Below are 55,077 nucleotides of genomic sequence, written 5' to 3'. Positions count from 1 at the left end.
GCAACTTCATACCATTGGTAAAAGCTCAGATGATCTGATTCTGCCAAACTATTTGTTCAAGCCATTGTGTCCGTGCATACGTTCTTATGGGAGTTGGCTGGGCAAGTTGAGTCTTGATTACAGATTTGAAGGACAAGAGGATTGTTCCTTTACTTTAGGTGGATTATCAGTGATTGATTCATCCATACCTTGTTTGTTAATAGCCAAAAGTCATGATGTGAATCACACAAGACGTAATAGGTTTACGAGAACATGTTGTGCTTCTTGGGTATGATGCTTTCATATAATAGATGATGAAAATTTACAACACAGTCAGTGCTAGTAAAATTGGTTTTTGTGATTAAGGAAGAGTTCAGCCAAAATACAGACATATACAGTAAAACTCCCTCTCTTAAAGGGATAGTTCACCCCCAAAATTTAAATTTTGTCATCATTTACTCACCCTTGTTTTGTTTTAACCCTGTATGAGTTTCTTTATTATGTTGAACACAAAATAAGATATTTTATTTTATTAATTATGGTAAGCACAAAGTTAATGGCACCCATTGACTTCGATATACAGAAAAGCTAATATTACGGAAGTAAATGGGTACCATTAACTGTGTGCTTACCATCATTTATCAAAATATCTTATTTTGTGTTTAACAGAACAAAGAAACTCATACAGTTTTAGTGAGGGTGAGTAAATTATGTCAGCATTTTCATTTTCATATTGGGTGATATCCCTTTAATATTAACGCCCATGTCTTTCCATACCCTCTCAAAACCCAAACTTTCAGCAGAAAAGAAACTTCTGCAAAGATAATGCAGCTTTGTGCTTTAAATTAGGTCTGCAAGTTACTGCTTAATGAAAGTCCCTGCAGACCAAGCGCAGGTCACTTGTACAAAGTTATCTTGAATTGGGTAACAAATAGCCTTGCTAGATCAGTAAAAATGCAATTACGTGGACATAGAAAGAGGCACAAGTATAACATTATGTACAGGACAGATGCTTCTGCACACAGTGTGAATGCAATGCCCCACAATAAGGTTTTAAAATAACGTTTAGGATCATTTTGAAAGGTGAATACATTCGGTGAGGTACTTCCTGTACACTGTAACATGGAATTGTATTCCTCAGAATTTCTTGGATGTCAGATATTTTTTTTAGAATTCCTAGGAAGAAACAGAACTAGATATACAAATGAGATAAATGTTGACATGCAGTAAGAGTACAGGGCTATGAAACTGGATAGCAGCGCTTCAATCATATTGTTTGGAAAGATACATGTTTGAGATATTGGATGTTTGTTCGCAGAAACAAGATCTGTTCTGATTAAAACTAATAGGCTACTTAAAGGCACCGTATGTAAGATTTTTTAATAAAAAAAAAAATCACTAAATAGCGCAGTGCTATATATTTTGTTCACATGTGTACTTACTAGGGCTGTCAAAAGATTAATCACGATTATTCACATACAAAATAAAAGTTTGTGTTTACATAAACGCCATTTAAAAAAAATTGTTACAGCCAAAATCAGTATTATATCAAGTCAGTATTAAAAAGTAAATTCTTCATTTTACGCAAAATCCTATATCCGCTGTGTTATTCTGTCATCTTTTCTCACTTTTTTCCAATAAATCCTTATCTGCAGAATCCAATAAATCCGCTCAACCAATCACTGGGCACCATTACACGCATTGTAAACAATAATGGCGTCCCAAGGAAGACAGCAGCAACGACAGTTTTCTTAATATGACAAAATAAGTGTTTGATTAATGCCATTAATGTTTATTTTTTTATCAGTGTATAGTCATAAATGAATATAACATGGCAAAGATGAATGCACATTCATATAGATTTATAGCATTTTGAAAAAAAAAACATTTACGGAAAAAATAATCAGTAAATGTAAATGTTTTTAAATACATACATGCATGTGTGTGTATTCATATATACAAAATTATTTCACACAGTGCACACACATATATTATTCAAAAACAAACATTTCTTTTGTATGCGATTAATCATGATTAATCTTTTGACAGCCCTACTTACATTAATAATAATAATAATAATTCCTTACATTTATATAGCGCTTTTCTAAGTACTCAAAGCGCTTTACATATGAACGGGGGAATCTCCTCAACCACCACCAATGTGCAGCATCCACCTGGATGATGCGACGGCAGCCATATTGCGCCAGAACGCCCACCACACACCTCAATGCTGTATTCACACACATTATCTCAAATGTTTTCAGCAATGTTGAATTCAGACAATTTGCAGTTTTATTCAGCGCTCAACCCATGTACACATGGTTGCGTGTTAGTGGCGTTATGTCCGACTTATCCTCGGTTTTATCTTTTGCTGCCATATAAACTCTGTGTTTGATTTCCTGTGGCACAGACCAATCGACATGTGACATGAAAGCGATTTAAAATCTTGTGGTATTTGATGTCTTATACTAGCCGATCTGTGTAGAGCTGTATGCAGAAGTGGTACGCCAGAAACTAGCACGCCATTCTGTTTTTGCTTTTATCGAGCCACACTGTGGGCTAACTTTCTAATGTAAATTTTATTTCATTATTTCACCAATTTTAACATGATTTGTGAGTCCTGTCTGATTGATTCCTATCGACAGTAAAGGTAAAGACTACAACTCCCATGCATCATTCCACGCTCTTTTACAACAGCGTTTTTGTAGCAACCTGTAGCTGGAAAAATTACATATTGTGCCTTTAAGCGAGTATCTCTATTGAACTGCACTGCAGTCAATTTAATTTTCTTTTCTAAAGAAGACACTTATCAGAAATGTACAGGCTAATTTTAAAGTCGTGAGAACCCCGTGTGAGGATGTGAAAGAAAATCAAAAACCACACTGAGCTTGGTTCCTCTGAAATTATGTGCAGAGGATGAAATATATACAGATATGATAAGTACTTCATCATAAGTTTCAAGATGATACTCAGCACCTGAGGGGCCGGTCAGGTCCTTATCTCTGTCAAACATCTAATTCATACAAAAGTACAAGATTCCCCAAACATTATTTCAGATTCATGGATTCTTTCCTGACTGCATTTACAACTTTACTACAAATAAATCATTCAGGTGAAAATGCTAAATGGGCTGTATGTGATACAGAAAAGGCCCCGCATATATTTCAGTAACACACTCTGTACACATCCACACCTTACAGTCAGCACATTGTAGGTAAAACTTGTGCAGGTGTCGAGTTTCATACGAACGTCAGCCAATAAGACAGCCACATCACTGCCCTGTCAAAAGTGCACATGGGTTAAGACAGTCAGGAAGTTCCCATTCTGCTAGGAAGGCTGACAAAGGAGCTCATGTACAGACAGAGAGAGTCATAAGCGTATGTCAACCACACCACTAGCAGGGGGCCAAACTTTATCGAGAGTTTTTTTCCTTCATTGCTTTACTAAAGCACCAGAAGTATGGGCGTTTTGAAAGTAAGTCATTTTTTTTCCATTTCTTTGAAATAATACATTTCGGTCACTTTAGGGATATGATAAACAGCTATTTCATATCTTTTGAGTGAAAGCAATTTGTACATCTACAGTAGGCTTCTGCTGATACAGAGTAAATAAAGTAGAAATGTTTGTTGACATCACAAGCAAGCAAATGTGTTTTTCTCAACAACATGTTTGCACTGCGAATTCATTTGCGTGCTTTGCAACACTTAAATGGCTTACGTGATGTTTCATATACTAGGTCATAGATAAAAGAGTAATAAGGTCATATGCATCAAAAAGAAACTGTTTACAGCTCAAAGCTGAAATTACACAGACGTCACTTTGCAGACAGTCAGCAAATTGCCTCTGTAACTGTAAACAGATCTTGTCCCTGCACGTTTAAAGTCCAGCAAAAATGTTTTTAACCTGCAGATCGGCATCAGATAGTTTTTATCAGCTAGTCTCTCACGTGCCAGTTTATGTAGTTGTTTATGCTGCCTTCTTTTACTCTGAGTTGAACTTTTATTGTAAAGCAGGAACTGTAATTACTGTAACCTTACTACAGTTTAATTTCCCAACTGCGTATTTTTACATTTACATTAACTATTTTTATCCCCGAAATATACTGAGTCTGATGTAACTGCAGGCTGTATGGTTGACTAGGTTGTAAGTAGCCAACTTGTAGCACACTTGAGACATTTAACACTTCTATAAACGCACTGTCAGCTAATGCGCGAGCAGACGCGGTTAACACGTTGCAATGGGATCCGCAAACAAAGGGCTAAAATGTATAATAATTAATCAATTATTATTTAATTAATTATTAAATCATTACTAAATCTTTAATAAATATTAAATGATCATATTAAAATAAAAATATAAATAAATTATATATATATATATATATATATATATATATAAAAAAGTCGCTTTACAGGTGGATAATTTTAGAAAGGGTAAAGAGAATAGCGCATGCTGATGTCGGATTAATCTAACAGCAAACTCTTATGCTCAGGTTTGAATCCGTGATAAAATGTAAACCTACTCTGTTTTAATTTTAAAGACACACCAAACAATTTCTCTTCGACTTTCCTTCCCCACACGAGATTCACATTGCAGCTGCGTGCGGCAGGTGATGCGCGTAAAAGTGAAACCGAGGTTAGATAACAACCATGCGCGTTTTGTGTAATGTTACAAAAGCGAGGTAGACACGACATAGAAACCCTCAGAAAGGCTGTAACGGGTGGTGGTTATAAAATGATAATATTAACTGCACAAACCTCCTGATAACAACACCCAGTCCTAAGCTGCTGGGCTGGTCTTAGCTTGTTTAAGATACAGATAGCTGGTCAAGCTGTCAGAACCACACTAAAACCAGTCTGGTAGACCAGCTTAAACTAGCCAACCACCTTAGGCAGGATACTTGCAACAAGTTGTCTCGCGCTGAGCAACGCACGGTGCAGTGACGCAACGCAACGAGGCATCGCGCGCAGAGTACCTTGCGTTTATAATAATGGCGTTGCCGTTTTTCTCGTGAAGAGTAGAGATGACACGTGAGGGTATTTTTTATTTCCCCGAATGAATGTGCAGAACTGTCAGCTCTGCTTCCTGTCCCGTTTACTGCAGCGAGGTCTGCAAGGAAGTGGTGGTAAGTGAAGTTGGGTCACGATGTTAGTTTTATCATAGTTTTAATATGCTTTACTGTATTTTTACTGCATGTGTGTAAGAGTAATATTGCAGTTTTCAGACTAACAAGGAATTTCTGAATAAGTCATCCTCAAACGGTGCTTGGTTATTTTTGTAGAGGCATATGTGTGGACATGTGGTCTACAGTAGTTGGGCACTGCCCTTAAATACATGTTCCTAAAATGGTCTTTATTTGTTGGGCTTTATGGTCCCATAAAGATTTTTTTAGCATATCTACAGAACCTTTCATGTTTTTTGAGGTGATTTAAAGGTTTAGCATATATAAAGTTAGTAATGAACCTTTCTTTGGGGAACCTTTAGCACCTTCATTGTCTCTGGTTTGGAGAATTGGTTTCAAAGACTTCTTTAAAATAGACCCACTGTTTGAAATCAAAGTTACTTTTAAATATCGAAAGAACATTCACTTCCGTCTGTTTGCAAACATGGTAAACTTTTTCAGTTCTGTTTAACTGGTTTCGACTACCAGACCCAAATAACGTCACACTCGCAGAAAATGTCAAACCACTACTGATGTCACTGTCTGCCGAGTTTCCCCTTTTTAAACAGGTTTCTGTCTCATGCTCTGATCCTTTTGAGTTTTTTTTTTTTACAGTACATAAGTGTGTATTGTCAATCAGTTTTTATTCAGATCTCCATCTGCAAATACCGTATGACACAAACCTTGTGTGATCATAACCGTATCCTTATTATATAAGCTTCATGTGGCTGTTTGCTGTGGTTAAGCGTGCGTCCGAGGTTATGTGCTTTTCTATGGATGCTTCTTTATCCCGTAGCCCTTTGATGAATGTTTGATGTCTACACTATTGAAGGTCTACCATCATTCCTGTCATGCCATTGCTGGACTGTTGCTACACAATGTGTACTGGAATTTTACCTATCTGATCAAAAAAACTTAAAAGGGTATCGAATTTGTAGCTGAATTGATAGAGCATTGCATTAGCCGAAGGTTGTGGGAGAAGTGATAAAATGTACATTAAATGCACTCTTTGGATAAATGTAATGAATGCATTTACCCATACAATATAAAACCTTAATGCACTGCAGTGCATTGTGGGTGAAAGCATCTGCAAAAGACATAAACATAAACATAGTATCTTGCTCATGTGATACTACTTAAAGGAAGTACAACCAAAACAGGATTTCGGCTTCCTGCTTCCTTGTTTCTTAACCTTTCCCTTATAAGCAATCACATCTGCGTAAACTGTTTGTTTGTTTCATAGCCTACTGATTGCCCTTTCACTCTTTAGTCTTCCTTGCATGGCAAATTTACCACCATCACCGTAATCGACTCCAATCGCAAAGGCATGTGAAGTTGAGGTTGGTGGTTCACCCAAGGTGAAACTGCAGTGTACCTGTAGGTCATGATACCGTGCTCTTAAGTTATTTTTAGTATAGCTGTATTACAATATTGTCATACACATTTGACACTAAGCAGCTGTGAAAGTGTGTAATAAAGAAAAAGCAATGCAGCAAAATCTTTCACACTTCGCAAAGTGACACCACGAGGAGCAACAATATGTGCTGTTAAAAAAAATAACACTGACTGCTGTACAGTATGTCATCTTACACTAAAGTTTAAAGGGATAGTTCACCCAAAAATGAAAATTTTCTCATCATTTACTCATTCTCATGTTGTTACAAACCTATATACACATTTTTTTTGTTCGGATAAAAGGAAGATATTGTGAGGAATGTTTATAACCTTCACTTCCATAATAAGAAGGAAGAATACTATGGAAGTGAATGAAGCTCACGAATGGTTTCATTACGAACATTCCCTTAAAAATTTCATCAGGACAAAAAATTATACAGGTTTGTTACAACATGAGAGTGAGTAAATAATGATAGATTTTTCATTTTTGGGTGAACTATCCCTTTAAGAGGAAAAAAAATACACTTTGGTGCCAAATGTTAAATGTGTGCTGACTTTATGGCCAGACCTACTGATTCAACTGGGAGTTGTTGGTGAACTTGGCCTAGAGACATGGACGACAGTTTGTGACTAAGTAAACAATCAGACAGGATTAATTTCCTTGTAAATGGAGCAAGGCGGTTCCTTAGTCACCAGTTTATCTGCTCTCTACCATGCAGCCAATTGTTTCAAAGTGTAATGCACGCGTAATACTACATTTACAAGAGCATAGATCCACTTTAGATGAAAATATATTTACTGTACATTCATTAGTGCATATTAGCTATCTAAGTATTGCTGTTATTGTTTACATGATGAATAGGATGATGATGCAGAAAACAGATGTTTTACAACAGCTTTTGTCTTGTACTGTGCTGTTGAGTTATGATTTATGAGTTATAAAACTGGTCTTTCATCGGCGGCCCGCTGCAGGGCACCGTCGGGTCTCTTTTGCAGGCTTGCGTGTATTAATGATCGTGCACAAATAAGATGGCAGCAAAACAAGCGCAGAATCCGAAGAATAGACCAAATTCAATTTGAATTCAAATACACGAGAATATATTAGGCAATTGTACGGCAACACGAGCTTTAGGAGAACTGTCAACTCGCGGGCTTTGGACTGGGCTGATAAATATTTTCAAATTGGTTCAGCTTATTATTTCTTCCAGGCAGCCACCAAATTGGAATTTAGGGAGGCGGCTGTAGGTGACTGTTCATGAGAGATTTGCTGTCACGTTTTTTACAAGCTTCGACTGTGCTCTCTCTTAAAACCGAGGCCGTATCTTGTGATTAACGGCTTAATTGAGGGAATCTCTCTTGGCGTGACGACTCGGATTGAGCATGGAAATTCCAAATCAGGAGGCGAGTTAAGCTACGCCAATCTCTGTCATTTTAGAAACCACCTTTCTGTCCCACCACTGCGATTGATTTATTTGAGCTACTGCAGACAGGCCATCATTTAGGAGAGACTTACTGATCTCAACCCGGCCGTGATGCTCTTTTCATTTCATTTATTCAATTTTCCGCTGCATTTCTTTAATACAATTGCGGTTGTTCTGTGTTGCCTAATATAATAATATGATAATTAGCTCAACAAATAAGGTAGAGGAACCTTTGCATTCAGTGGCGGCCGGTGACTTATTTTTCGAGGGCGCATGATGCGAAGTTCGTCACAACATGTATGTAGCTCGTCATGTGTGTGGTTTGTAATTTCAAAATATGTGTTCTTCACATCAAGGGATTATATGTGCATCACATGTCTTGTCAAAATAAGTGCCTGCTGCAGACACGTCTAAAGGATTTATGGTAAAAGAGACGCTCGCGGTTGCCAGATACTCACATAATCTCATGCGTAATCAGAGTTTACTGTTAAGGGAGTGTCTTGTGTGTATTTTGTGAACGTGAGCGTCTCTTTTATCATAAACAGTGTGCAGCAGGCACTTATTTTGACAAAACACGTGATGCACATGACGCAACAAATACATATTTTGAAAACACAAGCAACACACGACAATCCGAACACATATTTTGAATTTGCACCTCCCAAATGAGCAGTCACGAGCCACAACTGTTTACATTACTCATTCAGTCAACCGTATGCTCTCTTTCTCACACCTTATACCCGTTTCTCACACCAATAACAATACACACCCTGAGACGCCACCTACAAACAAAGCTGAGTTCACGTCAGGCCTACAAATTGAAAATTTGTTTAAATGCTCATTCATTTAGGTAATGTGGATGGAAAAAGCAGGTGTGTAACCGTCCTGCAAAGGGCAATGTTCCCACTGTTTGTGACATCATAACACAAATTAGGAGGAAGTGGAGGTCCAACACAATGGGCAATAATAACAATATCTGGATGGGGAGTGTGGGGCTCGGGCGGCGCAGCTACTGTTCATTTGAATAGCAACGTGTGCTATATTTGACCATTTAGCTGGAACTCAGGAAAAGGTAATTCCCGGGAATACTTCCTTTCTCCTTGTCCGAAGTGGAAACGAAAACAAATAGGCATTATTCTGAAGTGAACGATTATTGTTAAGTGGAGGTCCAGGTGTGTGACAGATCTGACTGTATTATGACCACCAGACTTTTCTGGGAACGATAACAATAGGAAGTCAAATCTGACCTCTTGCGAGGAGAAACGGTATGGGTTAAGGAGGTTTCTTCACTTTTGCATGCGTGTTCGTCTTTACTGATTCATGGAAGAGGCAGGAGTTGAGTGATGTGTCATGTGTTTTGTCTAGAAAAGGTGTTGAATCATTAAGGTGTGGGGTGCATACATAACAGTTAAAATCGTTTGAAATGAATCACTTGATTCTCTGACAGCTTGTTTCCAAGCAAAACGAGCTGAATAATTTTAATGGTGCTTTACTATGGCATACAGTGACGGCGTTTCACGAAAACCCAGGGTTATGGGTAAATTTCATCGTACAAGAAGCCATTCTGAAATAAGGAATCTATGAAACCACATTATGTGTGTACATACTCCACCAACCTGCACAAAATCATACTAAGATTGCACGGATGTACACTTGCACACAATAATACGGAAGCAATACAAATGAAAAACAAAAATAGAAACTGAAAATCATGGTTGTTTAATAACGTAATTCTAAACTAAATGCAACTCCAGGAACAGATAAACTAAAGCAAGATAATATCAAAACAAAACATACTGTGACCTCCCTTCACACATCTTGTCATGACAACCACCAATAAACACTTATAAACACAAAATAAAGACTTTTAAATGATGTGATAGACCACACGAGTTAACCAGCGAAGACTAAAACACTAAATAAAACTCTTAGTAAAATGGGGCTTAATGCAAAAACAAGTCTTACCTTTGTCGTCGTGCAGTTTTTATTTCACAAGTTTTTTTAATTAGAAAATGCACGCAAATAATTAATACAATTCACTTCGACTGCGCTACAAGTTCCCAGTGAAACAGAACATGTTTATTTATTCACAGAGAACAAATCATATTACTTCTGGAATAATGTATGCAATATGCACACTGCCATATGCAAACGTCGCCCATGATGGCATAGAAGATTCATGTATGGATCTACAGACCATTTCAGCAGTAACAACATAAACAAGCGGCTTTCGTGGTCAACACGTAACTTCCGGTCAACTTGGCTACGAATAAATAACGACAAAGAAATTCAAACGTAGTTTATTTATATAACAAGCAAAATAAACAACACATAGATTACATAGGAAACCAAAACATTTGTTATTTTCAGCGAGGTATTTGCTCAAGAGTTCAGTTTAGCAACTAGTCAAACCATTAAAAAAACTGAAACTGGAAGTAACGTTCGGACCAGACGCGTACCACGGCACCGCACGTGCCGCCGATCAAATCTTCTACAAAGAACCTTTAAAGGTGCAGTGTGTACATTTTAGCGGCATCTAATGGTGAGGTTGTGAATAGCAACCAATGGCTCAGTCTACCGTTCACCGAAACGCATAGAGAAGCTACGGTAGTCGCCACAGGACGAACATGTCATCGTCGGAGACAACTTAGTAAAGAAAGTTTGTGGGGTGCATGATTTAAAAAAAAAACATTTTGGAAAAGGGAGTCGGGCCGAGTACCAAAACACACTTGTACCCAATCAGCAGTAAGGGGGTTGTCTACTAACCGACATCATTGTCTTGGTTGCGTATGTGTTTATCAAAAGAAGGTCTAGATTTTATTGGGGCAGGGGCGTGTTTGTTTAGAATATTCAAATGTCAACATTGGCTTTTAGAAATCATACACCCCGCCTTTAACGGCTGTTGTAGAAACATGGCGTTTAGAAACATGCTATGTAAGGGAACCCACGGTGTATGCATATAAAAACAACTCATCTTAAGCTAATAAAAACGTAACCGTTCGTTATGAAATTATATTGCATTTCTGTCAAGAGATCCTTTTAAAAGCGCCTTTATCATGCGAAGAAAAGATTACTTCAAATATAAAGATGAAGAAGCCATTTGCGCCTCTATTTATAAGAGCGTTCTTATAAAACGTTAGTCATAAGTTAAAGACGTCATAAAATGGTTTGACAAACATGTTTTTTTCCTGTGTTGGAAAAGTCAACACTGTTGACACAGGCATGGTCTAAGCGGCACAAAATTTTGAGGGGGGCAAATTGAACAAATACCTGCTGTGTGCAGAAATCAAGGCGAGACTTTGGGTGTTTGCACACTGTAAGAAAATGCAGAGGCAGGACTGGACCACACGAGCCACAGGAAACCTTATGGCGTGCAGCGTTAGTTTCCTATTGAGTGTGCTTTTGGCAAATAAAAAGCTGCATTTATAAGCGTAGACAGGTTGACAAAATTTGAACCATGATAGCTTGAATCAGCCCTTAGTGAATTCATGATAAGATGAAACTGAAAGCCTAACCGGATTCATTTGCATTATGTAGTTTGGTCAACCAGTACGCTTTCATACCGGACAGATACTATTTGTAGCCGTTTCTGAACGTTGGTGTGTATTTCCATATATGGCATGCTTTAATGAATAATTATAAAGCTGTTTTTATTATCTAAAAAATATTTCAAATGCTATGTTTATTATACTACCAATAATATTAATAATATGAAGCATATATGTGAGTGTATTTGGGTTCACCACCAGATCAGTTATCATTCAATACTGCATATTTGATAGCTGTAAAAAGCTTTTGAAACGAACGTTTTCTTACATGTAGATTAAAGTTTGTTTTATTCTTTCTTTTTCTAGAATAAGAAGATGCTGCGATTACTCTTTGTGTTTTTGATTCTTCGATGTGCAGGTAGGTTTAATTTAATCTACATTTATAATATATTCTGCTGTGCTTTGATCTTAAGGTTTTTGTCCTGTCTTTTTTTACTCCATCTACGGTATATCTTCACATGATCTCTTCACACCTCTGTCTGCTTGTATTTGTTTGCGTGCAGTTTTCATTCAAATTGCCTTTTTTGTAGATTTTAATCAAACACCATCAATTCTTTGTTTTACACTTGCTTGAAATTATGTGTGAAGAGCTTTCGATGCAAAACCTTTTAAGTGCGTCACGTTTTTTTTTTGTAAATTAGCATTTCGTTCTCCGTCTCTTATGTTTAGGTTCAGTCATGTCAGTTTAATGACAATAAATGCATTATTAATCAGTTAGAAAAGCCTTATTTTCACAAATGTCACTTTAGTCATTTCATTGGTATTAAACACATTTTTCACTACAAAACACTGGAGGCCGCTGACTTCTTTTTTAAGGGCGCACATGCGAAGCTCGTCACAACTTGTTTTAGCCCGTCATGTGTGTGTTTCGTCATATCGATATAACCTTGATGCACCTTGTTTATTATGCGACTTGTCAAAATACAAATTCAGAATATGTGTTCAGAGTGTCGTGTGTTGATCGTCATGTCAAAATATGTGTTCGTTGCGTCCATAGACTGTAAAAAAGATGGACGATGCCTGTTTGCTCTCTTCCATTGGTGAAAAGTGAAGCCGCCAGTGTCCCGATACGGCGCTGACATCTTGGGTCTTGAGTCTGCGCAGTAGCGATTTTTAGGACCAGTCCTGCGCAGTAGTGAGCAGGAAGTAGAGCCGCGAAATCAAGACCGCGCCCTCGCTCTCGCAGAATGCGCATATCACACGATATCACAGCTGTCAATCATGACGTGACACCACAGTTTTAATATCATTGAATAACTAACTAAAAACAAACTTATTTTAAAAACAAACATTTGAATTTACATTAGCGTGATAAAAACGACAGTAAATGACAGAAACCAGTTTCGGAAAAAAGATAATTGAGGTGTAATTAAATTTTTTAGTTGGTCTCAAATCCCATTGAATAACATTGGGAGGCGTGGTTTATGACCTATACTGGGACCAGTCACTGGGGGGCGATCGAGACGTTTTGGCTTCACTTTTCATGGCTTGTGCGGCACGCTTGGGTGCGTCATGTGAACCTGGTTTGTCATGCGACTTGTTAAAATACGATCCTGCTGCGGACACTTCAGAGTGTTTTATAATAAAAGAGATGCTCGCGTTGCCAGATTCTCGCTTAATCTCATGTATAATCTGAGTTTAGTGTTAAGTGAGTGTCTTGCGAATATTTCATGTACGTGAGCATCTCTTTCATCATAAACCCTTTAGACACGTGTGCAGCAGACACGTATTTTGACAACACGCATGGTTCACATGACGCAACGAACACATGTTTTGACACGACGAGCAACACACATGACACTCCGAACACATATTTTGAATCCGCGTCCCTCAGAAGAAAAGTTACTCAAATTACTCTTCTCTGTCCTTTTTGAATAAAGGTAAATACTCAAAAATGCATTCATTATCCTAATATATTTGGTAAACATCTTTTAAACCGGTAAAAAAAGTTTATATCCAATTCTTCTGTGCACTTTGCTAAAAACTGACGTGGCGTTTAATGGATTCTGCCAACAAACCACTATTTCTGAGTGGCCTGAGACCGGAATTAAGTGGATTTGAAGTGAAAGTATTTAACGTACAGTATAATACGTGGCGAAAGCATTTGGTTAATATCATCATCTCATTTTTGACGGAGGTGGCGATTAGCAGCTTTTGCATCTGAACTCTTCATATATATATATATAAGTTAAAAGAACCACTCCACAATTGGCTTCACTTTACTCTTTGGGAATGAAATGACTTCGTTGTAGGTGATAATGTTCAACCATGCCATAACCTCTTTTATCTTTTTTATTCAAATCAACAGCTGTTGCATCAGAAGACATAGAATCTTCTGGAAAATGTATGTATGTTTTCTGATAACTTGAAAAACACATGGGTGTATTTTTTATGAAAATACGTTTCTTTCAAGAACATATTTAGGTTATATTTCACCTAATTGTTTATAAGAACACTTTTTGCAGTTATCATAATTTTTATGAGTTAAAACTGATTTTGGGGTGAGATATGACCTGGCCAGGCATCCACTGGGTTTATAACTAGCACGTCATTACTATGATTTTGTTTGTGATTAATTCATCATCTGTTTGTGTTCACTTTAAATAGATTCTAACAGTTTGCATTTATTTGATTGCCCTTATCTATCTTACACTTCTATTTCCATATTCCCACAAACCCAGGTGGCGATGAGAACAGTGACGATGAGTGCGATGAAACAGGTGGGTATTCAGACACGTTGTTACTGTAAGACCTGGCCGGTTCATCTGCCACATTAATTCCTGAAAGCAATCAATTAGCTTGTCCCCGCAGAGCACCGCTGATAACCTGGGCTCCCCTGTCCGTCCACTTAATGGACACTGGCATTCTCATTCAGTCCTCCCCTGTGAGGATCTGTCTATCTTCATCACAGGAATGATTGCTCTCTGATAGAATTACTCAGCTGTTAAAGCAAGCCATGCTCACCAGCTTAGGCCAGAGGCTGTTATAGGAGGAGTGGGTGGTGGGCTAGAGGAAAGTAAAGCTCTCTAGTATGAACATGATTTGAATTACGATTCATTTGCCATTCATTTTGTGACCCTGGACCACAAAACCAGTCGTAAGTGGCATGGTATTTGTAGAAAAAGCAAAAAGTACATTGCATCGGTCAAAACTATCGATTTTTCTTTTATGCCAAAAATCATTGGGATAATAATTAAAATTATGTTACATGAAGATTTTTTGGTACATTTCCTACCGTAAATATATAAAATTTTATTTTTGTAAGTTGATGCAGCAAAATCGGGAACAAAATGGGCAAGAAACTCTCATATTATGTATATTCCCATTTAGTGCACAAGTTCATTACAGCCCTAGGTAAAGCTGCACAATTAATCGCTAAAAGATTGTGATCTCGATTCGACCCCCTCAAAAGAACCTTGACGTTGTTTTAGTACCAAAAAGAAGATCTTATTGCCGATCTTATCCCTTTCGAACGGGTTTTTAGCTTAGGGGGAAACTTTGGCTGCGTCTAAATAACCACACTTGCTGTCTTTGCACTTGACCACTTGACTACTTACATGACTTTTTCCTGTATTTGGCCCAAGTGTTCTAGTGGGTGTGAAGATTAAGGGTGCCGGCAATAGTGTCAAAAAACGCTCTGGCTGCCCTGCGTTCTGACGCTCAAATGCATTCTCTCATGCGGAGGTTTACGCCTTCCGATTGGTTGCCGCTGAACGTTTTCGCCTTCCGATTGGTTGCCGCAGAACCCCGTCATAGCTCATTACCATAAAGTTAATAACAATCCATGTGGCAGCAATCTGCACCAAAACGTATTCGTTTTTTAATTTAGGCTAGTTAAAATGTATATTTTTAAGTTTCTTTAAATAAAATAAATACATAATTTATTTAGTTTAGTTAGGGGTCAAGCCCCGAAGGGGCGTAGAACCCTATTGTTATTGTTAGTTTTCTTATTATTATTATTATTATTATTATTATTATTTTTCTTCCTCGTTCTTCCGCCGAAAGTCAATGGCAGCCCATAGAACCGTACGTAGGAAAGTTATGAAATTTGGCACACTGATAAAGGACAGTCCAATGTGTCCCCACAGCAAATTTGGAGTCTCTATCTCTAACCCTCTAGCGCCACCAACAGTCCAAAGTTGCACTTATGTTTTTGCTTATAACTTCTGATCCGTAGGTCCTAGAAACGAAATTCTTGTTTCGTCTGATTCCTTGGCTCAAGACGATTCGAATAGACCCTATGACGTCATTTTCCGTCATGAAATTTTTTCCGCCATTTTGAATTATTCGTAAAACCTACTTTTGCGAACTCGTCCTAGAGCTTTTACCCGATTTCCACGAAAATTGGTATGTAGCATCTAGAGACCCTCACGGCAAAAAGTTATCAAAAGAATTTCGATAAACCAATCCGTTGTCGTATAGCGCGTCAACAAAATTTTCGTAGAGCGCAAAAAAACAGATTTTAGGCTGTATCTTCGTCAAACTTAGGCCTATTGACACGACACTCGGTACTTGTGATGCCAGTCAGGAACTGAGTGTGCATGCACAGTTTCGTCGCAGCGCCACCTAGTGGCCAGACAGATGTTTTTTACACCTATAACTTTGGCTGTGATCAACGTATTTTGACGGGACTTGATTTTTAGGAGTCCTGAATAGTCGCCGAGTCCAATGATACCAAACATGCCAGATTTCGCCTTACGGTTAGCCCTGCGCAGCAAAACAGCACTTAAAAAACATGCGCGAATATCTCCGCGAGCGTAATTCTGATCGACTCGAAAACATCATAGGAAGAATATTGCATTACCTTCTGAACAAAAAGTTCTATTGGCGTTGTATTAAAATTTTCATCAGAAATGGCCGAAAATTGCAAAAAACGAAAAATTACCTTTAAATTTTCTGTTTTTACACATAAATGCTTATAACTTCGTAACGCAAAGAGATTTTTTCACCATATTTGATACGCTGATGTACGACCACAGTCTGAGGCTACACAAAAAAAATTGTGTGGTTGCACCACTAGTTGGCCTTATAATTGAACAAAACCTTTGAAATCAAGCCACCCTATGGTCATACAACTGTTTCTTCACTAAACTAAAGTGTATAGTCATAAAACTAGCTAGATGTAACACAGTTATGACCTGAGGTTGCATGCACGAATTTTGTCATTGCGCCACCTACTGGTTTTGAGATAGAATATGGCATTTTTGCCTAAAACTACTCCAACAGTACATCTAAAATCTTGGGTCATCATGTATTATTCCTTTCATGGCTTGGAGATCATTGATGCATGCCAATTAACTCCTTAGCAACCAATTAGGATACCTTATCAATCCTTTTTACAAGAGCTATATCTCTGCATGAGAACATCGTAGAGACATGGGGGTGGTCTCTTTTGACTCATTAACACCACTGTAACATTTTGTGAGCTGAGAATTGCCACTGCAAGCACCACTCACATTTTCTTCAGTGTTCTAGTTGTCAATGCTCCTCGAAAAGAGAGGGAGAGATGACACTGAATGAAAACACAGCTTTTTTGCTGATAACTGTTATATTATTTAGTCTGAAATCAAGAGATTTTCCCAGGTTCTTTAAACTGCTCATCCGAATTCAACTTTACTTTCTTATGTGCCCTTTTTGGCTTGACCCCGGCATTGCTGCTTGCAGCTATATTTTAGTTTAGTTTAGTTTATTTATGCTTCCAGGTTTTATAAGTTGGGTAAGAGCGCCAACTGGTGGATAATAGCAGAAACATGGATTGCAAAAAAAAAGAAAAAGCGTTTTCTCTTAACTGACGAGTTAACTCGTCAATGGCGGGGAAAGAATTAATCTGGGAAAAAGTCTAACATCTTAAAATGTGGTGGAAACCCTTTTCCAGTCTGTATCATGGCATTAATTTTTTCAGGACTTTTTTCAGGCATAATTCCAGTTTGTGTCGCTAAAATCACGTATAGCTGCTTAGATAAAATAGCAAAAAACACCTTCAATAATAAAAAAAAATAATTGCTTTGAGTATAATGTATCAGGGTTCCTGTTAATGTTTACATATGTTGGGCATTTACACAGGAGTTTCTGTGCCATATATTTACTGAATATCTGTATATCATTCTTGTGTTTAGCGATATCAAGGCGCCTACCCATGAATGATAATCCTGGATTAGATCAAAGGTCCAAAGGAGAAATGGACGAAAGTAAAGCAGGTAAGAAATGTTGATATTTGATATTTTTTGTGACATGCCGTGTACAAATTTATTTCATGGGGCTCTCTGTTTTCTTCATTTATTTAGATGAAAAAGGAACACTGATCATCGTCATAGCTGCTGTCAGTGTTGTAGCTTTGGCCATAGTTGCGGTTATTGGTAAGTTTTTGTTACTCTGGTCTTACTTACTATGTGTGTAATGCTTACTGTGTTAAAACACTCACATCCTTTATATGTTACACAGTTAGGGGCCGACCACACAGAACGCGACTATGGCAATGGCTTTCTATGGGCAATTATGCATGCTTGTTTATCCACACCTCACGTTTTTGCCGTCTCCCGCGCCATGCGTTTTACAGGAGTACTCTGAGCGAAAAAAGCAACCGACGTCATTCACGTTTTTCAATTGTCCAATTGAACGAGCGAAGACGGCCATTTTTATGGTGACAGAAGTTTACAGTTGCTTGGTTGGAACAACCGCAGTCTGCGCTTGCTCAGTCTCCTGCGTGTTTGTGCACCTCTCAACCTCGATCAAGCTCAGAGCAAGTGTCCTCTTTTTAAAGTTTCTGCTAATATGACATTTAACAACAAAAGAGAGCTCACGCTTTAATTTATTGAAAATCATTTCACAAAATCCAAGCCGAAGAACAGACATTTAATCTGGAAAGGCAAGTTAATCAACTAAACAATAGCACACAGAACAGCAGGCTGAATAGGTGTCCGTACGTTAACGTAATACAAACAGTTATTTACACGATACACAATAGCATACTGAACATACCTGGAAGGCTGGATAGGCTAAATGAACACAAAAAGCCAACGTGCATCAAGTTCGCAGGCTCGTCATTCCACATCACTAAATTTATAGAATTACATAAATACAGGAGCAACATACAGTATAGCGGACTCTCGCACCTGTAGACGGTAATGGTGTCTCTTGGTACATTTATGTCAAAATTAAATCATACTGACTTACAAGTTGCACCTGACTAAAAGTCGCAGCCAAACTATGAAAAAAATTGTGACTTAGAGGCTGTTTACACTTGGCATTAACATGCGTTTTCGTCGATCGGATCACAAGTGGACGACGTTAATGCCAGGTGTAAACGGTGTTCAAAAATTTTGAGCTCGTCCACTTTCGACCACTTTCAACCACATCCAGAGGTAGTTGAAACCACTTTTGATCAGATTGCTTTGGAGTTGCGGAACGCATATGTGGTTGAATGTGTTCGAACAGCCACACGCGACCGCCTTCTCTACGCCCATTTATCTAATCTGAGGTATTAAACACAAGTTTTACGTCTTTTTTTTACTTCTGGCGTGAACATACGGTGAACAGTGCTATTTTTAGCCTTTCATTGATAAAACTACTGCGGGTGTTCTTGCGCGATCCTATTTCATCAATTGCGCTGAAAATTTAGATAAAGCTCTAACATATAAACGTACAAAACACTGTGCAGCATGTATACTTGCTAAACAAGCAGCGGACTCTGATATAATATTAGTTTGCGTCCATATAAACTCATAATTACTCCCGCTCGCGTTTGAATGACAGCAGAGAGACTCGCCCACCGTCTCACAGACAACCCCCTCACAGTATTCAGGACAGAAGCGGACAAAAGAGACGGATTTAAATACCAGGTGTACGTAATGTGTCTCTCTCGTCCACTTGTGATCCGATTGATGAAAACACATCTTAATACCAATTGTAAACAGCCCCTTCTAGTCCGGAAAATATGGTAGGTGCATTTCCATTACCCTTTATATTGCGCAAATTGACGTTGGTAATTGAAACTACGGTGAATGGAAACACGTCAATTTCGCAAAAACTTCCATATGTTGGAAGGTGGTTTTGAAGTGGTTTTTCAGGCAATTTGGAAAAGGTGCATTTCGCAAAACTGCAATGGAAACAGTTTATTCGCATTTTTAGATCACCTGATGCAATTAAGTCCCAGTATGTACGGTATGTACTAAAATCTCCCAGAAACACCTCAATACGCGTCTACTCCCAACTATAAGAGGCTTTCCTAACTAATAATGTTTGGATTACACTCCTAAATCTCTTTTGATTTAAAAAAGTTCTATTACCTCCAAAAAAAACACTTATACGTTGCCGCTCCTAAGTATAATGAGCTTTCCTTGTTATTAATGTTTGGATAATACCCTTAAATCTCTTTTGGTTAAAAATAAAGCCTAGTGTTGTGGATGTGATATTAGTAAACCTACAAACATCAGTCGACGTGATGTTTGGAATGACTTTTTGCGAGAGGATAAACTATGTTTCAGTCGCATATCATTGTTTAATGAAAACGCTGTCATTTCACAATAGTCTTTTGTCGACATTTAGAAAATAAATAACGCCAAAGTTTTGCGAAAATCTGCAATAGAAACGCAGCAAGTGACTTTCAAATAGTCACCTGGGTTCTGTGATGTAAGTTGTTATTGAATATCTTTAAGGTTTGTGTTATTGTCAAATGTCAGTTTAATATTGATGCCTATTTTATAAGAGCTAAAACTGGCAGCATCTCTCTCAGGTGTGCCGTGACAACACACCTGTGAGCTAAACTCTTGGCAGCCAGACAATTGAAGGCTGTGTGATGCCCAGATTTATTCAATATAAAAAGCACACAATAAACAAGTTTCATTGGCGATCTGGGATCTAAAATGAATGTCACAATGCCCACCCCAGTAACTGTGTGCATCCTGAATAAATAAAATAAAAGTCATGCTTTATTTAATTTTTCTTTTTTTACAGCTATTGTCTTCTTCAGACGCTATTTACGGAGCCAGGAACAGGGGTAAGACTAAATCAAATTTTACTTGTGTTGTTAAATGTTGTTAAAACAATCAATGCATGCAAAAATGTTCATGCCGTATTCGACTAAATCGTGTATGCAATCCATGAAAATTTTGTGTGTCTTCTGCTCAAGAGAGATTTAGCAGCGCTTACTGGAAAACTGTTGCGGTCGTCGGCGTACTGCTATGTCTGAAATGTTGATTGACACAGCAGTACTTAGTTTTTACAAGGCGGTTTTTGCGCCCCACCCATCGCCTTTTGCGGTGGTCCGACCAGTCGGGTGGGTAACAGTTCTCCGAATCCCTGGTAACCTATTTAACATGAGACGACTCAGCAGAAGTGAGACAATGGAGGGCAGCCATGCTGAAGGGTTAGGCCACCATTAGCTGCAGGTTCGTACATGTGTGTTGATAACTCCACCTTCCAGATATCTGTCAAACGTCCCTCACCTCCTGAGCTGTGTATGAAACACAAAGAGGAGAAAAAAACACGGAAAACAAGTCTAATGCAAACGAGATTTAACCCGTTGATGTAGCCGAGAAAGTTGAGAGAGTGGAAATTGCATAAAAAATAACAAATTCGGTCGACTTTTCCAAGAGTTTTTCTCAATGCTGCAGGACAAAAACAGTCTGACAGAAAACTGCCCAAACCTGTTTGTGTTTTTGTTTGGGAGAAGTAAAAAAGGTAGAAAACATGTGTTGCAATTTGTTGCATGTTAGTCACAATTGGCGCTTGTGACAAACAACCATTCACGTGTCTGTCTGTACCCGAATCTGTGTATTACACCACAGAAAGTGTCATGATGCTTTAAAAATGCTTGGTTGTTTGAACCATGTTTGGGTAAAATATAGACAAACCCACATTTTTGACTTTGGTTTATTTAAACCCAACAGTCGGTTAGTCCAAACACCACAAGCTTTAGGTTCAGGAAATGTAAGCCTTGGTTAAAGCTGCGGTGCAACTTTTTCTGGTGTTTATTATTTTTTCTTATTCTTGCATGACTGCGTGTGTTTCCCTAAACAGACTACATACTGTGCGCTATAAAAATCCCTCCATTTGTTTAAGTATCCTAACACAGCAACATTGCCATCAGCCAATTTGTTTTCGGACCAACGGAAGACAATGGAAGCAGTGTTAAACGGAAAACCTTTTCATAACCTTCACCTTTTCATTTTTGTATTCTAATTTGTGAAACATAAACAATGCACTGCAGCATTAAACAAACACTCAGTCTTTTAAAATGTAAAAAAAATATTTAGTTAAACAGTACACGGTCAGAAAAAATGGACCCAGTGACATGTTTTGGTCCTTTAATTAAGGTAGTTGTTATCGCTGATTTATATTTCTATATTACAATGGAAGGAAGCGACTTTGCGTCGTCCATCTTTTTTTACAGTCTATGATTAGGAGCTTTTCGAAAGGTACTTTTGGAAAGGGTACTGCCCCAGTGACAGCTTGGGACCATTTTTTCTGACATTGTACTTTAATGTGAATTTTTAAGATAAAACTAGAAAAAATTGGGCCCTTCCTGTCACTGGGGCAGTACCCTTTCAAAAAGTACATCTTTGCATCTAAAGACTTTCGACATATCAGTGCTACAATTTGGTACCAAATGTACATATATCTGTGCCTAAATAGTACATATTAGGACCGGGTGTGCCTCATACATCTTGAAAAGTGAAGCCGTTGGCTCTTTGTTCGCCCCCTGGTGGCTGGCTGTAGTACAAGTCATAAACCCCGCCCTCTACATGCAAACGAACGGGACTCGGGGTCCAAATAAAAAAAATATTTACACTTCCAATAAAATTGGTTGTTATCACGCTGATATGTTCAGTTGTTCATTTTTTTTTTTTTTATTATTATTTTTTTTTTTATTTATTTATTTATTTTTTTTTATTATTTTTTTTTTTAATATAAGTTGTTCATTTTTTTGATAAGTTGTATTTTAGCTACTAATTTGATACTATAGAAACAGGGCGTGTCGTTATGATTGACATTTCTGATTGACAGCTTCTCTGAGCGGACACTCTGAGCTTCGAGGGAAGATTGAAGATAAAACTAACTATTAATTTTCAACAAAACAAGTTGTATTTAAAGGAAAACACCACCGTTTTCAATATTTTACTATGTTCCTGTGTTCCTTTTTCAATGCGTGCACTTTTAATCTTTGTACAGCGCTTCTTGAATTTGTTAGCATTTAGCCTAGCCCCATTCATTCCTATGGCTCCGAACAAAACTTTTATTTTGTGCCACCATACTTACTCGTGTAACTACTCATGTAACAGTATTTAAATAGGAAAAACATGGAAGTGTTTTGCGGCTTCTAAATTTATCCGTTTGGATCCTAAGGAATGAATGGGGCTAGGCTAAATGCTAACACATTCAAGAGGTGCGGTACAAAGATTAAGTGCACACATTTAAAAAAAGATAGGTATGTATTAATTCGTCATATAATAAGTTGAGGTAAGAACATTGTAAAATATTGAAAAACGGAGGTGTTTTCCTTTAACATTAGCATATTTTATCAAGCCGGTCAAATGAGACTTTTAAGGGGCATGGCTGATTTGGGCGCACAAGCATTTGGGCAGAGGTTTGATACCGTGGCTCCACAGATGATTCCTTCTGCGCATGCCCTGGCTCCAAACTGACGTTTTTACGTATCATGGCAGCGCCCATGGTCGGACAATTTTTCCTTAAATTTTTTACAATGGATTGAAGCGACGTCGCGTTGTCCATCTTTTTTAGAGTCTATGATTAGGACCTTTTCGAAAGGGCACCGCCCCAGTGACAGCTTGGGACAATTTTTTCTGACAGTGTAGTTTACTGTGAATTTTTAAGATAAAACTAGAAAAAAATTGGGCCCTTTCTGTCACTGGGGCCGCAGTACCTTTTCAAAAAGTACATCTTTGCACCTATAGACTTCATATTAGTACCACAATTTGGTACCAAATGTACACAAATCTGTGCCTAAATAGTATATATTAGGAGCGGGTCATAAACCCTGTCCATGCAAACGAACGGGACGCGGCTCTAAATAAAAAAAAATATTTACACTTCCAATAAAATTTTTCGAAAGATGGCTTTGGTCCTTTAAGGTAGTTGTTATCACGCTGATACATATTTATACATTACAATGGAAGGAAGCGACGTTGCGTCGTCCATTTTTACAGTCTATGATTAGGACCGTTTCGAAAGAGCCCGCCCCAGTAACAGCTTGGGACCATTTTTTCTGACAGTGTACTTTACTGTGAATCTTTAAGATAAAACTAGAATTCATTACAATGGAAGGAAGCGACGTCGCGTCATCCATGTTTTTTTTACAGTCTATGATTAGGACCTTTTCGACAGGGCACCGCCCCAGTGACAGCATGGGACCATTTTTTCTGACGGTGTAGTTTACTGTGAATTTCAAGATAAAACTAGAAGCATTGCTTCCTGTCAGGTCCCACGTTGTGGCTCATCTCTGAGGCCCTGATAGGTTGTGTAACTGAATTTGGCTTTTATCCGTACCTGTTTCGCAAAGTAATCAGTTTTACCAAGTTGCTGAGCTTGGCGTTATGTGAGAACAGGAAGAGAGGCTTGTCTGACACCTGCCTTCGTACAGTAAGCTTAAAGATCCCCTATTTTTCGTCTCGTTCTTTATTAAGGTTAAATTCTTCTGCGGGATTACAGATAACCTCAAGGGAATGCAGTTACCTGAGCCAAAGCATTTTTTTTCCCACTGTTGAGTGATAGGTGGGTTGAATGGGGGCTTAATCACACAGCAACCAGGAGACCTGTGGATCAACAGAGAACCTTTCTGAACATGTTCAATGAAAACACTTTCGATAAAACCAATAAAAGCCTCTGAAATGACTTTAAACAGGCAAAACTCCTGCCCCGGAGTTCACAAGACATGCAAACTGTGAACGAATTCATCACAGAGGCAAATCAACCTGAAGAGAGCGAGCGCACACGTGTGTTTAAACAGCTTGACTATGTCATCTCCTGCCACAAAGAGCTCCATTCACGTCCCTTCTGAACTTGTGAGCTGAATGTCCCTCTATTCAGAATGAAAGTCAAAGTTAAGCTCCTTTAAAATAGATGCAGATTTATCGACTTGTGTACATTATGACCCGTAGCTGACCCTATTCTGTACTGAAATCAGCATGGCTTTGTAAATATGCACCGGTATTGTTGCTGCTGTCGCAATAGGCCCGCGTAGATGTTTGGCTTGGTGTGTTTGACCTGGGTCACTTCATGAGAAATGTAAATGACTTTGAGCGCTAAGATAAGAATTTATTAATTGTTTTTAAGTAAGCTGCAAAAATGTCTCGTTTAGAAATCCTTGAAGTAAAACACTGTACTAGATTTGACTGCAGACTTGCATCTTATATACACAAACAAACAAAATGGCAACACTTTAGGTCCCTTTTGATAACGTAACTAACTTGCATCCGATAATATCATTGAACCACGATTAATTTTACTACAGCATTTTAACCATATTTCAACGTAATTTCTTTGCTTACTAATACATTTTATATTTTCTTTTTTCTTTTTTTCTTTGTTCCAAAAAGCTGCTTTGTAACAAAGTTGTAAAATGTGCAATATAAATAAAGGCAGTGTCTATTTACACAAATTAATTAATATCTACAGTAAATACACACTGTACACGGACCCTCGCGTACCTGTAAAAAATTGACTATACTTTGGCCTTTGGTGTAACAAAATTTTTGTCATCAGAAGGATATGCGTTGTTTCCCAACCAGGGGGCCGGGGGGACAAAACAAGCTTAAAAATATGCGAAAACAAGCAGAATCAAGATGTTTCTTATTTTTTTTGGCACTTTTAGTTGCGAATATACATCTGTCTAGTCATTCCAAGCTTTATTTAATTTTATATGGAGAAAATTGAGTGAGTGGGGGGCCTTCAAATATTGTTGTGGGCGACTAGGGGGGCTTGAAGTGAAAAAGGTTGTGAACCACTGCTGTACATGCACTAAACTAAACTTGGCAAGGCTTTGCTTTCGATCATTCATGTACACTCGCGTACATTTGCGTGCACATAAAAACTGACTATACTTCGGGCTTAAGTAATAATAGTAGCATTCTGAGTGAAATTTTTAATTAGAAACTATCTATACTTTATAGTGGCATATAATATTTGCCCTTCAGTATTTTTGTACATTAACATGATGCAATAAAAACACAGTGTGTACATGATTATATTTATTTAAACTATAAAATGGATGCTGCATTATTGGGACAATAAAAGCCCTCCCTTATGCTGCATTCACACCAGCCGCGTTAGAGGCGGCAAAAACGCTCTATTTGCATGTAGTTGGACGCTGGAACATTTGAGTTTACTCGCTTCATTTGCGTGAAAGCGTAAAAAATTCTAGTCATTTGAGACATTTACACGGAAATTCGTGTCATGGGAGGGGCTTCTGCGACTACTACAGCAAGTTCCTGATTGGTTAATGAGCGCGGAAATCCTGCCGAAGTTCAGATTTTTCAACTCGCGCATTTCTCGTGGCAACGCTTAACAGCAGGGTCCTGATTGGTTAACGAGTGCGGAAATCCGCAAAAGTTCAGATTTTTCAACCCGAGCGTTTCTCGCGGCAACGCTCAATTTGCGCGGAACGTGCAGGATGCCTAATCGTGTCTTTGCATTGACTTCACATGTAAAACACTCGCGCTTGCTGCCTCTACCGTGTCGGGTGTGAACCCTGCATCACACTGACCCCTAGGAAATACTTAAAATAATAAACACTCGTTACATACTAAAATTAAGTTTAATCCAATAGGTTTTTAATCTCTTATTCTATTTTAACTTTCATTAATATTCAGACAAATAAAGCAAACGCAATCTTTTCAACTCTTACTTTATTAAGAGATTTTTGTCCTCCCAAACAAAAGTGCCAGTAATTTAACACAACATTCGTAACAAAAACAAATGAACCTGAATATCTGGAAGACAGCAAATATTGTCTAAACACAAGCACCACTCTTCTTAATGATGGTAACCACAAAACTCATAATAGAAACAGAAGCTCTTCTAAATCTGAAAGATAATTAAACATTAAACACTAAAACGTCTTTCTTTTTTGTTAAAAGCACATAAAATAGCGTTTCAAATTTTACTCTTCAAACGCAGTCCCATGCAAAGCATACTGGGAAGTACAAGTCCACTGCCTAGTTGTTATATTTAATTAAATAATTCAAGTAGTTTCAACACAAAATTAAAAAAGTTAATTTCCTTCTCACAAATTTGGGTGATACATTTTACATGATAAAATTAAGTTAAATTTACTCAATAATGTCTTAATTTAGAATTACTTACATTTTTGTGTTATTTTTACTTTTTACACTTTTTTATTTTTTTATAGAATTTACTTTTTTAAATTTAAATTTACTAAGGCACATAATCGTTTTTTTTTAGCGTAGATAGGAAAATGTAGAAGAACGAGAGCGGAGTCAAACCAGGGACATCGTGTTCTACAAGCCTTATCACTACTGCTGACACAACAGTAGTTTTGCACGTTTCTTCAACAGAGCACTAGTGGGCGGAGCTAGTTTAAATAGCATTTGCCAACAAGGGACACTACTTGCACGTAGTGTAAATAGATACTTTGATAAATACATTTAAATCAAATTGAATTGAACTAATGCTAATAGACGGATTCTTGTTGTAAAGTTTTACCGAAAATCTTTCAACCAAAAAAAGGTGTGCTCAGTATTTTCTTTTTCTTTATTTGCTTATTTTTTATTCATGAAGAAAATATGTGCACTTTTTAAGGGAAATGCAAAAACAGCTTCAGCTAAAATAAAGTCACCACAGTGAGCTGTTGACCGTACTCATCTCTCTTCTCTCTCTCTCTCTCTCTCTAGGGTTTACACCATGCCGGTTGACCAAGTACAGAAAGCTGCTGTTTAACCATCAGTGCCTTTATATATCCTCACCACACTGGATTTTTCAAGGAAATACAGCAAGCATGTGTTTTCTCATTCAAAAATGTGTATATCTGTAGCAGAGTCTAAACCAGCAACCGATTATGTTTGCCGACCGTCATCAATTTTCTATAAACCATTTTCATATGCAAGATGTACACAAATGCAACGTGTTGCACTCGAACTCAAAACGTTTCTGAAATGGACATGGACTCTCGTTGGACCCACTTTTTTCAACCAGACCTACTTTATGTTTTTCTGTAACTGGATCAAGTGCAGGCCATTGTTAAACCTTACCTATTTTTTTTTTTTCAAATCAGTGGACCTTTCACTTCAGGTTCAGATTCATCTCTGTAAGCAAACAACAGATCAAAACAGTGCAGCATTTGTTTGACGCAACGTCATTGGCTCAACCAACGGCGTGAGTTTGGGGAGGGACTTTCGGTTTGTTCGACCAATAGCAGGCGGGGAAAGCGCTCGGAAAACCTGTTCATCACATTCATACACTGCACCTTTAAGAAAACCCTCTTCTTATTTTCACTTTCTCTGTGCAAATTCAAGGCGTTTAAAAGGTAAAGTTGGTTTGTGTGTCTGATTGTTTGACAAAGGAAAGAAAGAGTCAAAACAAGTAGAAAAACGCCTCTGAACAGCCCCGAATTAATCGACCTCTTTGAATAATGATGTTGTTTTCTTTTTCCTCCTTTAACCGAGCGCCCAACCCTCTACAGTACCGGAGATTGTAAATAGCTCTGGGATGCTGGGTAGCAGATTAATGTTTTATATATATTGCTGGCTTAAATAGGAATGGATAAAATCCAATGGGCGGTCGGATTGGGAGAGATACGGACAGACCCAGGACACCCATGTGTCATAAGAAGAAAGGAAATATCCAAAAGACACTATAGCAGACTCTTTACTGTATTTATCCCGCTCTCACTTTCCCCCGCCATCATCTTGTTTTTAGATTAAAACGGAAATCAATCAAACCACTTTGATTCGCAGGCCCAGGCCGCCTTGGCTCTTTATCACGAATATACACAAGCACTTTTAATGCCGATCGAGATGCCTTTCCTTACTTTGCCTTTTTTCATACATCACCAGGGGTTATTGAACAAAATGACCCCATCAAGTTTTCATTAGGTTTTAAAATATGCAGCGATCACAGTTAGTCCGGCCTCATATCATTTATCAAATAGCCTAAAATCTGGTGCACCACTTACAGTAGTAATGACAGTATTTGCATATATCCTAAACATTTCTACAGGTTTATAAAAAAATGTGATTCGATACATTCCAAAATTTTGTGTGAATTAATCTGAGTACTAATTAAACAATAAAATTGAAATTTTACACCCACTTTGGGTGAGTGATGTGCCATGCTGATATTATAGCCTCGTATATAGTAGCAGTCAGGCCGATTTGGCCAACGGCCCGGCCTTTAAGTATCTCTTCTCTGTGTTCTTTATACAACCTGTCTTTTCCACCTTTCACCGGCTAAATTTGCGGTGTCTTGATTAGTCAAGCTTCTCCTGCTTGCCGGTTTTTATTTAAATCCAAGTGAAATCCAATCGTGTTTGCATCAGAGTTTGTTACTTCGACGCATTCGGGTGTACTGTATATAAAAGCATTAGTGTGTACTACTATTAATCATGATCTGCAATATAACCGTTCAAAAAGTGTCCTTAGATGATAGCATTTCAGAACTGGAACATATAAAAAAAAGAAAAATTGTATAATTAATATAAAATATCTTTAGCCAGTTTTACATTATTTTATGTTCTCATTATTTTTAATAGAGTTTGTGTATTAAAAAAACATTGAGCTTGATTAATTCCCGAGATTAATTTCCTCTGGGCTTTTGGGGGCAGGTGGATGAAAAAGTTGTTTAATGCTATGTGAAGGGATGTAATGCTTATGTAAAAATATGCGTTTGGTATTTTCCATTTAAAAACACTCAAGAAATGAATAAAAAATGTAATGTTATTTTCAGATTTACATCAATTTTTGTTACTTGTGTTATTAGTTTTTGCGATCTGTAAACTGACATTGGCAAATGTCTTTCAAGGGATAAAGTGATGGCCAGATAGATGGATGTATAGGATGTGTACTTATATATTTTCAAAGGGGGATCATTACAGATTTTATTGCATTCCTTTGCTGATCAGCTCAGAAATCAGCTTCAATTGTTCATGTGTGTGTGTGTGTGTGCGCGTGTGTGTTTAAAGGTAATGTTTGAGGTATATGACTATAAAATGTAAACTTTAAACATATAAATATATATATATATATATACTTCTTAAAAGTAGCCATTACTTCTCATTATAATAGTCATTTAACAAACCTTGTGTGATTTCTACTGATGTTTTAACATAAATTCCCATTGCTGTATATATTTGTATGAACCTTATTTTTTAAATAAATATGTATCGTTACTCACTAAGCATGCTTATGTAGAATTATATAAAATATTTGTGTATTTAAATATATACCTTTGCCAGTGGAAAATCTCACAGCAGCGATAATCTTGATATTTTTCCTGTGACATCAGCAAATATAAATTTTCCATTGTTGTCAGCCTTAGATTTCACAGAAGATATGCCTTATGAAACCACATTCACTTGTGTATTTATAGCTCAGATCAGATACACTGATAACCCTGTTTTGGTTTTCCAAAAGTGTGCATGCAAATTGAGATATGACTCAGTGAACACTAAATAGTACACATTATACTTTTATTCTGTTTTGTTGTGGTTTACAGTAAATATCCCATATGGCCTCACGAGGGTGCTTGTGAGCTACATAACTCTTTTCCCTCTTATACAAAATGATTGACACATCTGAAGATGCAGAATATTGAAAAATAATAAAAACACAAGTACAGGTCTGTGTTGAACAAAGTTTGACGCTCAGAGCGGTTTGGTGCTGGGGGAATGAAGGGATTTTGTGTCTGAAATGTGTGATTACGCTGGGATCCAGCCGTTGGGTTTCCGCTGGCATTTTTAGTGCCGCACGACAGCACACTCTTTATTCCCCAATGCCTTTGTGTGACAAACCCACATATCAGTTTAAAATAATGAACACACTCAACGCACACAATCTCTCCATCTTGCCCTTGTTGTTGTTTTTTTGTCACATGGGGAAATAAGTGTGTAACTACTGTCAGAACGGGTCCGTCCGGCTCCTCCGTGTTTCCTCTGCTGCGTTTCACTTTATTGATGAGCCTGTGATCGATGCTGGGTCGAGCGCTAACTTTTGGTCACCTCGTATGAACTATGCAATGAAAAACAGAAAAGGACACTGGTTAGTTATATCACTTCATATCCATGACTCAAATAAGATGAGAAGTCGAACTTTTATACAAATGAGCAGCAATGCATATCAGCTATGACTGTGGGCAAGATGATAAAGTGGTTTGACTGTCATGATTTGGTTCTGCCCACATGCTGATATATCATTAGAAAAATGATGCATGGCAACGGCAGACATTGTCTGCATTTTGAGCAAGTTGAGCGATTCATGTGTTGACAGATTTTTCATGTCTATGATATATGAGGCATACTACATTCCAGTTTATTTACAAACTTTTTCTATTCCATAGTTTTATTTTGAAAAAAAAAAAAAAATAAAATAAATGGTTATGGCATCTTATTTCTACAGACAATATGCGGATGAATTCCAATCGTTTTAATTACAAAACGATTTTGAAGCATCGGTTGTTGACCATTAAAACCCATTACAAAATTCCTTTGTTGTGTTGTATTTTGGGCCTTATTTCACTGTAAACAAGTGGTTTACAAATTGGAAAAAATAGTTCTTTAGGTTCCCATCCATGACCATTGTAGTTTATATTAAAATTAATACAACTATAACCATGAAATCTATTAGAATGTCTGTAATATTGTTATTTTTGTATGCGCATGGACTATATGTGATCAGATTTTCAAAAACTAAGGCCAGGTGTACAGCCAAAGATATTGGATATAACACGACTGAGCACTTCTATTTCTACGAATAAGGGCCAGTATTTTTGTAGGCCAACTCGTAAGTAAGTGGGACACTGGTTCCTTTTGCAAAAAAGCCCATTTATTTTTGCCATAGACTTTTGTATTATCGCATCAAAATTTATGAAATTGTGAAAATGCGTTTACTAGAAAACAAAAAGCCAAAATTTTGACTTCATAAAAGGTGTGTTTATCTGTGAAGATTATCTTGTTGGACAAAACGTTTATTAGACGTGATTTGCACGGGCAATGTGAATGAAGCGAATAGGGCGGCACGATTGCCGCAAAAACTTGCACTATGCGCCTTAAACTCGTTTTTGCACAAGTTGAAAATATTCATGTGAAAAATTCACATGACACGAATTTAAATCCCTCCAGTAATCTAGTGCGAGGAATGCAATGCTTTGCAGTTTGGCACATGCACAGTACAAATGTTTGGTTATACCCCTCCTGACCGTCGGAGGGCAGCCCAGAGTCGGGCCATGTACAGGACATGCACAAAATCAGTATAGAAGATGAAGAAAAGGTGCTAGTGCATTGCAAACAATTTTTTTGGAAGAAGAGGAAAAGAAAAGAAAGAGGAACATGTAATGGTGTGTGCGACCATTAAATCTTTAGCTTATTTCTTTCCAAGAATATGTGTTTGTATCCGTTTAACAAGAGTTATACAAATATTTTGGGATATTTTGGAATGTGGATCAAACTTGCAATACATTGGCTGTTTTTCAATTCTAAGAACGCAAATGCATGCGTTCTCATGGAGACTGGTCTTGCTAGGCGACCTTGGAAGAACGAACCCAGAAGGTCGCGAGAACACAGAACGCATCCGTGAGAATTGAAATGTGTGCGATCTTCCTGCTGGTCACGTGACCTCCCCAGATTTCAACGTGCAAGTCTGCTCTCGATGTATCCTCGATATCAAGAACTCATCCGGGTATTTTCAATTGGAATTGAACTTCGACTGTTAATGATGACGTAGAGCGAGGACACAAGGACGCAAGATCGCTGAAGAACGCATATTGAGAAACAGCCATTGTGTTTTCGATTCTTTCTTCACCAGCTTATTTGAATCGATTGTATTCTATAATCCTACTGTACTGTGTGTATTGCCACGTAGTGGACTGTCCTGTTTAAAATTTCTTTACGTGCGCATGCGCTGTTGCATGTGGACCCTTCTGATGATGAAAATGACATCATGTGGATGGTGTGCGTACGCGGATGGCCCTAGCATACCTTTGGCTCAAGTGTCCTAAACGGTTGTTGAACACAGATCTTGTTTTTTTGCGATAATTAAACAATCTATAGAAAAAAAATGTATGGACTTTTTGAAAGGAAACCAGTATCCCATCAATTTCCGGGTTAGTCTATAAAAATACGTCATCCCTGTGGCACTCTACACGGCTGTTCTCTAAAGAACCAATTGTCAATCAATAAAGACTGATGATTCTCTTGGGAGGGGATTTATACATGTTAGGTGCTTGCCAACCTGTGCGCAGTAGCTGAAGCGACCTCGATAAATATGCTTTGAGCACAATTTGAGCTGAAGAAACAAAAGTAATGGTACAGTTCATGTCAATTTTAATTGTGGGTCAAAGTATTTAATTCAATTGTGATTTTAGCACACGATTTTAGACAAATCTGCCTTTGGCCATTCAAGTAGATAGGACTTTATGGCGCTTTTCCATTGCATAGTACCCCAACGGTTTGGGTCAGCTTACTTTTGGGCGCTTTTCCACTGGGTGCAGTACGAAGAACCCAATACTTTTTTAGTACCACTTTGGTTGGGGTTCCAAGCGAACTGAGCTGATACCAAAACGTGATGTGAAAACACCGTAGATCACTGATTGGTCTGAAAGAATCGTCACTACCAGCGTCATCACTATAATGTAAAGATTAGCTTTACCTTCATGCTAGCTAGCACAGTCTCGAGTAAACCTGTTGTCATCTGTGCTCTGCTATAAGTTCCCAAACTAAAAGGAACACATAACAGCTTTTTTCCAGACTTTCAGTTTGTGGCGGCACATTCGCGACGCGCATCTCCCCATATGCTTAAATGCAACTTAAATAAGGTTCAGCGGAGCACGTTGAATGATGCCACCAGTGTTTATACAGAAACTGCGTGAGACAGAGGTATAGTAATAAACGTGATGTGCAAACATCTATTTGTGGTGGTCAATTTTAATGTTGTGAGGGACTGAGAAATAAATGAATGTATGGGAATATACAACAACGCTCTCACTTGTATGATGTCACAGCAGTAGGCAGCGCAAATATAACGACACACCTATAATCCCTCCCCTCCCACTGCGAAGTATTGCTAAACTCGATGGAAAAGCTAACCAAGCCAAAGTGAGGGGTGTGCTGACCCGACCTGACCCAAACCAAACGGTGAAGTACTATGTAATGGAAAAGCACCATTAGTATGGTATGATTGAAATTACTGCCTGGAGGTGTCGCAGACATGGCCACCTAGTGGGACTTCAGTGCAGCCCATCAACAATACAGGCACTCTGAAACCTTCAGCGATAAAATCACTGTATGAGTTAATGGCCCATAATTAACTTTAATAATACTAAGACTACTTACTAAATTTAACAGTTAGCTTGCACCTTCATATTTATATCATCCAACTTCATAGGGCAATTGCAACTGTATAAGTCATAAATCGACCGTTAAACCCTTTAGCAGGGTTTTCACAAAAGCACGGTGAGAGCTCGGGCCGTGTCAACAACTTTATTCTTACCTGGTAAAGCCCTAAAACCGCTTGTTACTGTTGCGCAGAGAAAGAAAATTATGCCTTTTCCCCTTAACAGCTGAGACCATTTGAAAAAGCTCTTTTCATAGATAAGCGTGTTATTATTCTTCACTTATATTACTAAAATTACATACTGTTTTGTCCCGCTTGCACAAATCAGCTCGGCTGACATTCTGTCCGTGGAAAAGCTCTGCATTTTTATTGTAAAAATTCCATCCAGAGAGGTGTATAATAAGCACATAGTACATATAAACTCTTGGCTGTAATTACATGTAGCAAGATTGAACATTGCGCATATTGGAAAGTCTTGTGAAACCCTAATGATGTCTAAACATAATGAACTCTGTAATTATTATAAAGATGCATCAGGACATTTTAAAATGGATCAAAAGCAGTTACAGGGATTGTAAGCAGTGCACAATGCACAGAATGAGATACTAACGTATTGCTTACTGCATACAGTATATATACTGTATATTGTCTTTTATTTAAAATTATACCACAAGGTTGAGAAATGTTCTATGGGTGTTGATTATTTTTCGGTAAAACGCACACTTCACCTGTCGAATGTCTTAAAATAACCACCATTAGCAATGTCTTTGCTAATTGATTTCAGTCCTTTGAATTATTTGGCTTCGCATCGTGCTGCATTACCACCTTGGGTGTGCATTAGTTGTTGTTTTTTATAATTCAACGGCCCGTCGTCAATTATTCTTTACATAATTTGTGAAACATGCAACAAACCACTCTAAACGATTTCAACTGTAGCTAAAATACAATGTTGTCACCTCATTACAAGCATGTTTAATTTATTTACTTGTCACATACTATTATGTTAAAGGAATAGTTCACACAAAAACTAAAATATTGTCATTATTTGCTCACCCTAATTTTTTTCTAAACCAGTTTAAATTTCTTTGTTCAGCTGAACACAAAGGAAGATATTTGTTATCAAGAAGTAAGCAGAAGCACCATTGACTTCAATAGTTACAAACATTGCTCAAAATGTCTTCATTTGCTTTCAGCAGAACAAAAATTTGCACAGGTTTGAAACAACTTTATGAAACGACAGAATTAATTTTTTTGTGAACTATCTCTTTAAATGTCATCCTTACTGTATGTTTTACTGGATATAGTTCTGGCATGGTATTCACAGACCATGATTTGAAATTAAAACCTTGAGCTTCACATAAACACACACTCATGGACACACTTACCTTCCTTTGTTAACCCGACAGCGTGGTATTCGTTTCACTTTACCACCTTTTGAATTGAAGAAGAATAGAAATAAAGAAGGAGAGATGTTTGTGGTTTAGAAACATAATTGTTAATAAAAGGATGTCAGGACTGAAAGGCATTCAAAGATGAAGTTTAGATAACTTACACACAAGAACCAGGATCCCCATCACAAAGAGAATGGCAGCAATGCACAACCCTCCTCGGCGCAGCGACTCATCATCTGAAAACATACAAATCATATATTAACACTAATCACAATGCAAGTCAAATAAACAGAATCTTGTCAAACACATGTACTGTAAGTCTCATTCATTTAAAGTTTTATGGTTGGGTGAAAATGTCACTGTATCTCAAAGCTGGTGTAAAGAAAAAAAAAATTAAAACAAAAAAATCCTACAAAAAAAATCACAAAAGTCTGAAATAAACAACCTTGTATCACAAAATTATGTACCTACAGTAATAGTCATGTACATTTTTTATTCTTTCCGTGACACTGTCACGTTTTTCCGCATTTATATGTGACCGTATCACGCATTTCTGTTTTACGTGTCCCTGTCACGCATTGGTTACTCAACTGCTTTTTCCTATTTTCAAACAATTGTCGCTTCAGTTTAGGGTTAGATTTGGTGTTTGCGTTAGGATGTCACTTTTAGTATTGGTTTAAACTATTTTTTCTGATGTATTTTTTTATTTTCTAATTTTTAAATTATTGTCGCCCGGTGGGTTAGAGTTGGGTTTGGGTAAGGATGTCATTTTATGTAAATCTAAACCGAAGCGACAAGAAATGGTAAGAAATTAGGACAAAACAATTGTAATTTCGTGATACTGGGTTGGAAATACAATACCAAGGACAACTAGGCATGATGTGTTTTACATTAAAAAAAAATAATTCTTGTTATTATTCTCTGTGGTGATTCTAATGTAGGTTTCAGGTTTAACTATTCTTGTACGACATTTTGTATCCACAACTGGCAAAACTTGACCACAAACCAAACACACGCGCACACACCGAGGGGCAACCTTCCGATATCTCTGATGAAGCCAAAACGGAAGTGACTTAAACTGCAATTCATCGACTGGCCACTTGAGGCTGGCTCCAAAAGGGACTCAATTCCCATAGACTCCCATGTTAAAAATGGCCATACTTTACAGTAGAAAATAATAATTTTACAGCCTGGTACAAAAAGTGTTTTTGGTCTATATAATGAATTTTGCCCTTCATGACAACTGTGAGGGGGGTGAATTTTTTTGTAACTCATCTGTTTAAATTATATTAAGCCTTAAAGTTTTGCATAATTAAGGGCGTGGCCACTTGAGTGACGATTGAACAGCCACTGCTGTTACTAGAATCGAGCTAGGCGGGCGTGGTTTCAGCAACCAGCCACCTCAGCTTCACCCGCCTCTTTACCCATTTTCAGTTCTCCGCGAGTGATTTGCAGTGAGGCACGGCCAAGATGGCGACGGCAGGCAACGCCTACTTTATGCTTCAAAAACGATCGTCACAAACCAATGGGTGACGTCACGGACACTACGTCTAAATTTCTTTACAGTCTATGGCACACACAAGCACACAGGTTTCCATTTTCACAGGGACTTTCCAAAACATAGTTTTTTTTATGTACAAATTAAATATTCTATTCCCTAACCAAGTTGTTCTCTAACTTTTGCCTTGCATACCCCCTTCCGGAAAGTGCATACCGCACCCCCCAACCCAGGAAAATTCATGACATTTTCCTCATGTGGACCAAAAATGTCACCACAAGGTTACTAGTATTACTACCTTTGTGGGGAAATTTAGTCCGCACACCATAGGAATTACAGTATCAAGCACACACACAAGAGAGAGATTTCAAGTAACAAAGAACATCCTGCACAAACCAGTGCATTTCAGGCACTTATAACTGTCCAATCCCGAGGAATTCAGAACGAAGGCATCTACAGGTCAAATCTAATGAGGTTTTATCCTGAGCATCAGATGCCCTGTAGCTACCCAAACAATAGGAAGTGATTGAAACAGCATCTGTCACCAGGTCATACGTCTTTAACTGCACCACTCGAGAACACAGTGCTCCCATTCTCAGCACTTCTGTGTTTCTTATCAACACAATACTTTCCACTGACACCGAGGATTGTATTTCTCCAGTCTCTGTGTGTGTCGACGTATACTGTAGGCTCGTGTACTAAAAATCTTTGGAAAATTAACACCTGAATGCCACGTGATACAAGTTCTTCAAAACAAACCAAAGCGTGACATTTGTTGATTACTTGTTAACAGGTTCATAACAATGACAAAACCCCGTTGCTCAGTCTACTCCAAACAGATTTGTGACTGTGAAACGACTGTGATTTCATGTTGAGTTTTGGGTTTACAATTTCAAATTGATGAATGTAATATGTAAATGCAGAAGTACATTCTTAAAAATTTAAGGTTATTCGCAGCGATGACATAAAAGTACAGTTTTTGGTTACAAAAGGTACTCTTCTTTCACCTTTCTCCACTACAAAGAAGATTTAATGAAACAGAAAGGTAAAAATAAAGGTGTGTCATGATGTCATAGAAGCACCATTTTCGGCTGTATGGTCCCATAAAGAACCTTTAACGTCCAATGAAACTTTTTTATTTCAGAAAGAAAGTTTATTAAAAAAAACCCATTAAAAAACATTTAAAGAACCATCTTTGAGGAGTGAAAAATGTAATGTGTGGGCCTGACGAAGACCCAGTAAGGTCGAAATGTTGCTTTTTATTAAATATGGGAGTTAAAAGGAGTGTCACAGATATTACTTTAGTAGTTTTTTTTGTCCTGCACCTGCCAGAAGGTGGGAAACCATATAGCCTGACAAAGAACCTAGGAACCTTTACTTTTAAAAGTGTCCTAACTTACTAGATTTCTCCATTTTTGAAATATGAGTGCCTGTGAAAAACTTGCCTCCATGATGCGAGAGTGTTGCTATGGTTTTGCCAAGGTGTTCAGGGTACTAGGGCATCACTGCCTTATTGGCGCAAGTAAGCATTAAAGGAACACACCCACATTTTGGGAATTTAGCTTATTCACCGTATCCCCCAGAGTTATAAGTCCATACATACCATTTTCATCTCCATGCGTCCCGTAACTCTGTCTGACACAGCCCATGCTAGCTTAGCTTAGCACAAAGACTGGAAGTGAATGGCTCCAGCTAGCATTCTGCTCCCAATAAGTGACAAAATAACACGAACATTTTCCTATGTATGTGTTGTGATTTGTAAAGTCACACCGTGTACAAATAACAAAGTCATATGAGACACAGCCATCTTTTAACAGTATACATACTGGGAACTATATTCTCAGAAGGCGAAGCACTGCTACTTGGGCGGAGTGATTTGCACGACTCTGACCGAACTCTCTGCTCCTTACCAGGAGGCTTCTCGGGTGCTGCGAGCAAATCAATCCACCCAAGTAGCAGTGCTTCGCCTTCTGAGAATATAGTTCCCAGTATGTATACTGTTAAAAGATGGCTGTGTCTCATATCACCTTGTTATTTGTACACGGTGTGACTATACAAATCACAACACATACATTTTTGAGTTATTTTGTCACTTATTAGGAGCAGTATGCTAGCTGAAGCCATTCACTTCCAGTCTTTGGGCTAAGCTAAGCTAGCGGGGGCTGCGTCAGACAGAGTTACAGCATGCACGGAGATGAGAAAGGTATGTATGGACTTATCTAGCTCTGGGGGATACAGTGAATAAGCTAAATTCCCAAAATGTGGGCGTGTTCCTTTAAGGTACAGTGTGAGAGGTTGTATCATGAATAAGTAACGGATGAGGGCGTTGTTAGACAGGACACAAAGTGCAGTCAGTGCAACCCTTACAAATTTAATCATGATACAGCAGTAGCCTTGAGTACCTTATTGCAATTAAAAAACGGTTAACACATAATACACATATTATAGCAAAAAATATATACAACAAACCAAACGTTCCTGAAGTAAAATCTTTAAAAGCTTTCCTTCAGCTGGAAAAAAATAGTCCCTGATCGACCACCAACTTCCATACTATATAATAGGCTTCCCGTCGTTTTGATATTTTCGTGTAATTAAATCATTAAGTTTCGTTAGATAGAGCAAACACACTAACAACTGAACGTGAATTCAGCGGAGCTGAAGGCGCGTCACGTCACAGAGCAGCAGGTGTCAGATTTAATTTATTCCTGTCAGAGTGTGAGAGATGAGCTGACTGACCAGACGATAGCAGAAGCCGCGTGCTTACTCGTTTTTGTTATAATATACATATATGATGATATATGATATGATATATTAGCGAGATTGTTTTGTTGTTGTGTTTTTCATTAAGAAAAATAATAAACCCATCATTCAAGCAGCGCTTTATGGAGAAGTAGCCGGTGACTCTGCTTGGGACTGGCGGGTTCTTTGAGAATTACCTGCGCACATTGACTCAAGCACTTAATTACCAGCTGTTGCACTCGCATTGCACGTAAATTCCTACGCAATTTAACGCAGCGTACGCAAGCACTGCATTTAAACAGTTGCGTTATTCAAAAGTAAAATGTGCACGTCTGCATACGCATTTATAAGCCCCTCCCACCCGGTGATACCGGGATAACTGGGTTTGTGACGCGCTGATTAACCGGTGGGAAAATTACGTCACCGTGGCAACCCTACTATATAATAGGCGAAAAGGAGTAGACGAGGTGAGTATTGTTCCAAAGATCCCAAAGTGTTAATTTAATATCCAGTGAGCTATCGGGAGAGGAATTATACAACAAAGAAGAAGAAGGAGATGCGGGAATTAACACTATTCTGATTGGTTAATAATAGCTGTGTTTTATTTACGATAAAACACAAATATTCTTGCCCAATCAGAATCAAGGATTTGGCAACTAACCGTTTTATTAATCAAAACAACAAACCCCAACCCCAAGCTTTAACAATAATATAGCAATAGCTTGCGTTTACAAGCAGAGCTAATTACTAAATGATTAAACAGATACTTACCGTATTTAAATTGTTTATCCTCATCCAGTCTTTTCTCTGTGGAGAAAATTGCACAGTTTAGTGAGGTTTTGACATAATAAGACTAGAAAACAATTCTACGAGCCTATAAAACATAATGCACTCTATCATTTTCATAATATGCAAAGTAAGCTACAAGTATATGAGTGGGTGTGTGTTGGCATATTCATGGTCATTACGATCGAGCCATGAGCCTGTTGGGTTTTGCTACATTTAATGGATCTAATGGGATGACAATAAGAAAGCAGTCTCCTCTCCTTTGACCCACGTCTGCTTTAGATGACTGTCAACACTAATTTTCTCATGATCTGATCAGGGTGAAGGCAGAGAGACGCTGTGTGTGTGTTATGAAAGCATTGTTATAAAAGCATGGATTTAAGATACTGCCAGTGTAAATATATGACACAAGATAATCTTAACTGATGCTAAAATTCTCAAAATGTCCAAATAATAATAAAATCACAGATATTTTATAGCATATTTTTTCCCAACCATAAATTAATTCAAACCCAATGGATAACTTTTCCCAACCATGCATAACCCAGCATTATTCTAGAGTTATAAAGATAAAGGATAAAGATAAAAACATTTTTACCCAATTTTACTGTAGTAGAATTGTGTTTCGCCCCCGAAGCTTTGGAGCTGACGGTCTTCACGGTCACTGCTACTGTTGAAAAAAATGAAAACAGGACAATCTAACACCTACATTCTTTTCTCAAACTCATAGCATTGTGAATAAGCGTGAGCTTTTGAATTGGAAATGGTTTTCCTCCGTGTCCATAATGCAGGGTGACGTTGGACTCTGAGCTTGAAAAGCAAGCACAGCCTCTTATCGCAATCCTATGGATTCGTCCGTAATTGCTTCTAATTAAATTCCACCAGCTCCCATTTACTATCCAGGACTGTCTTTCAAATTCAACTTTTGCATATTTCAATGGCACGGCTCTCTCAGGATATATGGTTGGTTGGTTCGTCATAAAGCGTATCGGCTCACCACGACAGTGCTGCTCGGTCCCACAGAAACGCTGCGTTATCTGCAAGCCTCTCGGCGTGGAAAAAGCGTTGAACATTTTCTAATTACCTGCTAATTAGTTTCCAAGTTATGTGCGCCCTTGATATGAATTGCATGCGTTAAGTGGAAGCCTCTTAGCTATTCAGGCAATACTCTGCTCTTCCCAATCCCACAATCCAGTTCCTTTGGGTGATCAGTAAGTGGGAACCAAAACTTACTTTGTGTTGCATTGACTGTGGACGTCTCGATTGGAGTCACATGGGTAACGGTGGAGATATTGGTGGAGACATTGGTCAAGATATTGGTGGAGAGATTGGTGGAGATATTGGTGGAGACATTGGTGGAGATATTGGTGGAGATATTGGTGGAGATATTTTCAGGTGCTGGAGATGTGGCGTCGTTGTGGTGTTCAGTGGTTACTGGATCCGTTGTCATCTCTGTGGAAATTACGTTAGCTAGAGGAAGTGAAAAATATGTTGTATTTGAGTTATAAAATGTGAGCCTGTCTGTGAAATCCAAGCTAAAGTCTCAATCTAATTTTGAGATTATATGCATGAAAATTTGATTTCAATCACTGATTTTGCTTTCATATCAATATTTGAAAAGACCTCCCTCAGTCAATATTAAAGATAGCAAGGTTATACTTTCACAGAATTATCTTTACATTATGTAAGATGATTTTATGTAAATCACAAAAATGACTTTAGCTTGGTGTTCACAGATTGGGTCACAAATGTTAATTAATACACAAGCCATATTCTTACACCATCAAATATGAATGCAATTGAAAAAACAGAGAATGCGATTAAGATATCAAAAGGAAGCTACTATGATGGGAATAACGTATTTAAATCAAAATCTCCTACCACTCTCCATGGGTTCAGTGGTGCTGTAAAAAGGTTCAGTGGTTTCAGCTGCATAACCTTGATAGACAGAACAAACACATTACGCATAGGTTTATCATGTCACTTTTTCAGTGTTTATATTCTCCTTTAATGTACAATGTAAAAAATGCTTTTACCCATGGCTGGTAAAAATATGGACAAAGCCAACCACTGGGTTTAAAGGGCCCATGTCACAGGACTTTTTAAAGATGTCAAATTAATCTTTGGTGTCCCCAGAGCACATATGTGAAGTTTTAGCTCAAAATACCATATAAATAATTTATTATAGCATGTTAAAATTGACACTTTGTTGGTGTGTGCAAAAATGTGCCGTTTTGGGTGTGTCCTTTAAAATGCACATGAGCAGATGAAGTGCAAACATTGATCACAACGATGGTTGTTTGTTGAAATTGAAACTCAATTGTTCTGTGAATTCTTTTCTCTCTGCAATAAATTGCAGTGCTGTGGTTGGATTAAGGGGTTGTATTATTATAATAAGAGCTCCTTATGACATCATAAGGAGAGCCAAATTTCAACGACCTATTTTTTCATGTGCTTGTAGAGAATGGTTTACCAAAACTAAGTTACTGGGTTGATCTTTTTCAAATTTTCTAGGATGATAGCAGCACTAGGGACCCAATCATAGCACTTAAACACGGAAAAAGTCAGATTTTCATGTCATGGCCCCTTTAAATTACCCTATGCTGTTGTTTCAACCCATGGTTGGGTCAAAAATTAACATTTTGTAGGTCGATTTAAAGGTGGGATGCATGAATTTTGAAAAACACTTTGGAAAAGGGAGTCGTGACGAGTACCAAAGCACACTTGTAGCCAATCAGCAGTTGCGTATGTGTGGGGCGGGTCTATCAAAAGAAGGTCAAGATTTTATTTGGGTAGGGGCGTGTTTGTTTAGGTGATTTCAAATGTCCACATTGGCTTTCAGAGATCATGCACCCCGCCTTTAATCCAATGGTTGGATTTAAAGGGGACATGAACTAGCTATTTTTGGGTTGCGTAACTTTATTTATAACCCAATGTGTGTTCTTGTCCAATAGCTACCCAGCCTTTGTGGTCCACTTATCCGGTTGTTAAAGGAGCATTTCACCCGTAGAAACATTAATCTTTATTGAAAGTGTGTCATATTTGTAGTGGAAATGTAACATACATTTAGAATTTGGTGCCTATTTGACCGAGAAAAGGGCTGTTTGTAGTCTCACCCCCTCAACAAAGATATTGCACTACCTTCTTTCAATGATGCAAAATGATGATTTTTTACATCATTGAAAGAAGGAAGTGCCACACTGAAATCTGTATTTCTCCCTATACTATACATGTGTGGAATTGCACATTGTACTTACTACTTACTACTGTACTTACTATGACTATTAAGTCACAATTCAAATCGAGTCGTATTCTGACCTTGGCTGTTTTTGAAATAACAAAGTAGTGTTGAGTTTTAAAATGTATAGGGTATTTTTATAATATAACAACCTCTTAAAGAACACTTTGTTTGCAGCACTTCGTCCTCGGGCGCAGTAATATTGAGTTTGAGCGAGAGGAAGAGTAGTCAGGAGTGATGATATTACTGCGCGCTGAGGTCGAAGTACTGCAAACTAAGTGCTCTTCCGCCATACAATATAGTTAACATTTTTTTACTAATTTTTTTTACTCTACTCATGTAAGAGTCTTTAAATATAGAAAACATGGAAGTGTTTGGTGGTTTCTAAATTCATCCCTGTTAAGGAATGAATGGGGCTAGGCTAAATGCTAACACATTCATGACGCCCTGTACAAGGATTAAGTGCATGCATTGAAAAAAGATAGGTATGTATTAATTTGTCTAAGTTGAGGTAAGAACATAGTAAAATATTGAAAAGTGGTGGTGTTTTCCTTTAACTGTCAAAAGATCAAGAACATTTGTATTCTTAGTTTGCGATCCCTTTAAAGGTGCAGTAATTAATTTTTTGAACTGGTGTAATGAAAAACATGCTACCGTAGTGTAACATAAATCAGCAATGATAGTTTGAAGTTATAATTATTCTAATGCGCAAGTCATAAAAATGCATACAAAACTGCTGAGTGGGAATGTAATGAGTACGATAATTTCACCCAAAAAGCAAATCACGCTGGCTCTGATATCTTAAAAAAAGTGCTTTACGTTTTTCAATCACGCACCCTCTCTTTATTGACACAGTTATGACTTATGAGTGTTTCAAGTACACATTCAACACATTGTTTAAGCTTGGCTCAAGTGCAACACAAGAATACACGCTTACAAGTGCCCATCAAATGAATGCAAATGTATTCTGACTCTGGCATAATAACAGTGCAGTGGTTTGTAATAAAGGCACGGCCCTCATACACTATGCCAGAGAACAAGGGCTAATTGTGGTCTAGCAGAGATGGGTCGCAGCATTTCGGTTGCATTTTCTGGCTAGACGCGGCTTCCCAATGAATCTCTTCGCAAGATGAATGGCCGCATGGGATTAAATAATTCTGCTGGCAAACACTGTGATTATTGCAGAACGCCCGCAATCAATCTTTTATTGGAAGTATTCATCTGAAAACTTCCACATATTGCACCCGCTGGTCATTGGTGGCTTGGGGTAATGTAGGATTTTAACAAAAATAGGGTATATCAGATTATACTGACAAATGTTACTATGTGTATATGTGCAGCATAATAAAGGCCGGTGTGAAAGAGAGAAAGAGGAAGGGAAGTTTAATAACTCACCTCTCAGGCAAAGCAACAGTAAAAATGCCACCTCTCGTAACAAAACCTGAAAAAAAGAGAAGACAGCCACTATTTAAAAAATAACACAAACAGGTTCTTCTTGGAGAACATGACTGTATATGTATGTATGTATGTATGTATATATATATATGAAAAGATCAGATGCAAAACTCTTTAATTGTGTCTGACATGTTTTCGTTCAGACTCTTAATGGATTCTGCCAACAAACCGGTATTTTTGAATGGCCCGAGGCCAGGATTAAGCGAATTCAAAGTGCAAGTATTTGATAGATTTATAATACGTCCTAGGAGTGTTTGGTTAATATCATTATCTCATTTTTTTAGCTGCTTTTGCATCTGAGCTCCAATATTTTGCATAATAAACCTGCAAGGTTGGCTTACGGCCGGAAACGAGTGCCAAAATTTGTCAGGAAAACAAGTTTTATACCAAATTAATGATATTTTCTCAATACCCTCTGCTGTTATTTTCACAATCTATTATATTTGGAGTGTGGATTTTCTCAATAACTGCAGCTTCCAATTTCTGCTTTTTGAGTTCAGAAATGACTCCTAACATCAGTTCTGTTTTAATGGCAGCATGCGCCTCTAAACCTGACGTTATCCCAGCGTGATATGAGAAGGTTTTAAAGAGCATTTTATGTGATGCAATGGATGCAAAGAAATCTGACTTGGTATGAAAAGTGAACTCAAATTTGCTTGCTTGCAAGATAAGTAATCTTTAATATGTATTTTTTCCTATATTTTACTTAATCGGGGTCAAATTAGTGCTGTGAAAAAGTCTTAAGCCACCACCACCAGACTTGTTGTTTTAGAAGTTTCAATGTCCATCCATATTTATTTTTAAATCTATTTTATTAAGATACAAACAGAAAATACAGGAAATATGTACAAAAAAAATAAAAAATAATAATTTTCAGGACTCTCTCTTGGCACTAAACACATCTTGAGCGAATGAAGTAAACAGAATAATTTCTTTAAAATTAGAAATTAGGATTTAATTTTATTTAGGTTTAAGAGATCCTGCAGTTTTATTGCTCAAGTGGAAGGGAAGTTTACCCTAAAAACTGTATTTTCTGGATGTATTCTAATAAAGAGACTGAGAAATAATTACATATGATCACTATAGCCTGAGTTTCCCCATGCTGCCTTGCGCGCAAATGTATTCACGCTGCAAGTCTAGCATGGAAACTATGGAGCTTTTTTGCTCCTGAAATAGGGAACCAACCACAGAACGGGGAGAGGGCAGCAAGACGTTGACGACGTCTATGCAACACACCGAAGCAGTTTTGTTTATCCAACATGGCAGCAGACGTGAAGTTACTTTTCAATGCTGTTCTAAGTCGTTTTGAACGCAACTTTATTTAAAAAAAGGAGCAACTTTTGGCGTTAAACAATTTCATTTCCAAGAAGGATGTTTGGTTATGGCAAGACATGATAGCCACAGAGTTTAATAGGATCAACCTGCTAGGCATCGTCGTAGATAAAGTACAATTAACTTATAAATGGTAAGTGGTATATATTAATATCATATTGTCATTATGCCTGTACTATGGTTGTCACAGTGCCACTAAAATGTGTTGCTTTTCAGTATCAATATACAGCTACTGGTTTATTTGCTTAGATTTCAGCTGTGTGCACACATACCAATAAAAGTTGTTTACTGTACATTTCAATTTATGTTGCTCTACATACGTCATCTTGTATAATTGAAACGATTGGCTATGAGCTACGTACAGACACATTTGATTGACATTCGTAGCGCCCAATAAACTGCTCTGGGCATTCATAAACCACGCCTCAAATATGAGAAAATTAGCATAGGGTTCCCAGACAACGTCTCATTCTCTATGAGACTGGTCTGGTGTTAGCCAGGCCATATTATCACTATACAATTGTAAAAACAACAAATCTAATGGTAGCATGGTGGCCTAAGAGTTTTGCACAGTACTGTATATACATTTAAACATTTAGCAGGTGCTTTTGCTCAAAGTGTCTTACATATGTATTGCAGCAAGTGTCCTTAAACCAATGAGTTTTGTATTGCTAATACAACACTCTACCAATGAGGTGTCAACATTTTTTTTCACACTATATTTTTAGGTCAGTGTGATACCAGTAAGCAATTTTGCATAGAAAGACATCAAATAGTCGTCAAAACAAAGCAGAGACGTCTAAGCTAAAACAACAAAATTTAACCATTGCCAAAAATTAAATTAAATTAATTAATTAAGTAAATACATCCAAAAAACTTGTATCACTGTAAAAATGTGCTGTAGTTATGTAGCTGTTTTCCAGTAACTTACTGTAAATTTTAATTTATGTTATTTATTGGAAACAGTTTGTACAAAGTTAAATTAACATTAAAAGAGTTATAGTGTTAAAATCGGACTTTTTCCCTGTTTAAGTGCTATAATTGGGTCCCCAGTGCTTCTATCAACCTAGAAGACGTGAAACAGATCAACCCAATAACTTTGTTTTGGTAAGCCATTCTTTGCAAGCGTGTGAAAAAATAGGTTGTTCAGATTTGCCTGTTTGGTGAGGTAGGTAGCAAATAACAATAATACCGACCCTTAATCTGCACTTTCCAACCACGGCACTGCCATTTAGTGATTTAGACCGATTTAAACAGACAACTTCTGGCCGATACCGATGCCGATACCAATATTAAACACTTGTATACAATGCTATACAGTTGGTCTATTAGCTAGTTTATTTCTGCATCAAATTATTTTTACTGAACCTGGATTGGATCTAATTAACATTCAACTGACCAACATAATAAGAGAGGCACAAATTAAGCTAAAACAAATATAATAAGACAGCATGACAACTTTCAAAGGTGGTTTTTGCTATTCAGCATTTATTTAATATACAACATTAAGTCATTTTTTTACATATAATGGATTTCTTAATGCAGTTAATTAATAAACAATCGGTATCGGCCTTTCTCGTGCTATTGCCGATATGCCGATGGTTTCAAATTCATCAAAAATCGGCCGATAAATATCGGCGGCCGATACATCGGTGCATCACTAGAAAGAATAATTAAAATCACAATTGAGTCTCAATTGCAACAAATCATCATCACTGCGATCAGTGTTTGCATATCATCCCCTCATTTGCATTTTAAAGGACACACCGAAAAACGGCACATTTTTGCTCAGGCCTACAAAGTGGTAGTTTTAACATGCTATAATGAAAGCTAAAACTTCACATACGTATTTTAGGGATACCAAAAACTTATTTTACATCTTTAAAAAAATCTCACAATATGACCCCTTTAAACATTAAAAAATCTTTATTTTAACAAAATAAAATTATAAAATAACAGCCAGAAATATTCATCAACCTTTTCATTTTTTCATTCAGATTTTGGTTCCCAGAATGCTTTGCATGAGACTGTTACTCCATTTTATTCTGTAAAGATAAAGATTTCTTAATGTTTTATGTTCATTTAACTTTGAACAAACTGTGGCCAGTTAAAGGCTGGGTGCACGATTTTTCAAAAATGCTTTAGAAAACTGAGTCAGGCTGAAAAACTAAACAAACTTGTAGCCAATTAGCAGAAAGCAGCATGTCTTGTCTTTATGCAGCTGAGAGATTATTCAGTGCGTATGTCTGACATTAGCCAAAAGTGATTTAAAGATTGAAATAGCGGATATAAACGAAAAGAGTAAGCCATCTGCTGAAGGCAAAAAGGCTTACGATAAGGCAAAAAGCAGGACCTGTGTGAATATAGGATATAGGAGAACTGAAGGAGCAGGAAGGCCTGCGATCAGACAGAGGCTCGATAGGTGAGTAACGTTGGTTTTGCAGAACTAATATATGCCGTCTTTTGCATGATTATACTTGTGTGTGGCGGAGCTATAAAAACAGGGGTGAGACCTATTTGGGTTAGGGGCGTGTTTGTTTAGGTGATTTCAAATGTCAACATTGGCTTTCAGAGATCGTGCACCCCGCCTTTAATACATACATTTAAATCTAGAGTAAGTTACTGGCAAACAGCTGCCAGTAATAGTGTACCTTCTATATCTCACGAGATACATTGGCCTAAATGTAACCCTAATTCAAGTTTATTTTTGTTAAAACTTGATTACTCATAGCCGGACTATATCGTTAACCTAGCTGATGAAAAGACAGCTATTGCTTAATTGTCCAATGTTATGCACATTTAGACCGTACATGTCTTAGTTTTGTTCTAAGGGTAATTTTGAATGTACTTTGAGAGGGTTTAAGATAAAGGTCCTGACATTTTTCAAGGTAATCATTAACCAATCAATTCAAATATGTGGTTCTTGAAAACGTGTGCCTTTTGATCCATAAAAGCCAAACAATAGAAGGCTGTCAATGCTTGTGTGGGATGGGAGGGGGAGAGCTTAGCAACAGAACCAGCACATAACACAAATACTGTAGATTATAACACATCATCTGACAGGTTAACATTAGTCACCAGTCTCTTTTTTTAGTATAACCAAACAACTAAATCCTCACAATTCTATAGGTGTGGAGAACAGAATACAGTAGCCTTGGCCATCGCTCAGAGCTTTTCTATAAACCTATCATATCAGAGTCAAAGGGCGAACAGCACAGGCAAAACATCATCTATCAAAAACTGCTGCTGTGGTTCAACATTTTGCTTTCTGACTTAAAAAACTGACACTGGAGCTAAAGGTCAGAAATAGAGAACCAGCTGGTGGTTGTGGGATCTGGGAGTAACCTACTGAGGTCACATGTACTTCCTACAGACATTTATAGCACATCTGTACACTCACAATTCAATCCTTTACTTTTTATATCATACATACAGGTTTTGATTTAACACACCAATATTATTAAAAAACAACAACAGTGAAACCCAACCCCTAACCTCAATGTCACAATCATTCAAAATAGGGCTGTAACGATTAATCGTGTGTCCCATTAATATGCCTGTCTGAAATCGATTCGATTCTGAATCGCAAGGCTGCGATTCTGTGTTTTATGCACAGCTTGTGCGTGTACCATGGCATTTGGTCAGTAGGAAGTCATTATCGATCTAAAATCATTATGAGTCGGAGTCGATTATAACGTGCATTTAACTCTTTCACCGCCAGCATTTTTAAAAAAAGTTGCCAGCCAGCGCCAGCGTTTTTCATGATTTTCAGCAAAGTTTAATGCCTTCCAGAAAATGTTCTTCTTTAAATATATAAACATACAATATACCAAATTAAAGAACAGACCCTCTGCTTTCAAACAAAAAAAAAACTTTCATCCTACCTTTAGTGGTTCTTTTGCAATCAGCTTTTGAATATGGGTAGGTTTTTGCAAAAACACCATATTTTGAGCAAAAAGCAGAGATAATTCTATTTTTATGACGGACTTTTCATAGAGATCACATTCAGAGCGATCTTTAAAACAGACACGGACATGCAGCAGCTTGCCATAGGGCAATACTTCCGGTTTTAAAAAGTTGCGGAAGGGCACCACCTGGTGGATAATAGCGGTATTGCGGAAAGACGGAAAATCTCGTCATTGGCGGGGAAGCGTTTTCTCTTAATTGACGAGATATCTCGTCAATGGCGGGGAAAGAGTTAAAAAAGCAACACTCGTTAAACAAAATCATTTAAAATATTCTTTATTATCATGAAAATACCTGAAACTATCTGAAGAACAGCGATATAAATATCCCTGTAAACATTTCCTGGAATAGCGTTCGTAATACTACTACTTATAGATTTTCTGCACAAGAGCGCCCCCTGGCTTTGAGATGTGCTGGGATTTCACCGTAATTCATTAAAATTCATTCATTGAGAAAACGCGCATTACGCATCATGATTAATCGTTACAGCCCTAATTCAAAAACACACAAATGTGGTCGTACAAATTCATAGAAATTATAGTCACCTCGTAAAATACATATTAATTACCAGCCTGATCTCATACAAATTTTACTAGTTGGCTTATTCGTACGAATTCGAAAGTAGTTAATCACACAAAAACATATGATTGTCATAAATAAAAATAATAATGAAACCCCACACCTAACCCCAACATCACAAGAGCAAATGCAAATCGTCGTACAAAATAATACGAATTAGTGTTGGAATTACCATGAGATTGTGTTGAACACATTAGTTACAGTATCACATAAAGTTACTCCTTTAAAACTATACAGATGAGGTATAATGAATGTAATGTCGACACTTATTTATGTTGATATAGTTTAGTCTGACTTATACCACGGGTCTGTTGAATGCTGTATTCTGATTGACTGAGAAATGTTCCGTGGGTATGCATTAGTTTCTGATAACCGCACACCTAACTTGTCAAATGTCTTAAAAATAGGCACCAGAGCAATTTTTGTGGTAACCGTGGTATAAGAGGAATAATTGACTCTGGTCCTTTGAATTATTTGAAAATAATGCACACCCGTGGTGTAACGGCACTCCGCGCATTGCACTTTGGGTGTGCATTATTTTCTTATAATTCAATGGCCCGTCGTCAATTATTCCTTACGTAAAGGTGGTGTGTGTACATTTTAGCGACATCTAGTGGTGAGATTACGAATTGCAACCAACAGCTCACCCCTCAATTTCAAAACGCATGTAGTGGCCGCCACAGGACAAACATGTCGTCATCTAAGACAACGTAGGGATGAAACGCGCTTTGCAGAACAGTTTGTTTGTTTAGGGCTACTGTAGAAATATTACAGCGACTTCGACGGTGTATGTAGATAAAACCGATATGGCTAGAAACTATACTCTCATTTTGGTGTAATAATCAAGGACTTTATTGCTGTAACATGGCTGGAGCAGGCGTAGTGATTTTACGCACTGCCCGAAAATAGTCCCCTTGGTTACTTTCAATAGCAGGGGACTACTTTCAGGCTCTGTGTAATATCATTGCGTCTGCTGAAGCCATGTTACGGCAACAAAGTCCTTGATTATTACGCCAGAATGAGAGCCATATCAATCGCAACTTTTAATTTTCCGTCGGTCTTACTACACGATGTAACTACAGAAAAGTCAAGGAAAAATATCAAAACTCTTTGGTTATTTCGTAGCGCGATGCTAATGGTCTAATCAGATTCAATGGATTATGCTAAGATATGCTAAATATGGTCCCAGCCAGACCCAAAGATCAGCTGAATGGATTCCAAAATGGTAAAAAACTCTAGGGGAGCTGGAAAATGAGCATATTGTGTCCTTTTAAGAGGAATTGTACAGATTTAGGTGAAACATTCAGAAACAAAAGCACTACAAGTACGCTTGATTATCCTGTCAACAAGATCAAGAATTTCAATGCACTTTTAAAATGTGATATGTTTAATTAGTTTGACATTGCTTTCTGTAATGTGCAAAGTGCTGCCACATGTTAACATCCAATTCATCTAAAGACATTTAGAGTTGAAAGGTTACATTAACATTCCTATTTGGAACAATAACAGAGGACCTTTAAATGTGACTATGATGCTGAGCCATTAAGAAACCCAGCATACTGGAGTGAAAGGTGCGCATAAATGTATTTCAAAGCCTCGAATATGAAAAGCCATTATAAATTCCTTTCTAAAGCAATACTCATCTAACTAGAACGTGTGTTGCCTGCTAACTATTAAAACTATGTAAACATCAGTATAACTTAATAACCTTACACTACTGTATATGACAATAAAGCACATATCTTCATTCAATTGCTAAAAATTGAATAAATGGCTTATTAATTTTTTTTCTCTTCATGCATCTTTTTTTACTGACCTTCACACGTGTACACATCTTTTTAAGTGTTAATAGCAATAAAAAAAAAACTCAATTACACATTCATGTATTAAAAAGACCTTTTCCATTACAACAACCAGCTTTGATCTAAGTGAGGGCAAGCATGTATTGAACTTTATTTGTATGTGTTTAATTTTTTAGCAGATGATTGAGTGTGTTTACCTGTGTCTACAGACAGACCCTCCTCTGGGTGTTAGATGATCTATAGATCAGATAAACGTAAAGCCCGGTCTACTGTGACCTCACATGCTTCAAGCACGTGTCCATATCATTCACTACATTTTACTTTCTGATGGTCTACTTTACAACATCTGTATCTGTACTGCAATACTCAACAGGCATAAAAACATCCTCACACGTCTACTTTAAACACATATAGTTTAATTTTACTTACCTTGCTGTTCATTTTAAACTTATATCACACCCAAAGTCGAACACAGCATCTGTGGAAACAAGTAACGGAAAGAGAAAATGGAAGATGATGGGCGGACAGTTGACCCCGCCCTTTTTAACTTCCTCCATCATCATTCATAGCTTCCCCTTCTCTCTCTCTCTCTCTCTCTCTCTCTCTCTCTCTCTCTCTCTCTCTCTCTATCTCTCTCTCTCTCTCTGCTGGTGTACAGGCCCTAAACTCTGCTTATCTGCCAATCCTCTTCCGTGCCCATCTCATCAGCTTTTGTCTACAGTTCAGACGTGTTAATGCCACCCTCTTTACTACGCTGTGTGTTTGTATCAACACTGCAGATCATTGTCTGAAAACTTTTTTGTGTCTGTCCATTCAAAGGGTCATAAAGAGGTCTTTTGTTAATAAACAACTTCAGTGGTGAAGTGTCGGCTTGAAAAATTGTGTGTTGGTCAATTTTTATGTGTCGCTAAAGAAAGTTTTAAAAAAGAGATTTAATGAAGCTCTCAATCACATTTAAATGTATGCTTTTGGCAGACACCTTAAAGGGATTTTCTGACCCTCATGTTGTTACAAACCTGTATAAATTTCTTTGTTCTGAGGAACACGAAGGAAGATATTTTGAGAAATGTTTGTAACCAAACTGAAGGTGAGCACCATTCACTTCTATAGTAGGATAAAAGAATACTATGGAAGGTAATGGGGCTTACAGTATTAACAGTTTGATTACAAACATTTCTCCAAATATCTTTATTCGTTGTTTAACAGAACAAAGAAATGTATACAGGTTTGTAACAACATTAGAGTCAGTAAATGATGATGACCGAATTTTCATTTTTGGGTGAACTATCCCTTTAATCCCAAGCAATTTACAGTGCATGCATGCTACAGTATACATTTTTTATCAGTATGTGCGCTCCATGGGATCGAACCCATGGACTTTGCATTGCAACCACATCCATTTAGAAAGTTTAGACACAAATAAGACAGCTGACATGTGTTTAACAAATATAGAGGTATAAAACTGATGTCTCAATAATTTAGTCTTTAACCTCCTAAGACCCGAGCTTTGGTTTGGCTTGCATTTTAGATTTCTTCCAGCTATTTGGGGTTAAAGGGATAGTTCGGCCAAAAATGATATTAAACCCATGATTTACTTACCCCCAAGCTGTCCGAGTTGCATATGTCCATCGGTTTTCAGGATATTTTAGAAAATGTTTTAGATCTTTCAGTTTATTAAATGTAATGTTACGATGTCCACGACCTTCAAGTCCATAAAAAGTGCGTCCATCCTTCACAAAATAAATCCAAACGGCTCCAGGATGATAAACAAAGTCTTCTGAGGGTAATCCGCACGGTGTTGTTGTAGAAATATCCATATTTAAAACTTTATCAACGAAAATAAATACCTTCCGGTAGCGCCGCCATCTTAGACTCCTCTGTATTCAGGAGAGAGTATTAGCGTAGTGTACGCACTTTTCTTAGTGACGTATGACAAATTCGAAGGGCGGGGGCACAGAGCAGCAGCAGAGAAATCTCTGTACACTGCGTAAGCTCTCATCCTGAATGCGGACGCGACTAAGATGGCGGCACTACTGGAAGGTATTTATTTTCGTTTATAAAGTTTTTAAATATGGATATTTCTACAACAACACCGTGCGGATTACCCTCAGAAGACCTTTGTTTATCATCCTGGAGCCGTTTGGATTTATTTTGTGAAGGATGGACGCACTTTTTTTGGACTTGAAGGTCGTGGACCCCGTAACATTACATTTAATCAAATGAAAGCTCTAAAACATTTTCTAAAATATCCGAAAATGTGTTTGTCTGAAAAA

General features: G+C 37.6%; 2 protein-coding genes across 4 annotated transcripts; one reads left to right on the top strand and one right to left on the bottom strand.

The window, feature by feature from the left end:
* Nucleotides 1-3,286: 3,286 nt before the first annotated feature.
* LOC135770828 (uncharacterized) lies at nt 3,287-29,870 on the top strand. Of its 2 annotated transcripts, none has more exons than XM_065280667.1 (8): nt 3,287-3,453; nt 11,811-11,862; nt 13,813-13,848; nt 14,186-14,224; nt 17,621-17,701; nt 17,789-17,860; nt 20,457-20,499; nt 27,371-29,870. In XM_065280667.1, exons 1-8 carry the CDS (start codon nt 3,439-3,441, stop codon nt 27,414-27,416), a joined length of 384 nt encoding a protein of 127 aa, XP_065136739.1. In that variant the 5' UTR covers nt 3,287-3,438; the 3' UTR covers nt 27,417-29,870. The 2 variants fall into 2 exon arrangements, with proteins under 2 accessions (XP_065136739.1, XP_065136738.1); XM_065280666.2 differs by lacking the exon at nt 3,287-3,453 and adding an exon at nt 4,904-5,104.
* A 275-nt stretch (nt 29,871-30,145) lies between these two features.
* Nucleotides 30,146-53,396, bottom strand: fxyd5 (FXYD domain containing ion transport regulator 5). 2 transcript variants are annotated; one of them, XM_065280665.2, is made up of 9 exons: nt 53,234-53,396; nt 45,066-45,111; nt 42,314-42,370; nt 41,666-41,902; nt 41,031-41,099; nt 40,418-40,453; nt 35,571-35,645; nt 35,404-35,449; nt 30,146-30,700 (listed from the first exon to the last, which is right to left on the bottom strand). In XM_065280665.2, exons 1-9 carry the CDS (start codon nt 53,243-53,245, stop codon nt 30,676-30,678), a joined length of 603 nt encoding a protein of 200 aa, XP_065136737.1. In that variant the 5' UTR covers nt 53,246-53,396; the 3' UTR covers nt 30,146-30,675. The 2 variants fall into 2 exon arrangements, with proteins under 2 accessions (XP_065136737.1, XP_065136736.1); XM_065280664.1 differs by having other exon boundaries at nt 41,031-41,102; nt 53,234-53,391.
* Nucleotides 53,397-55,077: the final 1,681 nt, after the last annotated feature.

The sequence above is a fragment of the Paramisgurnus dabryanus genome, chromosome 8 (assembly GCF_030506205.2).
Source record: "Paramisgurnus dabryanus chromosome 8, PD_genome_1.1, whole genome shotgun sequence".
In the NCBI taxonomy this organism is placed as follows: domain Eukaryota; kingdom Metazoa; phylum Chordata; class Actinopteri; order Cypriniformes; family Cobitidae; genus Paramisgurnus; species Paramisgurnus dabryanus.
Note: the sequence above shows the minus strand (reverse complement) of the source record. Positions and strands in the feature narration are given on the sequence as shown.

What these genes read in the sequence shown, in the direction of transcription:
- LOC135770828 (XM_065280666.2), top strand. Translation starts at nt 5,039, where the DNA reads ATGTGCAGAACTGTCAGCTCTGCTTCCTGTCCCGTTTACTGCAGCGAG. An exon ending in TTTGATTCTTCGATGTGCAG is followed by an intron (nt 11,863 to 13,812) that starts GTAGGTTTAATT and finishes TCAAATCAACAG; the next exon opens with CTGTTGCATCAGAAGACATA. An exon ending in CATAGAATCTTCTGGAAAAT is followed by an intron (nt 13,849 to 14,185) that starts GTATGTATGTTT and finishes CCACAAACCCAG; the next exon opens with GTGGCGATGAGAACAGTGAC.
- fxyd5 (XM_065280664.1), bottom strand. An exon ending in TTCTACTACAGTAAAATTGG is followed by an intron (nt 40,454 to 41,030) that starts GTAAAAATGTTT and finishes TTTTCTCCACAG; the next exon opens with AGAAAAGACTGGATGAGGAT. An exon ending in TGTCGGGTTAACAAAGGAAG is followed by an intron (nt 30,701 to 35,403) that starts GTAAGTGTGTCC and finishes TTCATTGCATAG; the next exon opens with TTCATACGAGGTGACCAAAA.